This window comes from Rhinoraja longicauda, chromosome 6, assembly GCF_053455715.1.
Source record: "Rhinoraja longicauda isolate Sanriku21f chromosome 6, sRhiLon1.1, whole genome shotgun sequence".
Classification (NCBI taxonomy): domain Eukaryota; kingdom Metazoa; phylum Chordata; class Chondrichthyes; order Rajiformes; family Arhynchobatidae; genus Rhinoraja; species Rhinoraja longicauda.
In genome coordinates, this window is record NC_135958.1 from 63,217,373 (window position 1) to 63,289,461 (window position 72,089).

The following is a 72,089-nucleotide window of genomic DNA, read 5'->3' on the forward strand; positions in this document are numbered from 1 at the left end:
TTTATGCTGTCCTTGACTTCCCTTGTCAGCCACAGGTGTCTCTTACTCCCCTTAGAGTCTTTCCGCCTCTTTGGGATAAATTGACCCTGCAACCTCTGCATTATTCCCAGGAATACCTGCCATTGCTGTTCTACCGTCTTCCCTGCTAGGGCCTCCTTCCAGTCAATTTTGGCCAGCTCCTGCCTCATGCCTCTGTAATCCCCTTTGCTATACTGTAATACTGACACTTCCGATTTTCCCTTCTGCCTTTCCATTTGCAGAGTAAAACTTATCATGTTGTGATCACTGCCTCCTAATGGCTCTTTTACCTCTAGTCCCCTTATCAGATCAGGATCATTACACAACACTAAATCCAGAATTGCCTTCTCCCTGGTAGGCTCCAGTACAAGCTGTTCTAAGAATCCATCTCGAAGGCACTCTACAAACTCTCTTTCCTGGGGTCCATTTCCAACCTGACTTTCCCAGTCTACCTGCATGTTGAAATCTCCCATAACCACCATAGCATTACATTTGTGACACGCCAATTTTATCTCCTGATTTAACTTGCACCCTATGTCGAGGCTACTGTTTGGGGGCCTATAAATAACTCCCATTAGGGTCTTTTTACCCTTACAATTCCTCATTTCTATCCATACTGATTCAACATCTCCTGATTCTATGTCACCCCTTGCAAGGGAATGAATATCATTCCTTACCAGCAGTTGGATAAAATCATGAGGGAAATAGGAGAATGAATGCGCAGTCATTTTCCCATGGTAATGGTTTTGGTCGATTATTGCCATCTGTACTGAGGTACAGTGAAAATCTTTTGTTTGCATGAAATCCAATTAAATCAGCTCTTATTATACATGAATACAATAAAGTCACACATAGGTACAACAGATAGTGCAAAGAGAAAGATATCAGAGTGCAGAATATAATGTCACAGCATTATAGCTTCACAATTGCAGAGAAAAAGTCCAGCATCAGCAATGAAGGTAGGTTTGAAGATTGGGACCATTCAGTAACCTGATAACTGAGAGGAAAAAGCTGTTCCTGAGCCGAGTGGCACGTAATTTCAAGCTTTTGTATATTCTGCTCGATGGGAGAGGGGAGAAAAAGGAATGACCATGGTGAAAAACGTCTTCAATTATGTTGGCTGGTTTCCCGAGGCAACGTGAAGTGTACATGGAGTCTGGTATGTTTGATGGACTGGACTACATCCACAAGGTTCTGCAATTTATTATGTCGTGGGACGATCTGTTCCCAAACCTAGTTGTGATGTTGGTGGAGACATGCCGAACCTCCTTAGTTTATTGAGGAAATAGGAAGTATGCTTCTTTGGCCATAGCCTCAATGCAGTTAGTCCAGGATAGATTATTGGTGATATTTACATTTAGGAGCTAGAGAGCATTGTTTCAATTCAAAATAATTTAATTGGAAGCTAAGGGAATTGTTGTCACACGGAGGATGATGATTAAATGGAATGGGCTGCCAGAAGTAGTTGCGGCAGGTACAACAACATTTGGGCTTGGACGTAAGCAAATGGGATGAGCTTAGATGGGCATCTTGGTCAGCATGGATGAGTTGGGCCAAAGGGCCTGTTTCCATGCTGTATGACTCTATGACCATCCAGGACAAAGCATCTTCTTTCATGACATGAATAATTCCCGCCACTACTGGTGCACAGTGACTGTTGAGGATATTATCTATAGAATGCACTGCGGGCTGTTACCTGGGATGCTCCGACAGTTACCTCACAAACCCATGACCTCTCCTACCAAAAGGGGCAGGAATAGAAGTAAGATGGGAACGCCGTCTGCAGATTCCTCTGTAATATTCGTGGCAGTCTTATGTGAGAAAATAACACGGTTCCTTCGTTGTCTCTGGTCTAAACCTTGGAACACCCTACCCAATAATGTGATGGAAGCACCTTCATGAGAAGGACTGCAGCAGTTCAAGGAGATGGCTCTCCACCACAACCTTAAAGACTGCATGGATGGGGCAATAAAATCCAGCTTGAAAAATCAATATTTAAAACAGAGTGGCAGAGTTTTGGATAAGCACAAATTTATGTTGAGTGGAAAAAAGACTATTTTTTTAAAATTAAAAAGATAAAATGAAGGGTTTACCAGTGTGTAGGAACAGCAACGTTATGATTGTTATTGGACTAATAATTCAGAAAGGCTTGTGTTGCAGAGCCATGAAATCAAACCATGGAAACGAGGAATGTCTAACATTACTGAGGTTGGCCATGAAGCGGTCAAAATGTCACTAAAGAACCATAAGGCTCAAGGAAAGGAATGCGCCATCCTTTTCTCCTCTCGCCCTACAAGTGAATCTCAAATTATAGCAACCTGGTTGTTTTAAAAGTAGCTTCTTGAATTGTTCTAGCAAGTTACCACATGTGGAGGTGAACTTCCCTCACAAAGACCTCACCTCCAACTGCAAAGGGAAACTGAGGAGGTGAAGTAAACCTGCCAATGAATTGAAGGGAATAGAATCTGAGGGGAAGGACATCAGGGAGAGAGAGGGAGAGAGAGGGAGAGAGGGGGAGAGAGGGGGAGAGAGGGGGAGAGAGGGAGAGAGAGGGGGAGAGAGGGGGAGAGAGGGGGAGAGAGGGGGAGAGAGGGGGAGAGAGAGGGAGAGAGAGGGAGAGAGAGAGATGTTCTTAATGAAGATATATTCAAATTAGAAGAGAGGGTATGGTTGTGATGATTTTGAAGATCAATAGTTTTCAAGAGAAATGCCCTGAAGTTGTGGTCCAGAGACTAACAGCTGGGAGTTTGAATGTGGAAGGGTGGAGTGATAAGGGAGGTGTTTTACTGGAGTGGACACAGACTGATGTGGGTCTGCTGAGGGAAAGCGGGGAGGGAGAGAGAGGGAGTTGGCAATGGTTAGAGGACAAACAGGGAAGCGATCCCACTGAGTTGCTCGGCTTTTAGTGATTAAAGATTATGATGCTCTTATTTGTTATGGTCCCAGACCAGAGGGAGCAGTGAGGCCACGCGCCATAAAAGCAAAGTTGCTTTAGCGTTCTGCTGGAGTTAACTGCTCCTGGAACTGAGATGATGCGGAGGGCAGGCTACATGAACCTTGAAAGTGATTCAGCGGTCAACTGATGAAATGTCAAACGGGTGCCGACAGGCCATTATTTTCTCTTGTGTGGCAATCAAGAATGGGAGAATACAAGTTAAACTTAGAGAAAAAGCCATTCTGTGGCTGAGACCTTTCCCATAAAAGGAGGTGAAAACCTGGCAATGTTGGGAATCAGCTGGTGATTTCAGGATTGAGGTTTGCAGATCATCTTCAGATAAGGTCACAAGAAATGTGAAGTCTGTGGAATTCTCTGCCTCAGAAGGCAGTGGAGGCCAATTCTCTGAATGCATTCAAGAGAGAGCTGGATAGAGATCTTAAGGATAGCGGAGTCAGGGGGTATGGGGAGAAGGCAGGAATGGGGTACTGATTGAGAATGATCAGCCATGATCACATTGAATGGTGGTGCGTACAGGCTCGAAGGGCCGAATGGCCTCCTCCTGCACCTATTGTCTATTGTCTATTGTCCATGGCGGAACTGAATAGCAGAGCAGGCACGATGGGATAATTTGGCTTCTTCTCTTAATATTCCAAAATTCATTGGGAATATCAAGCCCACTATTGCTCTATTTGTCTCGGGTTAGTTTTTGTGAAAACAAGCTCTTGGGGTTCATCATTTCAAAGAAATGTGCATGACTTCATATTGTGCAGTAGCATACTCCAAAGAGTAGCCTATTCAACTTTAATGTCTTTGTTCAAACTTTATTTTGGACAGGACGTATAAATTTGATACTAAAAGAGGAATTTGCCCTCATTGCCCTCAGCAAATAAGAATTTCATTGTTCTATCTGGGACAAATGACAATAAAACACTCTTGGCTTGACTCTTGACGCGCTTGATTGACTGTCTCTCAACTAGAGAGACATATAACTTCAATGTGTCACCATCAACAAATATATTTCGGTCTCCAAACATCTGTCAATGTTAATTATGTAAATATCTGATATATTGTGCACTCTCACAATTCTATCATGCAATGTGCTTATTTCTGCAGCCTCTGCATCTCTCTTATGAGCTGTTGATGTTGCAAACTATCTGTATTTCGGTCACAAAGTGCAATCCCTCCCTATGTCTATCATGCAGCCTGCTTCCACTTGTTATGTAATATACTCTGCTCCCTCTCGTTCGGTCATGCCCTTCATAATGGAAATCTGCCATTCGTACTTGTTCGGCCTTAATGTTAACACCAGGTCCACCAATCCTAATGGCTTCCTCAATGCAGGGATGATTAGGGAAGGACAATTGGTGCTGACATTTCCTGTTATTACCACATCCCATGAACAAATAATTAAAAGCGATGATTGCCAGTACTTAGTTGTGTACGTGTTTCACTTTGCTTGAATATTGGAAGTAAATACAAAACATAACTGCTCTTATATGGCACAATCGGTGAATGTGATTGCTCACATATATACACTATTTTTTCTTTTAATACATCACTTTCCTTGTTCTCCATGCATTCTGCTATGTGGTATGTTCCCTCCATGTTCTCTGAGCTGTTACCTTCTCTTCAAATTCTCTCATGTGCTTTGCCCTCAATCTTGGGTGATTTGTTGCATCAAAGAAGCTTGACCAGGCGGTTGTTTTATTTTAATTTTAATCAAATTATAAAGTAAGTCTTACAGGAAGACAAATTGCATTGCAACCATTGAATCGATCGTACGGCTCAGAGAAGAGCTCGGGAAACATTTTAGCTAAGAGCTAAAACTCTGCATACTAAAAGAATGCATTGCTGTCACAAACCACAAACAGTTAAACGACACACCATTCACTGAGGAACGAAACTCTGAAGAATTTTGAATAGAAACACACCCATTGCACTAAAATTCAAACACATGGTTTGGCAACTGAATAGCCCACACAACATCTTGGAGACTGAGTCAATGGAGGGAGGTCCTTGATACTATAGATGGAAGTGTTGCATTGTCTACAAGAAGCAATAAGTGCATTTCTAAAGTGAAAAGGTGGACATTGACAGTCTAGGTTGTTTTGCACTTCTGCCAGTCATTAGAAGAATGCAGGGCATCAGTTAACTAAGATTCCCAGTTCAAATATAGTCTTTGCAAAGAGGTTTTTTTTAACTGATTCCGCCCTCTGGCCTTCTTTGGAGGTTTTCTTTCAAAAAATATTCCTTTCAAGATTCTCATTAAGTATCGTGCAGCATCCATTGATCCTTGTTCCCGCCAAGCCTTTCAACAGTGGTCAAGGTCAAATTGAATGATGGCAATAATGAAGGAGAGAAGAGTGGATTGTAGTCCAGCCACACACCCCACTGCTTCTCCAACACCTCCCACCCTCCCCAACCTAAGGTCACATGAACCAAACTTTGCTGGACTGCTCGAACACCAACTCCTTGCAGAGTTCCAATCGAGTAACTCACGAGAATCTTTGTAGAGTTATTACAGGTGCAGAATACGTCACGTAAAGCTCTGTGATGCCATTTTCTTAGCCCTATGTTTTCAGTTTTTGAATTAATAAAAAAACTATGACAATTCATTGTAAAAGTTTAAGTTAAATATGTGGTAAATAGTTAAATAGAACGTATTGCACGTACGTTAACATTAGAAACATTTCTCTCGTAAGCACAGTGAAGATACACAAGGATTGGAATCTGTAAGAAACTGTAACCTAAGTTTTCTGGGTTTTTTTTGCACACGTGGATGGGTAAAGGACAAGGGGGGGGGGGGGGGGGGTTGAGAGGGCAGGGGAGGGGGTTGGGATGGATGTTTTTAGGGAACAGAATCTCAGACCAGAAGTGAAAAAGCATAGCAGGAGCTTCACAACTATACACATGATAGATAACACTTTATAATCGCTACAAAAGATTCAGCGGCCAGTTGATCAAATGGTTGCCACAGATAACCTCTTGCCTGAATGCTAAGTTTGGACACGAGCTCCGTCAGGTGCAAATAGCTCATGCCAGCATTTTTTTTTAGGTTGTTAAACTCAATTCCTACCCAAAAGAAAAAATGAAGACTTCCAGCAATCCAACTGGTTTTCTCAGCTTCTGTTACGTTTCATGTTTGAGGCACACAATGCCATTACTTCAATTGGTGGAAGGACTGTGCGATTGGAAGATACTGACTGGCAATGCCAACTAATCCCAGTTGCCTGCAAATGAATGGTTGAGCTCCACAACTAGATCAGCACTTCAAGGTCATATTAATACAATGGAGATAGATGAGCAATCTTCCATCTTACATTCCTGTTTCAATTTAATTTGCTGAGTCTGTTTACAACTGGGTAGGTGGGGTTAATATCACCCGCAGACTTTGAACTTCATTGAGGGGATTAGATAAATATCACTCCTTTAATTATTCCAGATAACTCACACCTCTCCCACAGGAACATTACGCGGCTGCCTGAATGCTCAGCATGCCTCAAGTTTGAAATCATCTCTCGGAGTTGGTTGTTTTCTTATAAGCGCAGTAAATCTACATAAGGATTGTAAATCTGCACAACACACTAGTTTCTTTTTTTATATAGAAGGGACTGAGGGTTGGGTTGGGTTGGGAGTGAAAGACAATAGAATATTTGACAAAAGGTCAATCAACATCAACATAGGTCAAAGAGCCATAGAGCACAGAAACTGACCCTTTGGCCTAACAAGATGCTGATCATCAACCACCCATTTACACTAATCCTGCATTAATCCAAATGTTTATTCTCCCCACATTCCCATCAACTCCATCCAGATTCTACCACCCGGCTGTATACTCTGGGGTAATTTACTGAAGCCAATTACTCTACCACAATGTGCATGTTTGGGTTCTGGAAGGAAGCTGGAGCAACCAGAGAAAAGCCACGAATCACAAGAAGCATATGCGAACACCACATAGACAGCATTGTAAGTCAGCTTGAAGCTCTACTGGATAGAGTATCATAAACTCCAAAAACATTCACTGGCCAGTTGATCGATTGTCCTTTCAAATGGTTGCTACAGATTATTCCGATGGGAGACATTGAGTGGGATTGCAACCTGGCTTTGTTCAACCCCCAGCAGCTCTTCAGAGAAACTCTCCACAAGCCTGTGGAAAAGCTGGCACGGACACTGGAACTCACACCTGATGCCACCATTACCTACACCTTACCACCTCAGATGTGCTAAAGCTGAAATCAACACACAGAGGTATGTATCATTTCCATTCAGGCCTTACATATGACTCAAAAATAAAATGGACATTTTAATCCACCTTCTCAAGCACGCACTCACTCAAAGGACAGGTACAGAACATACTGTATACCACAGAAACACGCCACTTGGTCCAACTCATCCATGCCGAGATGCAGGGGATTATTGAGAGGTGGGGAAGGTGTGCTTTGGATATTGGTGCTCTCACTTACAACATTTTGTTTTACTTATAAAAGAATATCTCTCGGCACTGAGATTGTTGCACCAAACGAATTCATCACTTGTCCTATCTAATTCTAGCACTGATCTAAACGCCACTTGTTTTGTTGAATGAATATTAACTCCATAGCGTTGTAAAGTTCGTCTACTACTGGTTATTAAGTAAGATGTTCAGAACAAGTTCTCAGCTCACATGGTAACAGTGCTTGGGGAGGAGAGCGGGCCAAAGCTTCCAGGTACAAAACAAGTTTAAATTGAAATTTAAAAAATCAGAACCAATAAAATAGTGTGTTTGGATGTGGGAAGTCACAGCCAGATTTGTGAAAGGCGAATGTTAGTAAAGATGACTTGTGGAGAGTGATCACTCCTTCTGGTGAACACTACCAAGCCCTTAGGAGGAAAGCCATTGGAACAGCAGCAGCTGTCATACCTGCAGACAATGCCCCTGACACTTGCTTGTAATATATAATTGAAAAAGAGGATTCTTCCACAGAAACCGATCCTAATCAGTTGAGATCCTTGCAACAGCCTTGCCCTGTTTCTTTGGACCCATGTGCTAGTTCATCCCTTGATGTCACCCACTGTGTCTCATCCTTCATCCGACCTGACCCAAAGACACAAAGCAACTTAAGTCACAACTGGTGAGAATGAGCTTAGGGTGAAGACTTAGAAAACCAATGGCTGAATCAAAGCCCGTTTGCAGTTTGAGCCCTCGTCAATAGATCACTTTGACTCCCAAAGTAACAAGTAATCATTTCCGCAGTAAGAATAAGTTTGTTACTCTGTAAAACAATCCTGTCACACTCAAAGCCACCCACATCCTGGACATTTCAGTGTAAGCTAGACGCAGATCTCAATCGGTGTTGTGACCAGAATCCTGGTGTTGCTGCCCTCTCTTGATGCTCTCTCGTAGCTGCTGTTAGAAGAGAGGGAGCTGGATGTTGTCATGGATGTGAAGCGCGATGATGGAGTCTCCATAGAGATGGTGTTCTTTGCAACACTGCGCACAGGGGACAGGCTCTGTTGCTTCATCCTGGCCACTAGATCTTCTTCTGAGGAAGAGCTTGCTTCACCAATGCTGTTGCCGCAATCTGTGTCCAGCATCCACCGATAACTCAGGTATCTGAATATCTCCTTGACTGAGCACCTTCTCTCTGGTTCGATGGGCAGAAGTTTCCGGAACATACGGAGGGCGTCGTCGGTGAACCTCCTCCATTGTGACGGTATGTTGGACCCTCGACACTTCTGCCACCTTACGAACTCATCGTAGAAGGAGTCTGAGAGCAGGGCTTTCTCCCAGGGGAAGTTTCCCGTGAGCATGCAGAAGAGTAGCACCCCAAAAGCCCAGACATCAATGCTGTATTCCACGGAGAAGCCCTCGTGTTTGGAAGCATCGCAGAGCTCCGGGGCAGTATAAGGGATCGTGCCACTCACTCGCTTGACAGGTGTACCAGCTCGACGAGTCATTCCAAAATCTGACAGTTTAACCTTGCGGCACTCCTTGTCAAAGATAAGGATGTTCTCGGGCTTGATGTCACGGTGTACCAGCTTCCTGTTGTGAAGGTAGTCGAGGGCTAAGGCAACTTGGTGCACGCACCGCTTGGCAATCTGTTCAGGGAGACCAACCTTGGAGAGAATAATGGAACGCAGGTTACATTTGTTACTGGACTCTTCATTGTGAATTGGGCCACATCTCCCTCTCATTCAACTTTGAACACAGGAACAAAAAATGAACACTGATCTGATAGGTAGCCCAAGCCCAACAAAATAAAGGTCCCTGGAGAGATAAATACAGCGTGGAGACTGGTACAACGCTATTGAGGGCGTGCAGCGTAGGTTCACTAGGTTAATTCCCGGAATGGCGGGACTGTCGTATGTTGAAAGACTGGAGCGACTGGGCTTGTGTACACTGGAATTTAGAAGGATGAGAGGGGATCTTATTGAAACATATAAGGTTATTAAGGGATTGGACACATTAGAGGCAGGAAACATGTTCCCAATGTTGGGGGAGTCCAGAACCAGGGGCCACAGTTTAAGAATAAGGGGTAGGCCATTTAGAACAGAGATGAGGCAAAACTTTTTCAGTCATCTGTGGAATTCTCTGCCTCAGAAGGCAGTGGAGGCCAATTCTCGGGATGCTTTCAAGAATGAGCTAGATAGAGCTCTTAAAGATAGCGGAGTCAGGGGGTATGGGGAGAAGGCAGGAATGGGGTACTGATTGTGAATGATCAGTCATGATCACATTGAATGGCGGTGCTGCCTCGAAGGGCCGAATGGCCCACTCCTGCACCTGTTGTCTATTGTCTATCGAGGCTCTCATCTTCACACTAATCCCCATTAATCCTGTTTTAATTATCCCACATACTCATTCAATTCCCCACAGATTTGACCACTCATCTACACACTAGGGGCAATAACCTACCGACCTGCACTTTGGGCAAGGGAGGAAATGAGCACCTGGAGGAAGCACGTGTGGTCACAGGGTAAATGTGCAAACAGACTGGACCCGAAGTTGGGATTGAACCCACATCTTGGGTCCTGGGGGGCAACTGTGGGCAGTGGCTCTACTTGCCCCACCACTGGGCTTCCCTAAAGAAATTAAAACAGACTGACCCTTGAATTAAGGGATCCTGGACAAAGTGCTTGAAGATGAATCATAATGGATGAAGGATCTTTGTTCCAGAAATTGGGACACTAGACTTTTCCCCAAACCTGGCATTTGGATCAAAAGTCAAAATATTTTTTAGTTAGAAGATTCCGGAGCCAGGGATGATGTGAAATTCAATAATTATGGGATTGGTGACTTTATGGAGTCATACAGCGTGGAAACAGGCTCTTCGGCCCAAAGGCCCAACCGACCGACATGCCCCATCTACAATACATAGACCCAAACTGCTGTAGGAACTCAACGGATCAGGCAGCATCTCTGAAGAAAAAGGATGGGTAGCTTTTTGGGTCAGGACCCTTCTTCAAACCCATTTACACTAGTCTTATCTGCCTGCATGTGGCCCATACCCATCTAAACATTCTATCCATGTACCTGTCCGAATGTTTTTTAGACTTTGTGATAGTACCTGCCTCAAATACCTTCTCCGGCAGCTCATTCTATAAAGCTACTACCCTTTATGTAAAACAGTTGCCCCTCAGGTTCCTATTAAATCTTGCCCCCCTCACCTTAAACCTATGTCCTCTGGTTCTTGATTCCCCTACTCTGGGTAAAAGTACATTTACTTTATCTATTCCTTTCATGATCTTATATACCTCTAAGATTACCCATCATTTTCCTGCGCTCCAAGGGATAAAATCCTAACCTGTTCAACCTCTCCCTATAACTCAGGCTCACAAGCCCTGGCAACATCCTCGTAAATCTTCACTGCACCTTTTCCAGTTTAACGATATTTTTCCTATAACACGGACAAAGAAAAGAACACAATACTCTAAATGTGGCCTCACCAATTTCTTGTACAACCATAAAATGACCTCTAAACTCATAGCCAGGGTGATGGGACCAAGACTTTAATAAAAGGAATGGGTAACAACTCGACCATTTTTAACCATGACAAAAAAAATGTTTTTATACAAAGATTCTCCACTTTCTCTTAATTATGAATATCCATGTTCACATCTTACTTTTCTTTTGGCTTTTATTTCACAGTAACTTCATTAAAAAAAAAGCAATATGGAACATCTAAACATAAATTGAGCATAAATGAAAATATTGCCTTTGGCATCCGGGAAGCACTGTAGCCCCCGCCCACTCTGGCCACCCCTCCACAGATGCTGCCTGACCTGCTGGGTTTCTCCAGCAGTTTGCTGAGGAACAATTGTGCCTTGTGTATGGAAGGCAACAGGATAATGACAAATGATCACAGAACTAAAGAACACTATAGAGTAGAAGGTGAAGCACAACATGAAGTTGCTTGTGTACCTGGGGTGGAATGATGTCAAACAGATCCCCTGCCATTGCATATTCCTGGGCAAACACATAATACTCATCAGTTTCAAAGGCTATTCCAAACATGTCAATGATGAAAGGTGAAGCTGACAGATAAAGGGAGATGCTGTATTCTCTGAGGAAACTCTTCAGTTTGGTGGTCTTCTTCCTCAGGAACTTCAAAGCCATTTTGGTACCTGCAGCGAAAGAAAATATCACTCATTCATTCACCTGGTGTGCTCATGGGCCCAATTATAACTGTTCAATGGATCTGTAGATTTTTTTTTTCAACCATTGGTAGAAGTGGGAGATAAAACCTGATGTTTAATACTTCAGGATGTTATAAAAGTCAGTCTTTGAACAAAAATCATAAAGTTTGCAGCTTGCACCAAATGTAGAATAAGCTGTGAGGGCAGTGCAACACTTAATAATCCCTAGAAACATATTTAACCTGCATGAACCGCAGTCTACTGAGGTACAGCTGCAGGATTCCCAATACAATAGGTCTATTTTGCATTGCCCTAAGACAATGCAAATATATTTGTGTTGCCTGAATACAATATTCGATGACCTGTACCTAAGGATTTCAAAGGAAGTGGCTGCAGAAATAGTGGACCTATTGGTTAAAATGTTTCAGAACTCACTAAATTTAGGGAGGTTATCAGAAGATTGGACAGGAGACAATGTGACTTCCCTGTTAAAAAGGACGGAAAACACAAGGTCGAGAAACTGCAGACCGGTTAGCTTAACCTCTATTATTGGTTACATGTTTGAGTCAATAATCAAGGAGGAAATAACTCATCATTTTGGAAAAATGAACATAATCAAAGCTGGTCGGCGTGGTTTTATGAAGGTTGAATCATATTTGACAAATTTGTTTGGAATCTTGAAGATGTGATGGGTCGAGTTCATAGAGGAGAACCTGCAGATGTAGTGTATTTAGACTTCTAAAAGGGACTTGACAAAGTGGACATTGTCAAGGCCGGTGCATAAATTAAGAGCCCAACTAGTCCAACCTGCCTACTTTTGACCCATATCCTTCTAAACCTATCTTATCCATGTACCGATCCAAATGTCTTTTAAACATCGTGATAGTACCTGCCTCATTACCCCCTCTGACAGCTCGTTCCAGAGCAAGTGGGGTATATTTGCAATACCCCAATAAAATGGAGAAATTGTGCCCATCCAGTCATTAAAAAATGAAATTAATTGTGCATTCTGGACATAAAAGCACTGTGTAAAGGCAAATATTTATTTCCTAGGGCACAATGCCTGCCCATTCCAACTGAATGATGACTGCACCATTGTACATGGAATAGAATCAGGAACTGGTCTTATTTTGCATTTCTAGTAATCCTGCAGCACTCCACTGATGCTTAAAGCAAACAAAGTGCCTGAGAAATGCAGGGTGAGAACACCTGCTCAAACTCAGAAATGTCTCAAAAATGCTTTGTGCGTGGAATTTGTTTGACATGGAGCGAGGCGCTGGTGTTATGTGGGCTGGCAGGAGGTGTCAGACATCACCTCCCTGGTTACTCAAAGAGATTGACCCAAATGAGGGTTTAAATCCAAAAACAGTCACTATGTTGCATATGTATTACTTGCTGGAGAGCTATTTTGGGTCATAAGTCCATCAACTAAATCTATTTTGATTTTGATCCAATTTACTGTCCCTTACTACCAAAGGTTTATGATGGAAATAACCAAGGCTCTGGATATTCAGTTCTCAGCAATGGATCCTTGGTGCCAACATGGGCCATTTCCTCTCTCCATGTCTTCAATGTTCAATATCTTAAGATCTGTCTCAGGATTAATGAAGGTCGATGGATCAATTGGTCCACTTCCTGTTAACTAGTCTCAACATTAATATCTTTATAAACAACAGCATTCATTTGTACAGGGCCTTAAATGGGATAGGGCATTTCAATGCACTCTCACATTTAATGCCCTATATAAATATATGCTGCTGTTTGTAGGGATATTACTTTTGAGCATAGTTGAATAAAAGAATGGGGCATCAGCAAGGGTGACAAAAGATTAGTTTTAAGGACGAGGTACAAAAAGAAATTCCAGAGCTCAACATCTGCACAGCTGGAACCCTTGCCATTAAAGGTAAGGCAATGGGAATCGGATGTGCAAGAGACCAGAACTACAGGAACAGACATTTTGGAAAGTTGTCGATGGTTAGAAAGACAAAGAAGGCTGAGGAACTGGAGGGGAAGAGGGCTGCGAACGTGAGAATAAGAAGGATATTGAAAAAAGAGTGGTATCTGATACGATGTGATTCCTGAACAAATCACCATCAAGGAGATTTGAGCTGGACTCTGTACTCTGTTTAGTGGTGAGCAGTTTGAACACTGAGGAAATACTGGGAATGGACTGTTGGGCAATTAGTGAGCTGAAGTGCTGCATTACTGCTTCCCGCTGTTCAAGGAAGCTCAGAGTCTAAATGGGGCCTCTGGAGGGAACAAACATTCAAGGACACATGTCCTAACACCTTGGGACACCCAGGCATAGATACAGTCCCAGCCACTGAATGGTCCTCCTGCAGAATGTGGGAAGTCAGGGAAACTGCTGGTGCCCCTGATGACTAGGACAAAGCAGGTGGGCCATGGCATTTCCGCATGGTAGGCTGCTCTGGAAGATTAGATCGCATTGGATCCAAGGAGAACTGGCCGAATGGATAGAATTTTTTTCTTCATGGAAGGAAACAGAGGGTGATGGTGGCAGATTATTTTTCGGGCTGGAGACCGGCGACTAGTGGCGTACCTCAAGCTTTGGTGCTGGGGCCATTGCCGTTTGTCATCTACGTCAATGATTTTGGATGAGAACGTACAAGACATGATTAGTAAGTTAGCAGGTGATACTAAAGTGAGTGGTACTGTAGATAGTGAAGATGATTGTCATAAATTGCAGCAGGATCAGGTGGGCTGAGGAATGGTTGATGGAGTTTAATCAAAGGGTGCAAGGTGTTCCATTTTGTAATGTCTAACCAGTGCTGGAGCTTCACAATGGCAGTGTAATAGCACAGAGGGATATTGCAGTGCAGGTACACAGTTCCTCAAAAGTGGTAGATAGGATGGTCAAGAAGCATTTTGGCACATTGGCCTTCATCAGTCAGAGTATTGAGCATAGAAGTTGAGAGGTCATGTTATAGTTGTACAGGACATTGGTGAGGGCACATTTAGAGTATTGTGTTCAGTTTTGGACACCATGTTATAGGAAAGATGTTGTCAAGCTGGAAAGGGTATAGAGAAGATTTACAAGGATGTTGCCAGGACTTGAGGGCCTAAGTTATGGGGAGTGGTTGAGCCAGTTAGGACTCTATTCCTTGTAGCGCAGGAGGAGGATGGGTTTTCTTAAGATAATGAGAGGAATAGATATGGTAAATGTACAAACTTTGACCCAGGGTTGGCGAATCTAGAACCAGAGGACATAGGTTTAAGGTGAGGGGGAAAAAATGTAATAGGAACCCAAGGAGCAACCTTGTTTTCACACAAGGGTTAGTAGGTGTATGGAATGGGTGAGGAGGTAGTTGATACAGGTACTATCACAATGTTTAAGAAACATTTGGACAGGTGCATGGGTAGGAAAGGTTTGGAGAGATATGGGCCAAACGCAGCTAGGTTGATAATGGGGCACGTTTGTCAGTGTGGGTGAATGGCCTGTTTCCATGCTCTATTGGTAAATTTTAGTTTAATTTAGTTTAGTTACAGTGCAGAAACAGGCCCTTCGGCCCACCGATCAGCGATTTCTGCACATTAACATTATCCTGCACACACTAGGGACAATTTTTACATTTACCAAATCAATTAACCTACAAACCTCTACGTCTTTGGAGTGTGGGAGGAAATCGAAGATCTCGGAGAAAATTAACGCGGTCACGGGGAGAATGCACAAATTCCATACAGACAGCACCCGTGGTCGGGATCGAACCTGGGACTCTGGTGCTGCAAGCGCTGAAAGGCAGCAGCTCTACTGCTGCACCACTGTGCCGCACAATCGGGGTTAAATAATTAACAATGGAGTAGGGGTAAGGATCCTGGTCTGCTGAGCAGGTTACAGGGTTGCTAGGGTCAGAAGTCCATAATTCCAGCAATCAAAAATGAATCCCCAAGACTTTGTAAAACTGTTCTCAGGAGAAAAACCATAGTAATTACAAAAATATTTATTTCCTCATTCTCAAAGATAATTAAGAAAATTAGGGTTTCAAAGAATAGAAGATGGAATGGGAGCATGTTTAACGGGCTGGGGCAGTTGGAGCTGGGGGGTGACTTCCCAGATATTCAATCATACTCTCCAACATTCCTCCGTGTTAAACAGCTGGAAGACATTTTTCTGCCAGTGTGAAACACGAGTGATTAGTTCAGTTTAGTTTAGTTTAGAGATACAGCGCAGAAACAGGCCCTTCAGACCACTGTGTCCTCACCAACTAGTGATTCCCACACATTAACACTAATCTACACTAGGGCCAATTTTTACATTTATACCAAGCCAATTAACCTACAAACCTGTACGTCTTTAGAGTGTGGGAGGAAACCAAAGTTCTCGGAGAAAACCTATTAAACCAACTAAACTAAACAGGTTATTTCTGTTTATTTTAGTGATACAGCATAGAAACAGGCCTTTCAGTCCACCGTGTCCACGCCAATCATTGATCACCCATACTATGTTCTGTGTCCTACAAACACTAGGGGCAATTTACAGAAGCTAAATTAACCTACAAACCTGCACGTCTTAGAATGTTAAAGGAAATTGGAGCACCATGCATTCACAGGGAGAATGTTCAAACTCCACACAGACAGCACCCGTAGTCTAGATTGAACCTGGATCTCTGGCACTGTGAGGCAGCAGCTCTACTGATGTGTCACTGTGCCACCTATTATAACATTTCAATTCCATCTGCTACTGCTCTGCTGAACCTTTAATCTGATTTATATCCTATTAGTTTAGTTTGGAGATACTGCGTGGAAACGTGTTGTTTTACAGCACCCAGACGAGAATCTTTTGGCTGTAAGTCATCCATGAGCTCATGTGATTTCCAGATTGTGGATGTGTGAGGTGGAGTTGTGCTGTGAGCAAGTACCCTGCCTTTGGGAGTGTGGTGGGAGATCTTGAATAACATCCTTCGAGCTACCTTTGCTGCTCCCTGCTTGAACAACTGTGCCCCAATGTAATGAAAATGAAAAACGAGTTGCAGTTGTTGAAAATCAGAAACAATATAAAAAAATGCTGGAAACACTTAGCGAGTTGGACAGTTTTGGTAGGAAGAGAAACAGGTTGATGTTTCAGGTCAGATGGTCGGTCTCCAAACCTAAACATTAACACTTTCTCACTCCACAGATTCCGCCTGACCTGCTAGGTTTTTCCAGCATTTTCTGCTTTTGTTGCATGCCCCAGTACAATGCCTGATTGGTTCCATATCAGGGAACTACATATTTGGTGGCTTCCTTTACATCAGTGAGATTAAACGCAGATGACGCAACAGCTTTGCTGAGCATCTGCGCCCTGTCCGCCATGCCATCTGGATCTCCCGATTGCCAGCCATATCAATTCCCCTCCCTATCCTCACACTGACCTGACCGTCCTCGACCTCCTCCTGCCAGGTTATGGCCAAACACACGCTAGAGGAACAGTACTTCATATCCCGTCCGACGGCATGAACAATGAATGATCTAATTTCAGGTAACCAGCCATGCCCCTCCACCCCCACCTCCTCCTAGACCCTCCATAAATGCAGATACACCCACATTTACCCTTTTCTCCAATTACATGCTGCCCCCTTTCATCCAGTTTCTTCTCCGCCGTCTCCATCTTTCCATCATCCACGGCCTCCCTCCCTCTCTCCCTAACTCGTCCCTTGTTTGGTCTCATACTGCACCTTCCGTCCCCATCAGATGACATCATCTGGCCCCTGGTAACCTTCACCTATCACATCCCAGCATTTGTCCTCATTTCCATCCCTTACTACCCACCAATCTACCCCTCCTCTGGATCCACCCATCGCATGCCAGCGTTTGCCCAACCCTCTCACCTCTTTATACTGGCTATTTCCACTCCATGCTTTCAGGCAACAGGAGGGGTCACAACCCAAAACATTTGACTGCACATTTCTCCCCTCGGATGCTGCCTGACCCATTGAGCCATCCAGCAATTTGTCTCTTGCTCCACATTCCAGCATCGGCAGTCTTTTGGTTCTCCCAGTTTGGTATACCCTGGGCCATTCTTACATTCCACAGGTACCCAACACTACCATTCTGAGATTCTGATGTTGCTCCCTCCAAAGCTCATAACCTGAACTCACCCATGTTCTCCCCCCCCCCCCCCCCCTCTAATCTCCTGACCATATAAGGAGCACATTATATGGAAACCCTCAGGGAGGTGCAGGAGACCTTTGATTTATATCCCAACCCAATGGAGTCAAAGTGGGAAGAAATTGTTAAGTCCAGGGATGGCTGGTACTCCAGCAATACCAAAGGAATCGACAATTTCAATACTGGCATACAGCACAGCTATGAAAACTCACCAAGAGTGTGGGAGTCAAGTACTCCGTTAGATGTGTGAAATCTATAAATATATTAAATATGTTTAAAGAGTCACAGATTTATTTATCTTTTCTCGTTCCTTAAAGAAAAGTCAATGTAGTATATGTAATATCTGTTGTGAATAATGCTACTTTAAGACTGACATCTTTTCAAGTATTGTATCATGTGATGAACTGCTCTTTGGGTTTAAGAGAACGGTCTAGACAGATGGACGGTGAAGAACTCTTGATTAAACCACACTCTCTTTGTTTGAGCTGAATGAATCTTATGTCTCTACATTTGAAAATGAACTTCATTAGAGTTAACAAACCCACAGACAGAGATACTTCATAATTTTCCAGACCTGGGATTCCATTACCAACCCTTGCCCACAATCCCTCTCTCAAACACGGTCACAAGGTTTTGGAGTAGAATTAGGCCATTTGGCCCATCGAGTCTACTCCGTCATTCAATCATGGCTGATCCTCAATGCTGCCATCCTCACCTCCCATCACAGCACAGATCCTGATCAGGCCAATGGCTGCTGGCCTTTCTGATCACCTACCCACTCATAGCCCTAGTCCCACCAACTGAGGGATACTCTTTCATTTCAGAAGATTATAAGGCAAGGCCAGTCATCCCGAATAGCCAATGTGGTGCACTGACAAGCCCTTGTGCCTATCTGCCCAATCAACTGGGAAATGGACAGCAAAATGGCAGATGGAATTTAACGCAGGCATGTGTGAGTTTGAGAAGCTAAACCAGGTAAGGACATGTACAATGAATGGCAGGGCAGGAACCTAAGGAATTGATCAACATCAATGCAACAGCCAATGAAGCAAGCATGCCATACACCTTCTTCACCAGCCTGTCTACCACTTTCTAGGAACTATGTAGCTGTACTCTTCAGTCTTTCCCCAGAGAACGTTGTTGAACAGAGACTGAGGTATATACGTTTATGGTTCCTTGACAGTGGTGACAGGTAGACAGGCTGGTGAAGAAGACATACTGTGGCATTGAGTACATCATATTACAGTGTGCGAACGGTTCTTTGGGCTGCACTTAGATTATTGTTTCCAGTTCTGGTGGCCACTCAAGAGGAAGATGTGGTGAGTAAGCTAGAGAAAGTGCAGAAAAGATTCACATGGATGTTGGCAGGACTGGAGGGTTTGAATTACAAGAAAAGATTGGGCTCCAACCGTTTCCCTGAAGCAAAGAAGGCAGAGGGAAAACCTTATAGAGGCTTATGAAATCACGATGGACATAGATTGGGTAATTAGTCAGTCTTTTTCCCAAGATAAGGGAGTCTCAAACTACAAGCCTGAAGTTAAAGGTGAGTGAAGGAAGACTTTAGGGGGATCCGAGAGGCAGGTTTTACCACACAGGGTGGTGAGTATGTGGAATGAGTTGTCAGGGCAGTGGAAGAGACAGATACCATTATAATGTTTAAATAATTTTTGGACAGCTACACGGATAGGAAAGATTTAGAGGGATATGGGGCAAACATTGGCAAATGAATTAGTATCTTAGTTGGCATGGATGAGTTGGGCTGCATAACTATGAATCAGTGTTGATATCCCAATTTTGGGAGCTGTGATATGGATTGCAAACAGGCAGCATTCAAAGTTATGTTGTAAACTTAAAGAAATAAAACTGGATTTGCCTTGAGAGAAATGTTGAGTTTGACGTTTACATTCTCCATGCTGCCAATAATCTAATCGCTTTTTGAACCTTAGAATCAACTCTGATGTAAATGGAGCTTTTTTAAAAATTGGAAACTAATAATCGAACCTCTCTCTCTCCACACTGACTAAAGCTTTAGCCTAGAATGAGGCCAACCAAAAATGAAAAAAAAAATTGCCCATAAATAAAAGGTGAGATGGCTGCAAATACCTAGCAGGTCATATAGCATCTGTGATAGGAGAGAGAATGTTTCAGGTCCAATTCCCTTTGTCAGAACCCGGACTGACTCTGTTTTCACTGATGATGCCTGACCTGCTGAAGGTATCCAGCATTCTCTGGTTTTACATCAGATTTCCAAAAATCAGCAGCTTTCTGTTTTCAGGTCCTTCTCATTGCTATGTGATCTTACACACTCCTGCTGCTAGCTGTAGGTGTAGAAGAAGTCCATTTGGCCCGTCATGTCCATACTACTTCACCCTTTTTCCATCCCTCCAGCAAGCTGCAAATTTCTCTTTTTGAAATATTTATTCAATTCCCTCAGGAAGTTGGGAATCTATTTCTATCAGCAGTTCAAACAGTGCAGTCCACATCAGTGCTACTCACTGAATTGTTTTAAAACATACCAGCTTGTTTCCCTCATGATTTATTTTTTGCCTGGTTTTGTTAGCTTTGTTCTCCTTCATCAAATTATATGGAATCCTCCTGAAACCAATGAAACAAACTCCTCAGGGCGTGGTCACCACTGGGTATTCAAGGATAACTGATCAACTCCAGGCACAGAAACTAATACTGGCTGAGTCACTTCAGAAAATGGCCGACCTGTGTTGGCAGCATAGGGCCAATCTGGATAAACATAACATGATTCCTTCCCCAAAGGACTTCAGTGAATCAATTGGGTTATTATATAGTCTTGAAGTGCAATATCAGGTCTGAACTTATATTGATTAGTTGGGCCCTGTTAGATGAATGCCACTGAAAAGAATAAAGTATGGTCTGAGGGTGTACCACCTTTTTGGAATTAGGCAGATGGAGTATATAGATACAGGGAGGAAGGCCCAGGTGCTGTGCCTGTAGCTAATAAAGCATTTTTTGGGTCACTGTTATGCAAGAAATACAACGGCAAAACACCCTCTCAGAAACAGCAATTTGAAAATGATAAGGCCATCCTGTTGAGTTGAGGAGGTAAATGTTAAACAATATTGCGGAATAGAACTGGGCCATGAAATCTTTTACCTGACTGAGAAATCAGACTGAGTAACACCTCCTCAGAGGGAAGACACTCTCTCAGGAATGCAGGCATGGATTTTGTGCTAATTTCTCAAGCCTACACCCTTATTTGGTAGCTCTCTCTCCTCTGACCAAGAAGGTTGTAGGCTATTGCATTTTTACATATTACAGTGACCCAAAAATACCATTAGTTTCAAAGAGCTTTGGGGATATGTTGAGAAGTGAAATAAATGCAAGCTATTTATTTTCCATAATGGGTTCAGAATTTCTCCCTGATGACGTTCATCGTTGGGTTTAAATGTCACAGACAGGCAGCAATGCAGAAACAAATGCTCACATATAAAGAATGCACACACAAGGTGGTATAGTGCACAGGAACGCAAACTGGGCTGGTGCATGGAATTAATAGTCCTATTGTCAGGCTCATATTTAGCTTCCTATTAAATTCCTATTGCAGAGCTCAGAACTGCTGTATATCCCTCCACCCAAGGTGTGGCCCCACGGCATTTCTTATTCTGGAACTGTTGGTTGTGTTAACACGTCAATGGCCGCATCATGAACAGGTTTGTGCTGTTACCACAAGGGCTGAACCTGATGCAGTCACACCTGTAGGTGAACACACCTAGGGTATGGACAATAAATACACTGCTCTCAAAATAACTAACTCAACCACACAGAGGACACTGGAAAATCACCAAAGGTGATATTCCCAAGCTGAGCCATACAATTGCATGGCACTTTACTGTGTGTGTGGGCCCTTCACAAGGTGAATTACCATCAAGCTTAGGGCCTGCTTTTACGTAGATAAGTGGAGCAAAATAAACAATACTCAGTGCGCTTTGCAGTTAGTGACGAATGTTTTGTGCATGGCCATGGTTATAATGTGGGGAAAATACTTTCTAATTGGTACACAACGTGTCCTCACAAATAGTACTTAAATAAACTATTCTGGTAATGTTTTGAAAGGTAAATATTGGTCAGCAGGTAAGTTGACTGCTATTATTATTTGCAATAGAATCATGTCCATGTGAGAAAGGATGAAGGCTTTATTTAACATCCCACAGAGAAGTCTGACAATTCTGACAGTGTGGTGCTCTCACTAAGGTATGTTTCAGCTTCTGTATTGGGGAATACCAGCTAGGACTTGAAGACTTTGGTAATTAATGAAAATGGTCAAGCTTTTAGGATTGGCCAAGAACTTGAGTTCACCGAAATTCACGCCTGAACTTGTGAATAAATTCTGAGCCAGAGTGAGTGCATCCATACCCAGGCTCGAGGGGACATACCCAAGCCTGGGTCAGAGGGAGTAGGTCAAACATAGGTTGGAATGAGCATACTGGGCCCTCAGCAAAGTGCAAGGTGCTCCACCATGGGTCAGAGTGGCTGTACACAAACCTACACTTAGGTAGGCTTTCTCATTATGTGGACATACATTCAGGCATTTCAGCTAGAGTCCAAGGTTTTTGGTGTGCACCATCTAACTGTGTAATGCCAAAGAATAAATGTGTGTGAAACATTTCCTGGTGATGGTGTCACAGAGCATGGAAACAGGCCCTTCAGCCCAACTTGTCCATGCTGAGCAGAATGCCCACCTACACTGCACCCATTTGGCCATAATTGACCCCTATCCCGCTAAAGCTTTCCTATCCACGTGCCTGCCCAAATTCCCTTAACTGTTGTTAATGTAAAACATGTCCCCTGAGAGTTTGTTTCATATACCCACCACCATCTGTGTGAGAAAGTTACCGCTCAATTTCTTATTAAATCATTCCCCTCTCCTTAAATCTATGCCCCTTGATTGTTGATGTCCAAATCCTGGGACAAAGGCTGATGGCATTCACCATATCTATGTCATTCATGATTTTATAGATCTCTGGCAAATCTCCGACATTCCAAGGAGTAAAGTACCAGTCTGCCTAATCCCCTCCGATAACTCAGTCCCTCAAGTCCTGGCAATATGCTTGTAAATCTTTTCTGAACTCTTTCCAGCTTAATGGCATCTTTCCTACAGCTTGGTGATCATAATTGAACAAATTGAACAAAGCTAGCCTGTTTGCTAGCTTTAAACTGAGACATTGCATGTTGCATGCACCTGAATTGTACCTACCATCTACAAAATGAACAAGGTTACTTGCCCGGCTACTCCAATGATACCACCCAAACCCATGACTCTATCACCAGGAAGCACACAAAGGGCATCGAGGACGTACCTCCACGAGAGATAATGCAGCTGTTCAAGGAGATGGCCTACCACCCCCTTCTCAAGAGCGATTAGGGAGGGGCAACAACTGCTGGCCTTGACTCCACAATCCAAGACCGAAGTAGTATTTAACTGAGCATGACATGGTTACATAGTTGGGTGTTATAGAGGAAATTCAGTATTGCAACTAAACAACAGCAGCAACATATTTAAAAAGCACCTTAATGCAAACATATCTGCATAGTTCCAGGAATTAGGTCCGAAGCAGCTGATAACATGGTGATCACTTGGGGGCAATGATTCAAGAGCATCAAGCCACCATCCCTCTGACACTCGTTTCAGAGGGTAATCAAGCAGAATGAGGAAGGCAGAGAGGAGGCCCTGAAGGGATTAAATACTAGTATGAAATAGTAATTTGGGCAGGAGGAGTGGAATATGATATGGGACAGGAGAGGGTAGTGGTGGGGATGGGGTGGGGAGGGGGGGGGGGGGGGGGAGGGGATGTTGAAGCTGGAATAACTAAGGGTAGAAATGTTGGGTGGATTCTGGTGGGGGAAACTGGTAATTAACTTGATTTAGCCTTGATGCTTGGTATCAAAAGGTGGTTTCAGTACAGTCCAAAGGTACTGACTGCAGTGAAGAAGGACCATCTGCAATTGGTACATACCTCTGACTTTATGGATAACCAAGTCCACCTTGCCATAGGTGCCTTTTCCCAGCTCCCTAATCACCTCGTAGTACTTATTCACCTCCAGCCTTTCCAGGTTCTGAGCTGTCAGCAACTGAAGCTCCTCCAGAACATCGTTGCTTCCACGTGTCATCAGTGAAGAATTCATGGTTGCAGGAGGACCAAACGTGTATCAAAGTTAGCTCCGGCACTGCCCTCAGATCCTTCTCCCTGTGGGAAGATAAAACTTGGTGAAAACCTGTCATTTTCCCCAGGCTGAATTCTTACACCCTATTAAAGCTGGAAATGAAGACTCAATCACATCTAAGCAATAAACTAATCTGTGCAGGTTTCAATTCGCAGTGTTTCTCTTGCAGCCTCTTGAACTCCAAGGAATATATGTTATATATGTTATATGTTATATGAATAAAGTCTAAGCTTGCCCAACCTCTGCCTATAACTCAGACTCCAAGGTCCTGGCAAATTCCAATCCAAAAAACAACCTTCCACCACTACCCTCTGCTACTTACTGGGATGCAAATTCTGGATCCAGTTAGCTAGTTCAACTTGGATTCAATGCGATCTAACCAGAATAGCCGAGTATGCAAAACCTTCTTCAAAAACACAATCAAATTGACATGAGACACGATCTCCCAAGTACAAAATCATGTTGATTATCCCTAATCAACTCCTGGCTTTCCAAACTCATGTATATCTTATCCCTCAGAATCCTCTCTTCCATAGTGTCCTTGAATATATCTAATCATGCCTAGGAGGTTTATCTACCTTCATACGTCTTAGGATATCCAGCACCTCCTCGACTGTAATACGGACAGTCATCAACTACAGTACAGTGGCGCAGCTGGTAGAATCGCTGCCTCATAGTTCCAGAGATCCAGGTTCGAATTTGGCCACAGGTGCAGTCCGTGCAGAGCTTACACTTTCTCCTTGTGACGGCATGGATTTCCTCTGGGTGCTCCGGTTTCCTCCCACATCCCAAAGATGTGCAGGTTTGTCAGTTAATTGGAAACTGTAAATTGCCCCCTGACGTGCAGGGAGTGGTTGCGAAAGAGGGATAACATAGAACTAGTGTGAACGATTGATCGATGGTTGGCATGAACTTGGTGGGCCGAAGGGCCTGTATCCACGCTCTATCAATCAGTCACATCTCGATTAACTGTCCCCAGCTCCTTAATCTTTCATTATGGCAAAAACAGGCGACCATGTTATTATGGGCATGGTCCTCCATATTATTGAGGACCATGCCCATATCTTGTGGCTTCACACATAGATGACCGTTTTGGTTTCTGAGGGGCCCTGCTCTCTCTTTGGATTCTCCTTAATCTTATCTGACAGTGCCATCCCATGTCCCCTTTTTGCCCTCATAATTTCCTTTTCCATATGTTTCCCAATCTCTTCTACTCCCCCAGGGATAGCACAATCCCTGCTGCCTGCACCTGATCTTTGTCTCCTCTGTTTTCCTCACCACAGCCTCAATTTCTCTCATCATGTAGGATTCCTTACTCTCACCTGTCTTGTCCCTCACTCTGACAGGGACATGCATACCTTGAAATCTCACAATAACCATTTTAAAAGCATCTGGACATCACTTTGCCGCAAACAATGTAACAATGTACTCCTATCAATTTTTGCAAGTTCCCGCCCAATGCCATCAAAGTTGACCTTGCCTCAATTTAGGAATTTAGCTTGTGGACCAGCACTATTTTAAAGCTAATAGAACTATGGTTGCTGGTCCCAAAAAGCTCCCCAAGTCACTTAAATCACTTGCCCTGCCCAATTCCCTAAAAGTAGGTCAAGCTGTGCTCTCTCCCTTGTCAAGGCCTCTGCATGTGTCTGGGGAAACATTCCTGAATACATTTCACAAATTCCATCTCATCGAAGCCCTGAGCACTCAGACTGTCCTAGTCTACATCAGGAAAGGGAAAATCCCCTACTATGACAATCCTATCACAGCATATTTATGTTCCTCTAATTTCTGTTGACTACTTGGGGGCCTATAGTACAATCCCAACAAGGTGATCATCCCCTTTTTAATTTCTCTGCTCCATCCATATAGCCTCCATTGCAATGTCATCTCGGACTACTGCCATAATATTCTCCTTAATCAATAAAGCAACACTTTTAGCCCCATCTCTATCTCAACTGTTGTACCTGTACCCTAGACCATTAAGCTGCCAGTCCCGTCCCTTGCTTGGCCAGATTTCAGTCCAGGCCATGAGTTCATCTACCATGCTGGTGAGATCTCTAGCATTGAAATAACGCAATTGAATCCAACCATCTTTTTTCCCTCTCTACCATGCTCCTGCCTATCCGATCCACTGAATTTACTGTCATTTCCTTCTGTAACACTAGCAAAGCTGCTTGCCAGGATATCAGTTCCCCTCCAGTTCATGTGCAACCCGCCCCTCTTGTACAGGTCATTTCTGCCCCAGAAGTTATGCCAATGGTCCAAAAATCTGATTCCTGGCCCAATGCATCAACTCATCAGCCAGGCACTCACATGAGCTATATTCCTATTCCTACCCTTGGTGGATCATTAGATAGCAAACATGTGCAATCTGGTCACCACTCTATAACTATACGGGGTGTCAATACACAGATCAAACTAGTTATCACTGGAACTAAAATTGAAACGCTGAGTAGGTTGGGCAGCATCTGTGGAGAGAAAGAACGATTGTTGCAGTGTCATTTGGATTAAACGTTGCCAGGCAGTTTAACAAATAGAATAAAAGATTGCCTTCTGTCCAATATGCAACAGTAGTTTGGTAAAGCCACTCTTCTGATCAACTCCATCATGTTCACATCTTTTAATTAGCTTAGAGATACAGGGATGTGTGAGGTAGGAATTGCCCATGAAGTTTGCACTTCCAGGCACAACACATTGCCAAGAGGAGCTTTTCTACCCTGCTGTATTCCAAGCAGAAACATCTCATTGAATAATGGGATCTAGAAGTAGAAACAAGGAACTGCAGAAGCTGGATAGACACAGAATTCTGGAGTAACTCAGTTGGTCAGTCAGCATCCCTGGAGAGCATGAATAGCTGGCTTTTCAGGTCAGGACTCTTCCTCAGCCTGAAGTAGGTTACCGATCTGAGGAATGGGATCTGTGAAAGATATAATAACATTCATCCTGCACTCTGTATTCTAAGAGATTTGCAAGTAATGAACAACATTTGGATTGGAGCTATTAATGTAGCAAATGATTAACACTGTTCAAGTTCCCTCAAATGCCCCACAAATCAGTGCACAAGTAGTCCATTGTGGGAGCAAATGACAACGTTGGCCATGAGATCTATGTGGAGTAAAAAAAAGCTCTTCGTGGCAAGGTGCAGTGCCTGAAAATAAACTTAGTGGGCAAACCAAACGCTACCTCTTAAACCCCTGTATCGCTAGGCAAATTAAAAGGTGTGAAGATGGAGTTGATCAGAGGAGACACTCTTTTGGGGTCATTTTATAGGTTGAAGATTGTGAGGGTCATGCAGTGCCTCCTCCAGCCCCATGGTGGCGTATTAGCATCTTGGAGACTGGCTCAAAATCACAAGATGCAAGGTCCAGAAAGATTCTCAGGTCAATAAGGGACTACAGAGAAGGAAATATTGAATCAGAGAAGGTTCCATAAACAGCTTGTTGGCAAAGCCGCCACCAAGCCTGAAACTGGGCCACATGGGTTTCAACATCTGAGGTTCCGACTCTAGCCACAACTCCTCAGCCAGGCATTCACTGGAGTTATCATCCTATTCCGACCCTCAGTAGATCATTAGATGATCATACCGGGGCAATCTGATCACCACTCTTTGATTATGCAGTACACAGATCAAACTAGTTATCACTGGAACAAGATCTGAAATGCTGAGTAGGTTGGGCAGCATCTGTGGAGAGAAACAATGAATGTTTCAGTGTCATTTGGACCAAGGCAGCTTTCAAATAGAATAAAATATTGCCTCCTGTCCAATATACAAACAGTAGATTGGTAAAACATCTCTTCTGGTCAACTGCATCATGTTCACATCTTTTAATTAGCTGAGGGATACAGGGTAGGATTTGCCCACTAACTTTGCACTTTCAGACACATTGCCAAGAGGAGCTTTTTTTTTACTCCACTCCCCTGCTGTATCTGAGCAGAAACGTCTCATTAATGAAAACTTGGTGGGCAAATCCTACCCTGTATCTCTAGACCAATTAAAAGGTGCGAGGACGGAGTTGATCAGAAGAGATGCTCTTTGGGGGTTATTCTTTGGTTGACCATTGAGAGGGTTCCTGCAGTTCCTCCTTCAGCTCTGTGGTGGGGTATCGGCACCTTGGAGTCAGGCTCAAAATCACAAGATGTCGGGTCCCGAAAGCATTTCAGGTTAATAAGGGGCCACCGAACAGTAACCACGAATTCGGAGAAGATAGACACAAAAAAACTGGATTAACTCAGCGGGACAGGCAGCATTTCTGGAGAGAAGGAATTTCCTTCCTACTCTGCTCGAATCAGAGAAGGGTTTCAGTCGGAACCTGGACCACACGTGCTTGAACGTCTGAGATTCAGAGTCTTGGATCTCAGGGAGATCTATGCGACACTGAAATCGGATTTTACATGTCAGAGAAACCGGGAGAGCAATCAGCCTGCTTCTGAAGGCGGTCTGAAGAATTGTCCCGACCTGAAAATTCATCTATTCATTTTCTCCAGAAATGATGCCCGACTCGCTGAGTTACTCCAGCAATTTGTGTTTGTCTTTGGTATAAACCAGCATCTGCAGTTCTTTTTTTTAAAATTACAGCTGCTTCTGTGGGCAATGAGATGCTGGCCAATGTAGGCTTGCATTGGGGGTAATGCCCCCGTTGTACTGATGCGGTTCCAGGGAGCCCATGGGCCAGGGAGATCCTCTTTTCCTTTCATCTGATGGCACCACACGGCAGTCCTTCGCTTCCAATGCAAAGGCAGAGAGAGAGAGCACGTTCCTTGAACTCTTCCTGCGATCTTGTTTACAAGACACATTCTTGCACCCTCTACAGGCGGCCGGCCGGCCGGCCGGCCAGCCACACAGTAAGCGCTCCTCCCCGCTCCCCCTCTGCAACCTCGTCTGCCCGCTTCCATTGAACCAGGAGACTGGCACCGAGCCGTGGGCACCGAGATGGCCATTTGGGATGGTTGTACGTTGAAATACTCGAACAGCTCACAATCGATCAAACACACCGAAATACAAAACGTGAGTAGGGATTGACCGAACTGTGAACACTGCCAGATGGAGAGACGCTGGAATAAAGACTCCCCCCGCCCTCTCCTCGCCTTTGCTCCCTTTCCCAGTGTGTCCTCCCCTCCCATATCCCTCACCCGCATCAATCCACTACCTCTTACTTTAGATATTTTCTTCCACGTATCTCTTTTTTTCTTCCCGTTTCCGAACTTCGTTTCTCTCTCTCTCTCTCTCTCCCTCCTGCTCGGTCGGTGCGAATCCTTTCTCTTCTCCATCCGCCCCTCCTCCCCGCTCCATTCATCGCTAATACTGCGTGACCTGCCTGCCTGATGCTCACTCCACATCGCATCACATCAGCCCTAGTGCCTTTCAGAACCGATGCTTGTAAATAAAGCGTCACCTTCAGCCCGCCCGAAAAAAGATACGACCAATATTAATCCCGTTTAGTGTCCCTGTCTCCGCAGTCCTTGTTATGAAGATTTTAGCCATAAAGGATTTGGTGCCCAAGGGTAGTTTAGTCAGGGAAATATTCAAAGCCATAGAGGAGGGTGGTCTGGAGATATTGAAATACTTTGTAAACTGGCGCAATCTAAATTGCGTCGTTTAATCAAAACAACATGAAACAAACGGTGAAATATTAGGATGCGAAAGATACATTCGTTTTCATGACGCCTTAATTTTAAAAGGTGATTCACACACATTAATATTTGAGACCCATAGAATGACAAATGCAGAATGCCAATGGAATGCCAATTGAACCTCTGAAAAAATATCTGATTCGTTCAATCCCCGTGCAATTGTAAATATACACCCCTTCACTCTTAAAAGTTATTGTTGGATTTTCGTCCGCAGTCTTTCTGGCGGCGTATTCCAGGAATATAACAAATCTGCGTTAAAAAAAAAAACCCCATCTCTTTTGCCAAATATTCAAACCAAAGAGATGTTTAAGGTACAAATATCTTTGGCGATCATTGATTAAAAGGAAGGGTGTTTCATATTAATATTACAACAAATATTTACGACGCGCAGAGAAGAGTGCCCGGGACACAAACAATGACTAGATCAATAAACATGAACAAGACACAACGCCAGAGATCCAGGCTTGGGCGGGGGGCAGAGCCACAAAGACAATGGTATCAGGCACGTTTAGTAAACAAAAGAGGTGGGCTTCAGTGCAAGCAACATTGCATGCACACCTTGACAAGCAGATCTGGCCAGACAGCTATTGCTGCCTTGGCTAAAACATTGGAGTAAAGACTCCTGCTGTTGTCAACCGCGACCGTCACTACCAAGTAAACACACGCTAAGTGAATCATTCATTTGTAAATCTTTGAGCACCGGCCTTTTATCTAAAGCAACATCTACATCACGTCCGATTCTGACAGATCTTTATAAGACGTGTTTGTTTAAGGTAGAGATTATTACTGTTGACAACAAAATAAACCCTTTTTTCCTCTGAGAACCTTATTGACAATCCCTCTTTTGAAACGGTTCGGATCACTCGTTTCTCTCTGTTCGTCAAATGCAAAACGAAACCGTCGTTTTCGCAACATCTCCCAGGCGTGGCACAGTTGAAGTGATTCTTTTGTTTATTAAAAGCCAATTAAAATCCTGTTTTGAGATAACAGTTTCGAGAAGAGACTTCCACGGTGCCGCAGCGCAGCGACATAAATAACCAAGGAACAGGGGCACTGTCTTCAGCCGGTCCCAGCGAAGCAGTCCGCTGCTGCAGATGTGCCAGCGGTTACCTTGCAGGTTACCTCGCAGCCTCTCATTCCGCATTCCATGCAATGTTTTGACAGAGTTATTTACTGTCCTCCGTGCCTCCTGCCCTTCCAGATAGGCAAGCTCCACGTACTTGTGTGCGTGTGCCGGCGAATATAAATATATATATATATATATATAGCAATATTGCAATACATATATGCAATTAAAATTTTACAATATAGGGCGGAAAAAACGTGCAACTAATAGATACAGTCTTTGCATTTTAATATCGCGTACGTCGGTTGGTGCACTGTTAATCCTTGCACCATCATTGCTATTATTTTTAGATTAACAAATAGATATATGCTCTCTCATTCGTGACATGTTCGTTTCCTGACGATTATAATTCTACACGATTTAATTGTATGACAGTGCAGTCGCGAAGCTCCTCACCTTCCTGCGGGGATGTTTGTTCACAGTGCAGCCCAGATGCAGGGTAAGAACAGGACAAGGCTGCGCCTGCTGCAGCCTCTGATGGTTGCATTGGCTTTCCTCTTTGTTTGGGAGTGCCCTTGTTCTTGCCTTTGATCCTCCTCCTCCCTCTTTGTGGCGGTGCTGTCTTCTTATTTTTTTTGTTGTGTGTGTTTGTCTTTCCTTCGCTTCTGTCAGATGCGATCACTGACCATTGGAGATATTCAAGCTGCCCTGTGCGTTGTAACTTGGCTTTTCCCTCCTCACCTCTGATGGATATTTAAAGGGGCAGGGCAGGAGGCTGCTGGCTGGGGGCCGCCCATGGCCACCAGCACCCAATCAGGGGGCAGGCGGCCGCGCCCGTCACCAATCACAATCGCGACGCTGCAGCGCCCGCCAATGGGGAGTCAGCGGCGACCCAAAGCCACGGCCAATGGCGGGTGGAGCTGAACTGCATCAATGGGCAGCGGGACCATGGAGCGACAGGAATGCAACACAATCACTCAGCGAGTGTGCCCACGTCTGCCAGGCTTCACCCACCACCACCACCACTCAACCACCCCACCATCACCACCCCATCACCACCACCACCACCTCCACCACCATCACCACCACCACCACCATCACCACACCACCATCACCACCCCATCACCACCACCATCACCACCACCACCATCACCACCACCACCACCATCACCACCACCACCACCACCACCACCATCACCACCACCATCACCACCACCATCACCACCACCATCACCACCATCACCACCACCATCACCACCACCACCATCACCACCACCACCACCACCACCATCACCACCACCATCACCACCACCATCACCACCACCATCACCACCATCACCACCACCACCATCAATGGGCAGCAAGGACCATGGAGCGACAGGAATGCAACACAATCTCCAGCGAGTGTGCCCACGTCTGTCAGGCTTCCCCCGCCTCCCACCACCACCACCATCACCACACCACATCACCACCACCATCACCCACCACCACCCATCACCACCACCACCCCCCCACCACCATCACCATCACCACCACCCCATCACCACCACCACAGCACCACCACCACACCATCACCATCACCACCACCACCACCACCACCACCACACCACCACCACAGCACCACCATCACCACCACCACATCACCACCACCACCACCACCATCATCACCACCACCACATCACCCCATCACCACCATCACCACACCACCACCACCACCACCACCACACCACCACCACCACCATCATCACCATCACCACCACCACCACCCCAGCCGGCCTGAAAGATGAGTGCAAAAGCAAAACACTGCGGATGTTGGAAATCTGAAACAAGAACAGAACGCCGCAGGAGATCCTTATTTCCGAAGAATGGTCTCGACCCGAAACGTCACCCATTCCTTCTCTCCAGAGACCCTGCCCGTCTCGCTGAGTTACTCCAGCATTTTGTATCTACCTTCAGATGCTTTTTCCCCCCCTGTGGTTATCAAACTGTACAACTCCTCCCCCTTCTGTCGTGGGGTGGACTGACTCCCCTCCACAATGTTTGCAAATCCCCAATCCTGGACATTCCACTCATCATTTTAATGTCATGTTTCATGTATTTTGTTGCGTTTTATGACTGTTGGCAGACCAGTTTCCCTCCTGGGATAAATAAAGTTCTATCGTATCGTAAAATGTTGCAAACACCCAGCAGGTCAGGCAGCAGCCCGGAGGACAGAAACACACACATCGTTACTTTTTAAATATATTTCATTCACGTGTTCTATATCTCTTTCCATCATCGCCTATATCTTTCATTTATTATCGAAATTATATATATATTTATATTTATAATCTTTCATTATTATCAAAACATGTAAGATTATTAAGGGGTTGGACACGTTAGAGGCAGGAAACATGTTCCCATTGTTGGGGGAGTCCAGAACCAGGGGCCACCAATTAAGAATAAGGGGTAGGTCATTTAGAACAGAGATGAGGAAAAACTTTTTCAGTCGGAGAGTTGTAAATCTGTGGAATTCTCTGCCTCAGAAGGCAGTGGAGGCCAATTCTCTGAACGCATTCAAGAGAGAGCTAGATAGAGCTCTTAAGGATAGCGGAGTCAGGGGGTATGGGGAGAAGGCAGGAACGGGGTACTGATTGAGAATGATCAGCCATGATCACATTGAATGGTGGTGCTGGCTCGAAGGGCCGAATGGCCTACTCCTGCACCTATTGTCTATTTCCCTCTCCCCTGACTCTCAGTCTGAAGAAGGGTGTTAACCTGAAACGTCGCCAATTCCTTCTCTCCAGAGATGCTGCCTGTCCCGCTGAGCTACTCCAGCATTTTGTGTCCACCTCCGGTTTAAACCGGCATCTGCAGTTCCTTCCTGCTCTTTACATTACAAGTCGACCATCTGTCACCAGCAGATCACCGGCTTTCAGCCCAGCATCACCATCAGAATTACAGAGAAGGAAACGTTTTGTTGTTGCTTCACATCATAGCTTGCCGACAAGGACAACTCCCAGATTATTTACATGCTCTAAAACACCAATTCAGAATTTTCTGGGACAACCACGCAATGCATACAGATGGCACAGACTGCAAGATCTGCCATAGAATATGAATGAACCCTCTGGTTAAATTACAGCCTGGTATCTGTTATTTTATTTATCATGCAAACAACATAACACCATTTTAATTCTTTGTACACCTAGTCGAGTCAATATCACTGTTTGTATTGTATTATACCTGGTCAGCATCTTCTTTTAACTCGTGAGGCACTTGCACAGATAGGCAGTCATGTTTTAAACTATTAATTCGTCATCAAATTGGCAAATGAAAATTCCAACAATTATACAATTAAACTGCATATGTGTGCAACAATGCTGACCAATTTGCCACGGCTAAAGTCGTTTGTTCTTAAACTCTGTAAATAGATTCGTTGCCACAAAATGGAAAGCAAAATTCTTGCTATTACCAGCTGCAATATTATCCTACAATCAAGGGACTGATTTATTTGTTTGGTCCAATAGTTAACCCACAGATTGATAAATTGGAGTGTACATGAATTTGATGAAAGCTTGCTGATTATATATAAAATGCTACATGAAATATTTCAGTGTTATGCAATCGAGTATATAATAATAATAATAATGTATTACATTTATATAGCGCTTTTCAAACACTCAAAGACGCTCAGATTGAATTGGATAGATGGTTTTAAGACCCCTGCAACAGTCTGTTCGAACTCCTTCCATCGGGCAGACGATACAAGGCCTTCTACGCCCGCACCTCCAGACTCAGGAACAGCTTCATCCCCAGGGCCATAGCTGCTATGAACCGGTCCTGCTGAGCCGGATGGCCACAACGCATAGATCAACTTGCACTTTACCCTGTCTAAAACTGTCACAATTGTTTCGTTTCGTTGGGTTGCTGTTGTCTAAATTACTTAAATTATTGCATCGTATGGGAGGCGCATTCCCAATCTCGTTGTACCCCTGGGTACAATGACAATAAAGATATATTGTATTGTATTGTATTGTATTGTGATGCTATTGGTGAGGTGTGCTGGGGAAAATGTTACAGGAAGTGTTAGGTGTATACCAATTAGACAATTAATATTTCAATATCTTACACCAAACTCACTCCCTGTCACATTTGTTTCCTTTAAGATGCAAATATAGGAATATAATAATCATGTAGGAGTAGGCTACTCAGCCTATCAAGCCCACTCTATCATCCGTTGGGATCATGGCCGTTTCACGGCACACTGCTATTTTCTGCGCCATCCCAATAAAGAGTCATAATATCGTACAGTGTGGAAACAGGCCCTTCGTTCCAACTTGCTCATACAGACCAAGATGTCCCAATTACACTAGTCCAATCTGCCTGGATTTGGCCCATATCCCACTAAACCTGTCTTTTATCCATATACCTGTCCAATTGTTTCATAAACATTGCGGTACTCGATCAGAGTATATACTCTATGTATCTCTATAAGAGCTTCCCCCACCCTATTGCGCTCCAAGGAACAGAGTCCCAGCCTGCTCAACCTCTCCCTGTAGCTCAGACCCTCAAATCATGGCATCATCCTCACAAATCTCTGTGCCCTTTCCAGCTTGACAACATATTTCCTGTAACATGATGCCCAGAACTGAATACAATACTCTAAATGTGGCCTCACCAACTCCTCATATATTGTGACTATTTATACTCAATACTCTGACTGATGAGGGCCAATGTGCTCAAAGCTTTTTGGACCAAATTCCATTCTTCAATGATCTATGTAGGTGCACACCTAGATCCCTCTGCTCTATAACACTCCACAGAGCCCTACCATTCACTGTGTAGGTCCTGCCCATGTTAGACTTTCCAAAATGCAACACCTCACATTTCTCTGTATTAAATTCCATCAACCTGCTGAGATCCTGCTGCAATTTGTGACATTGATCTTCACTGTCTGCTATATCACCCACTTTTGTATCATCTGCAAACTAGCTAAACTTGCCCTGTACATTCTCATCCAAATCATGGAAATAGATGATAAACAGTTATGGACCCAGCACTGAACCCCGATACAAACCACTAGTCACAGGCCTCCAGTCCAAGAAGCAACTTTCCACCATCACCCTCTGCTTCCTGCCATGATACCAATTTTCTATCCATTCAGCTATCTCTCATTGAATCCCATGCAAATTAACCTTCCAGAGCGGCCTACCATGCGGAACCTTGTCGAATGCTTTGCTGAAGTCCATATATAAAACATCTACAGCTCTGCCCTCATCAACCTTTTTGGTCACATCTTCAAAAAACTCAATCAGTGTTTGCTGTGTTCCCCCTCTCTTACCCCACTCCCTTGCAAGTTATTCTCCCTTGTGTTCAAATCCAAATTTGTTTTGAAGGTGCCGATGGATTCGATTTCCCGCCACGGAATATTGTAGATTTCAATGCGTTCACCTAAAGTAAAGAAGGATTGACCTAGTGCTCGCTGGCAGGCACTGAAGGCTGAATATGTTCCTCTGTGCTGTGGCAATTCTATGATTTCATGAGAAGATTATTGGACTTTGTGTGGAATTCAGTGATGGAGCGTAGTAACGATATGGTACAATCTGTCATTCAGTAAGCCCTGGACTTACAGTTCATTCCAGATATAGGATTTTCATCATTTAAACATCTGAAATCTGGGGTGTAAGAAGGAACTGCAGATGCTGATTTAAAACCGAAGATGGACACAAAATGCTGGAGTAACTCAGCGGGACAAGCAGCATCTCTGGAGAGAAGGAATGGGTGATGTTTCGGGTTGAGACCCTTCTTCCTATCTGAAGTCTCGTGTTCCCTTTGCAAATACAAGAAATGGGCAGCATGATTTGGTGGTTTATAAACATAAGGTGTGCAATGCATTACTTTTTTATCTGCTTTTTTTTGCCTGTCTGACAGGCTGCTTAAAGGCACTGAATTCCAGATCCACACTTATTTCTAAGTAAGAAACATAACCTTGCATCTTCCTCTCAAACATTTTGCATCTGTGTCCCCTGGGCCTTGAAACATTCACTAATGGAACAGCTTCCCTCTGTTTACCTTGCCTAAACCTGTCTTGTTCACCTCAAACCACATTTCTTTCATCCTTAGTCTAAGAAGAACAATCCCAGTTTCCTCAGCCGAAGTCCTGCATCCCTCGAAACTTGCCGGTACATTCTTTCAGCGCCCTGACAAGGACCTTCACATTCTTCCGAAAGTGTGACAACCAAACTTGGATGCAATACCACAATGATAGCCTAATCAGCTTTTTGTACAAAGTCAATGGAACTTCCCTGCATTTGCATTTCTATGTGCCTCTATTTATGAATCACGGGATCCCAAATACTTGTGCGACGACTCTCTAAACATGTCCTGCCACTTGCAAAAACTTTGCACACACAAGTGTCTCTTCTACTGCACACCTTTTGGCATGAAGTGATACCATTTTAAAGTGTACTTGGCTATGTCCACAAGCAGTCTCATCTAATCCATCTCATGGCTCACTCATGGCTCTCGACTCATTCAAGTTTTGTGCCTTCAGAATTTGGGAATGTTATCTTGCACACCCATGCCTAAACTATTAATATGTATCAAACATGGTAAAGGAACAAGCATTGACCTTTGGGAAGCACCACTCCACTGTCCTCCAACCTGAGAAACAACAGTTTACCAACACTCTATTTTCTGTCTTTAAGTCATTTTCCCATCCCTACTTCAATCCCATGGACCTCAATTTTGCCAACTGGTCTTCCACATGGGACTCTCCCAGATGTCATGGTTCCTATATCTTGATCCTGACTGACTACATTTCCAATATGACTGGAAAGTGCTATGAGGTTTTGAAAGTGTAAGAAAATAACTGCAGATGCTGGTACAAATCGAAGGTATTTATTTCACAAAATGCTGGAGTAACTCAGCAGGTCAGGCAGCATCTCAGGAGAGAAGGAATGGGTGATGTTTCGGGTCGAGACCCTTCTTCAGACTGATGTCAGGGGGGCGGGACAAAGGAAGGATATAGGTGGAGACAGGAAGAGAGAGGGGGAACTGGGAAGGGGAGGGGAAGTGAGGGACAGAGGAACTATCTAAAGTTGGAGAAGTCGATGTTCATACCGCTGGGCTGCAAGCTGCCCAAGCGAAATATGAGGTGCTGTTCCTCCAATTTCCGGTGGGCCTCACTATGGCACTGGAGGATGCCCATGACAGAAAGGTCAGACTGGGAGTGGGAGGGGGAGTTGAAGTGCTCAGCCACTGGGAGATCAGGTTGGTTAAGGCGGACTGAGCGAAGGTGTTGAGCGAAACGATCGCCGAGCCTGTGTTTGGTTTCGCCGATGTAAAGAAGTTGACATCTAGAGCAGCGGATACAATAGATGAGGTTGGAGGAGGTGCAGGTGAACCTCTGTCTCAGGTTTTGAAAGATGCTGTATTAAGGAAGTATTAAGATGTTGTACTAAGAAATTCAGGAAGTGGCGGTGCTGCGCAGCAGCTGCGGCTCACCTGCAGTCCGTTTGTCTCTTTGTGGTTTTTTTGTTTTAATTGTAGTGTTTGGATGTGATGTAGTATTTTTTGTGGTTATGAACTATGTGTGGAGGGGTGGGAACCATTAAAAAATGTCTCTTCCGTACGGAGATGCGACCTTTTTTGGGGGTCGTATCCCTGTTCACGCTGCGGCCTACCATTAGCCAAACACCTGGAGCTGGCGGCCTCCAGCTGGGACCACCTGGGGCTCTGGTTCACAGAGCCCGCCGACTGTACTCACCACCTGCGGAGCTGGCTGTCTTTGGAGGCTTCGGTGGCGCTGCGAGTGCGGTTGCGACTCGCCTTCGGAGGCCTCGAAGACTTCGGCCGCGGGCCGTGGGCCCTGTGGACATCGGAAGCTCGCAGGTCCCTGGGTGGGGGCCGACTTCAGGTGCTCCGGCAGCGGCAGCATCTTCGCCCGCCCCGAATTGCGGGGCTTGGGTCGGCCCGCTGCGAACCTTTCACCGTCCGGCTCGGCCTGGAATAGGCCGCGGGATTTTCCACTGCACGGCAGGGGCTTCAATGTCGAGAGCCCCGACCTGACAGTTTCGACTGCCTGACCGCGGGAGAAGACGGCAGGGAAGAGAAAGACATTCTGGCCTTCCATCACAGTGAGGAGGTGACTGGAGGAGACTCAATGTGATGGATGTTTTTTTGTTTTATGTTGGTTTTGGGATTGTGGGTTTTATTGCTTTCTTTTTATTGCTTCTCATTGTTGATCGTGGGTAACGTAACCATGACAATAGGGGTTATTCTATTCTATTCTATTCTATTCTATTCTATTCTATTCTATTCTATTCTATTAATGTACATTATCTTTTCTATGAGCACCTGTAATGCAACATTGGTCTTCATCCTCTTTCTCTGTAGCTCATCCAAACATTTGTGATATTTGGATGTCACAGATGTTAAAGGTAAACAGTGATTAATTAATTTGTTGAGATAAATCAAACATCTTTGTTGGCTCTCCTTCTCAAACCTCTCCATGTCACTATCAACACAATTCCTGGTTATTGTTTCCAAAAAGGCTCTCCACAGCAATATCTTCCAGTTTTATGTATCAGTCATCTTCTTCATCACTAATTGGCTCCATCCAGTCAGAGGGTGATGAACCTGTGGAATTCTTTGCCCAGAGTAGAGGAATTGAGAACTAGAGGACATAGGTTTGTGCAGGTTTCCTAGTTCTCAATTCCTCTACTCTGGGCAAGAGACTCTGTTTGCCTACCCGATCTATTCCTCTCATGATCTTATACACTTTTATAAGATCACCCCTCAGCCTCCTGCGCTCCAGGGAATAAAGTCCAAGCCTGCCCAATATCTCTTTATAGCTCTAGCCCGCAAGTCCTAGCAACAGCCTTATAAATCTTCTCTGTACTCATTCCAGCTGAAAAACATCCTTCCTATAGCAGGCTGACCAAAATAAAACACGATACTCCAAATGCCTCACCAACATCTTGTCCAACTGTTAACATAACATCACAACTTCTATCTCAATCCCCTGAATAATAAAGGCCAATGTACTAAAAGCCTTCTTGACCACCCTATCTATCTGTGATGCCACATTCAAGGAACAATGCGCCTGCACTCCTAGATCCCTCTGCTCTACAACACTCCACAGGGCCCTGCCATTCACTGCGTAGGTCCTGCCCTGCTTTAATTTCCCAAAATGCACCATCTCTCATTTATCTGCATTAAACACCATCAACCATTCCTCAGCCTACTTGCCCAACTGACCAAGATCCTGCTGTAAATTTTGATAACCTCTTCGCTATCTCTGATACCACCCACTTTTTTGTTATCTGCAAACTTACTAATCATGTCTTCTACATTCTCTTGCAAATTGTTTACATAACCGCAAACAGCAATGGGCCCAGTGCTGATTCCTGAGGCATACCACTAGTCATAGGATGCCACTCTGGCAAAAAACCTTCCATTATCATCATCTGGTTCTTTCCAAGAAGCCAATTCTCTATCCAGTCAGCTAGCTCTCGCTGGATCCCATGTGATCTAACCTTCCAGAGTAGTGTACCATGCAAAACCTTATCAAATGCCTTGCTGCAGTCCATATCGACAACACCTGCAATATTGACTGCAATGGAAGTGGACCTTCCAGGACTACATTGTGCTTTTACCGATTTTAACCAAACCAAGACTGGAGGAAGCGGCAAAGCTCAAGATGCTCCTCATGCACTTGGGAGAGCTTGTACAGGAATAGTTTGATGCTCTGCAACTACACAATGAAGCAGGTTTGCCCAATGTGCTGTCGGCCTTAGACAAGGTGTGGGGGATTCACGACAATGTCTTTATAGCCAACCGTTCCCTCCACCAGTTGAGCATGAGGATCCCCATATAGAAACTGCTTCCCTGCGGCAGTCCAAGAGGGTGCATGGGTAATTGGACATGTAATTGGATGCATCTATTGCTCCTCTGGCTGTGACTTCAGCTCAGTCCCGAGCCTTGTCCAGGATGCCAATGTTTTCTGCAGACAGACGCTGTCCATGGTGCTGGCCTTCAGCTCTTCCTGACCTTTCTGCCATTACCTTAAGGGGGAGAAGTTGTCACAATATACATAGCGCGCTATAGCAGGCTACAAAGTGAAGATGGGCGGTATCGCTGGCAACAATGGGTCCCTCCCCAAGGAACTCAATGCATTCTAAGCTCACTTTGAACAGTAGGTCGGTGGTGGAATCCCATTCGCTCCGCCAGTCTTGGGGGGCACCAGTATCGACGGGATGGTGGTGGAAAGAGTCAAAAACTTCAAATTCCTGGGGGTGCATATTCTGCAGCTGTGGTGGTGGTGGCAGTAGTGGTGGGGCAGGCACAGCCTGGGAGTGGCCAGGGTGGTGGTGGCAATGGGAGCATCTGGGATTTAAAGAAAGAAAGTGAGTGAGTGAGTGAGTGAGTGAGTGAGTGAGTGAGTGAGTGAGTGAGTGAGTGAGTGAGTGAGTGAGTGAGTGAGTGAGTGAGTGAGTGAGTGAGTGAGTGAGTGAGTGAGTGAGTGAGTGAGTGAGTGAGTGAGTGAGTGAGTGAGTGAGTGAGTGAGTGAGTGAGTGAGTGAGTAAGTAAGTAAGTAAGTATGTATATTGTGACAGTGCCCTCTCTCTCTTGGATGTCTGATCCCTTTAAATGGCTGACTGACCAGCAAAGGCCAATTCCCAACATTATTGGTAAAAGCTGAGTCCAATTAGCTGATATTGATTGGCCACTTGAACCTTGTCAGCCTACTCCCTTTTAAACCCAGCCATTCTAGCCGGTGATCTGAAGAAGGATCTTGACATGAAAGTATAAGAAAATAACTGCAGATGCTGGTACAAATTGATTTATTCACAAAATGCTGGAGTAACTCAGCAGGTCAGGCAACATTGCCCATTCCTTCTCTCCTGAGATGTTGCTTGTCCTGCTGAGACACTCCAGTGCTTTGTGTCTACCAGTGGATAGGAGGGATGTCCACATTGTAAGTAGAATAAACCATGTGTGTTCACTCTACAGATGGCACCACTGTGGTGGGCTGAATGATGAACAATGATGATTCAGACTACAGGAAGGAGATTAAGAACCTAGTGACATGGTTGTCAAGGCAATAGCCTCTCCATCAATGTCAGCAGGAGGAAGGAGTTGGTTATTGAATTCATGAAGCATGTACACAAAGTGGAGTAATTGCCCCATAGGGCATCAATGGTGCAGATAAAGAAATGATTGAGATCCAAATTCCTTGGTGTTAATAATATCAATGATCTGTTGTGGTCCAACTCCATTGTTGTGACAGCCAAGAAGGTGCACCAATGCCTCTACTTCCTGAGAGGACTGGGGAAATTTGGCATGTCTCCCGAGACTGTTACAAATTTCTACAGATGCACCTTAGAAAATGTACTGTTGGCTTGTGTCACAGCTTGGCTTGAGAATAGCTGTGCCCAAGACTGCAAGAAATTGCAGTGGTGGATTTAGTCCAGTCCATCATACAGACCAGACCCCACCTTGAGAAAGCAACTGACATAATCAAAGACATGTCCCACCCTGGTCATTCCTTCTGTCCCTGATCCTGTCTGGAAGAAAGTACAGAAGCTTGAAAGCCTGCACCCCAGACTCAGGAACAGATTCTTCCCTTCATCATCAGGCTTCCTTCCATAAGCTTGTGTATTGTTCCATTCATCTCTGCCCCACCGAGGCCATAAGACTGTCTAAGGAGATGTTGTACTACAATCTGCTACATTGCTGAGAACTATAATTCTGCACTGTATCTTTCCTTTTACCCAATCTATTGAGCTTGAGTTTGAACTGGTTGCATCTATGTTTAGTATATCTGATCTGGATCCAATAGAAAATTGGATTTTCACTGCACCTATATAATGATAATAATGAACCTAAACCATTACCCTGCTCCATTTTAAACACTCCCATCTCTGTCAGTAAGAGTTCCACATTTGTCCTTCACTTGCATTCTCTTTTTTACATATGTGTATAAGCTCCCACAGTTTTACATTTCTTGTCAGTTTTTTCATTCTGTCTTGATTTTATTTATCTGTCTTGCTCCTCCTCTAGTTTCTAAAATGCTCCCAATTCACAGGCTTGCTGATCTTTCTGCCAACTCTATAAGCCTTTTTTATAACTTCTCCTGTCAGCCTTGGGTAGATCAATTTTCTGCCTGGATTTGTGGCCTCTGGTATTTTTGTTTGTATATCCTGTATTATTTCTTTAAATGCTATCTGTAACTGCCCATAATAACTTTTCATGCAGTTTCCCAATCAACCACAGCCAACTCATCCCATATACCTCCATATCATGCAGTTTCTGTAAACTGTGGATGGCTCGATTGTAATCATGTGTTGTCTTTCCATTGACTGGTTAGCATGCAACAAAAAGCTTTTCACTGTACCTTGCTACGTGAACTTAAACTAAATTTTAAAAGATCCTTTGTTTGCTTTGAAATCCTAGGTTTGGATTGAACTATATACATTTCAAACTCATTGTAAAGTTCTGCCACAATATGATCACTCTTCCTTGAAGATTTTTTTCCAACAACCTTATTAATTAAACCTTTCTAACTACACAATAAAAGATGTAAATTAGCCTATTCCCCAGTTACCTCAACATATTGATCTAAAAACCTAGCATACATACATTGTATGTGGAATATCATACATTCCACAATTTGCTTCAATCTTATTACCATTATTGAGCTATGTGATCTCTATGTAGGTTAAAGTCCCCAATGATTATTATACTTCCATTGTTATGTATGTTTAGATTCCTGATTGATGCTGGGACTACAGCTATTTACAATATACATTAATGACGGATAAAGGGATTAAAAGTAACATTAGCAAATTTGCAGATGACACAAAGCTGTGTGGTAGTGTGAACTGTGAGGAAGATGCTATGAGGTTGCAGGGTGACTTGGACAGGTTGTGTGAGTGGGCGGATGCATGGCAGATGCAGTTTAATGTGGATAAGTGAGGTTATCCACTTTGATGATAAGAATAGGAAGGCAGATTATTATCTGAATGGTGTCAAGTTAGGAAAAGGGACATACAATGAGATCTGGGTGCCTTGTGCATCAGTCACTGAAAGGAAGCATGCAGGTACAGCAGGCAGTGAAGAAAGCCAATGGAATGTTGGCCTTCATAACAAGAGGAGTTGAGTATAGGAGCAAAGAGATCCTTCTGCAGTTGTACCGGGCCCTAGTGAGACTGCACCTGGAGTACTGTGTGCAGTTTTGGTCTCCAAATTTGAAGAAGAATATTCTTGGTATTGAGGGCGTGCAGTGTAGGTTCACTAAATTAAATCCCGGAATGGCGGGACTGTGGCATGTTGAAAGACTGGAGTGACTAGGCTTGTATACACTGGAATTTAGAAGGATGAGAGGGATCTTATCGAAACATATAAGATTATTAAGGGGTTGGACATGTTAGAGGCATGAAACATGTTCCCAATGTTTTTGGGAGTCCAGAACCAGGGGCCACAGTTTAAGAATAAGGGGTAGGCCCTTTAGAACGGAGATGAGGAAAATCTTTTTCAGTCAGAGAGTTGTAAATCTGTGGAATTCTCTGCCTCAGAAGGCAGTGGAGGCCAATTCTCTGAATGCTTTCAAGAGAGAGCTAGATAGAGCTCTTAAGGATAGCGGGAGTCAGGGGGTATGGGGAGAAGGCAGGAACGGGGTACTGATTGAGAATGATCAGCCATGATCACATTGAATGGTGGTGCTGGCTCGAAGGGATGAATGGCCTACTCCTGCACCTATTGTCTATACATGTTAATATGTAACATTGGTAGTAGTGCTGAGAAATGCCAATCGATGTTTAATTATATCCTGCCACTGGTGGTAACATCTCAGTTTAACATCTCTAAATGTTGCTGCCTGCACTGCAGCAACTAACCAACTATTCTATTCCCTGGTCTCCAAATAGCTGTTAACATTGCCAGTTCCTTATTCTACAATATATTTTGGCAATGAAGTTAAAACACAAATCAAAATAACTATACCACTACCCACAGGGATAGCCTGGAGTCTGCAGGAATTATCTGGCAAACCCAGGAGGAGGCTCTTCTTTGAGTATTTCATTAAGTGGGTGAAAAATACTGAGGATTAGAAAATTTCTCTTTGACAGACAATTAAGAATCATTCAATAAAATTGCAAGGTGTATGTTCTCTGAGTTGCTGTCATAAAGCAGAGTACTGTTGTGATGGATGTGCTGGACTACCTGCAGTTGGAGCGGATTAGTTGGTCCTGAGAAATAATCTGGTGGGATATCCAGCATTACGTCCAACCAGACTATGCAAAGATCATTAGCACAATCTGAAGCAATTATCATTGTCCACCAAATGCTGTCTAAAAATGTCAAAATGCACCACAATAGACATGTACCAGAACACGTATAATGCAGTTGTTATACGCAAGTAATTCATGCTGATTTGATTCTGTATTCCTTGTTAATGGCAACATCCAATCATGCTGTTTTTCACAAAGATAGGCACAATGCTGGAGTAACTCAGCGGGACAGCCAGCTTCTCTGGAGAGAAGGAATGGGTGGCGTTTCGGGTCGAGACCCTTCTTCAGATTGAGCGTCTGGGGAACGGGAAACAAGAGGTATAGATGGTGATATAGACAGATGTAGAACAAAGAAGTGAAAGATATGCAAAAATAGTAATGATGATCATGGAAGTAGTCCATTGTTTGCTGTCAGCTAGGTGAAAATGAGTTATACAGACAATGAAACTCACCAGGACATCAGTGAAACTAGTACAACGACTAAGGTGGGGAGAGAGGGAATGCAAGGGTTACATGAAGTTGGAGAAATCAATATTCATATCGTAGGGTTGTAAGCCTCCCAAGTGACATGTGGTGCTGTTCCTCAAATTTGAGTTTGGCCTCACTCTGCAAATCTGCTGTGAGGGAGATGGTGAGATCATGAAAGGGGGTTGGAATCACTCAACAAATTCTCCTTTGCATTTTGCAGATGATACTAAACTAGGTAGTATCAGACAGTGAGGATGGTTATCAACAATTTCAGCAGGATTTTGATCAGCTGGGCAAGTGGACTGAGGAATAGCTAATGGAGTTTAATGCAGGCAAGTGTGAGATGTTGCATTTTTGGAAGTCATATCAGAGCAGGACCTTCATAGTGAATGATAGGGTCCTGGGGAATGCTGTAGAGCAGAGGGATCCAGCGGTATAGGTACATAGTTCCCTGAAAAATGTAGACACAGGAAGATAGAGTGGTCAAGAAAGCTTTCGGCGCACTGGCCTTCATCAGTCAGGGTATTGACAATAGACTATTGTTCTGCTTTCAATACTATTACTCAATCCAAGCTCATCTCCAAACTCATGGAACTTGTAGTCAGTATTCCCCTCTGCAACTGTGTTCTCAGCCCCATTCTGTACTCCTTAAAGACTCATGACTGCGCAGCCAAATACCAATCCAACTCAATTTACAAATTTGCAGACGACACCATCGTAGTGGGCCGGATATCAAATAGTGATGAGACAGAGTACAGGAAGTAGATTGAGAACCTCATAACTTGGTGCCAATACAACAACCTTACCTCAATGTTAGCAGGACCAAGAAGATCATGATTGACTTGAGGAAACAAAGTGGGACACACACCCCAGTATACATTGATGTATACCATGTATATGTACCAAATATATATTCCAGCAATGATGTATACCAAATAAACGTACCAGCAATTTGTCCTGGAGCAGTCACCTCTGAGCAATGGCCAAGAAAGCACACCTACGCCTCTACTTCCTTGGAAGGCTTTGGAAGTTCGGCATGACCCCAACAACCATCACTAACCTCTACAGATGTGCCAAGGAAAGCATTTCATTAGGATTCATCACAGCATGGTTCAGGAACAGCCCCATCCAATAAATTGCAGAGAGCTGTGGACATAGCACAGACCATCATGCAAACCAACCTCCCTTCTACTAAATCCATCTACACTTCATGCTGCATTAGCAAGGCTGCCAGCATAATCAAGGAATTACACACAATGGTGCTGCTCCTCCCCTCTATCCCACCCTCCTAGCACCGCAACTTGAAACTCCTGTGTTTTGCTGTCTTTCCCTGCTGATGAAGACTCTTTGACATGATAAATTAACTCCATGTCCCTCTCCACAGATGCTGCCTGACCTGCAAAGTGTTCTCGGGACTTTCTGTCCTACGGAAACCTTTTCTTGGAAACTAATGTATCTATGTCCATTGTTGAACTGAACCTTGGATTTGAGCCACTTCTTCATTTACCTTCCCTGAGTAACTGTACCATTCAGACACTTTTGTATAAAACAGACAATCACCTCAAAAGCCATTCTAGGAAAACTCTGAAAATATCAGGATGTAGACAATCGACAATAGACAATAGGTGCAGGAGGAGGCCATTCGGTCCTTCGAGACAGCACCGCCATTCAATGTGATCATGACTGATCATTCTCAATCAGTACCCCGTTCCTGCCTTCTCCCCATACCCCCTGACTCCCCTATCCTTAAGAGCTCTATCTAGCTCTCGCTTGAATGCATTCAGAATTGGCCTCCACTGCCTTCTGAGGCAGAGAATTCCACTGTAGATGGTGCTCGATTGCCAGATTTACTGTACTATTGATGTTATTCCAATTAATCCTCCCACACTTATTTCACTTTTTATTAGATGCTGCACAATGTTATAAAACATTTTCAGTACCTTGTGAGTCAAATGGCGTACCATCTGAACTTCCGAGCAATCGGATAGTGGATTATTACTGCTTCATGTTCGTGGACTCCAACTATTTCCACTTACCAGACATTTCACCTGCTTCTTCTTTTTTGATTCTCCAATAGAAACTAGTCATCAGTCTCGTACATAGAAAGTAACATGGAAACAAATTTATGAAGAGTCACTGAGCAAAATAAAAGTTAGAATTGAATTGTGCTGATGCACAGTCTCTACGTTGTTCAATAGAGGGCTGCAGACAATCAAGCCTATTGTAGTGTTAGCTTTGGGTTCTTTGTTGGGTGAGTATCCAGACAGAATTAGCCATACGTTGGAGATAATTAAACCAGTCAGTAACAAGGAGACATTGATTTGCTCAGCCCTGCATAAGACATCTCAAAGCCTCCGAATTTTAATCTGCCCATGGAGTGAGATTGCAGGGGAATGATGCCTGTGAGGGGTTATGATTGAATTCTATAGAATCTGACAGATAGATCACAAGACATCCTTCCGAACTGTACAAAGTGCTGTAGAGCACATACTTGCTTGAAGTATAGTTTCTGTTCTAATGGTGAGAATGTAAAAGATCAATTTGCCTGCAGCAAGTATGTATAACAGGGATGTTGAGACCTTGGTTTGATACTTCAAATGAAAATTAACACCTTCAGAAGTCCAGCATATCCTCAGCACCAGATTAAAGGATACGCCTGTCATTAGGACAAAGTCATACAGCACAGAAACAGACTCTTCAATGCACATTCTCTATGCCAGCCATCATGTAATGGTCTATGCTACTCCCATTTACCAGCACTTCCTTTGACTCTTTCTATACATTCGTGAATCAAGTGTTCATCTGGATACTTTTTAAATATTGTGAGACTACCTGCTTTCACCACCCTCTCAGGCAGTATGTTCCAAATTCCAATCACCCCCTGGGTTAAAGAGTTCTTCCTCAGAACCCCTCGGGTCCTTTCATTCCTTCCTCTCCAATTCCAATTTATCACCTCGGCTCCTGACAATTCTGTCTTTGGCCTTTGTACATCTCTATCTGGGCACCTCTTGATCTTATCTGCCTCATTTGGAAAAAATACTTTGCATGTCCAGTCCCTCTTTATAACTGGAAGCTCCATCCCAGGTGTCATGCCGGTGAATCTCCTCTCTATCCTCTCCAGTACAATCCCATCCTTCCTGTCGTAGAATGGAATGGAATAGTTTATTGTCACATATGACAAGGCACAGTGAAATTCTTTGCTTGCATACCCAATGTAGACAAATAGCAGCCACCTAAGGTGCAGATAAAGTTCCAAAGTATGTTGGTTCCTCCTTTTGTTCTCTTCCCCTCTCCCCCCACAGAGGTTCCCCCATGCCAGGTTCCCATCGTCCTTTGTTCTCCCTCCCTCCCCATTGTCCATTATTCTTCCCATTCCTCATTGTTCTCCCCCCCCCTCTCCCCATGCCAGGTCCTCCATTGTTCTTCTCCCCCCTCACGATGGTTCCCCCACGCCAGGTCTTCCATTGTTCTTCATTGTCAATGAGACCTGTGCACAGTACACCAGCTGTTTTATTAAGCAATAACCCTGCCCCCCCAGCTAATGGAAACAAGTATCCCATATGGGTTCTTCGCCATCCCATTTATCTGTGCTGTGTAGAAAGGAACTGCAGATGCTGGTTTAAACTGAAGATAGACACAAAAAGCTGGAGTAACTCAGTGGGACAGGCAGCGTATCTGGAGAGAAACGTCACCCATTCCTTCTCTCCAGAGATGCTGCCTGTCCCGCTGAGTTACTTCAACTCTTTGTGTCTATCTATCTGTGCTGTCAGCTTGAGGGTTCTCTGGACTTGTACACAAAGCACCAACCATCAATGTTCCTGAGGACCCCACTAGTCCTTGAAAGGTGTTGGAGAGGGTGCTTGAACTCATTGCAGGATGAGAATGCTACTAAGGGTCATGCCTAAGACTACTAGTGATAAAGTGTGCTCAAAGGCCACCTTTGCGCTAGAGCTCCACAAGCAACCAGAAGAATCATAAAACCTGATACGTTTGTCCTCAGTCACACGTGCTAAACCATGGCTGCATGATTTTACTTACTTATTAAAACCATAGGGAGGCCATTCTGCCTACCAGGTCCATGCCAGCTCCCAGCCGAGCAATCTCATCAGTCCCATCTCCTCTATTCTCATTTCTTTCTATGGCTACAATATATTCCCTCTCACATGCGCCCATTAATACAACTTTGATTCTTTTGCAATTTACCTGCGCCTGGGGGTAATTTACAATAGCCGTTTAACCTTCCTTCACGTCTTTGGGACGCGAGAGAAGACCAGAGTACTTAGAGGTCATAGGGAAAACATGCAAACTCCACACAGACAGCAAAGGAGGAAGGGATGAAACCTGAGTCCACAAGATTCCTAAATGTGAATAATTTAAACAAGTTTCAGAATATCTACCTTGAAGCGTATACGTACTGCCTCTCCCAGTGCTATGGTGCCAGTGAGGAGAGAGAGGCTTGCACCTATCGTCATTTAAATCAGATTCAATGAAGATATTGACAGAGTTCAAGTTGTATCACAACTTTCAAACGGCAAAGCCAGCAAGCTGGCCACAAAGTTTTCAAAGAAATGCCCGTTGCTAAACAGGCAGATAATGATTTAAAAAGGGGAAACAAATTACATTTCCGTTGCACCTTTCATATTGTCAAAATGTCCTGACTATTTCACAAGCAATGAACAACTTCACACATGTTCAAATTGTTAAAGTTCATGGAATTGTTCAACATGACAATTCCGGAAATCTTGGTGTCGCTCGCAACGATCACGTCCAAGTCATTTCTACACATCACAAACAACAGAAATCACTGCAGAGATTCCTGCAGAACTCCACCGGTCACAGACCTCCAGCCAGAATAACACTCTCCCACCTCACATAGACACAAACTTCTGGAATAACTCAGTGGGCCAGGCAGCATCTCTGGAGAAAATGGATGTGACGTTTTGGGACGGGACCCTTCTTCAAACTAATTGTAGTCGGGAGAATGGGGAAAACAATGGAAGGGAGAAAAAAGAACAATTCATGGCTGGCAACAGGCTACCTCAGGCATGGAGGTTCCTCGATAGGCGGATTGTTGAGTAGTGACAGGTGTAAGCCCAAGAGGGATACATAGTTGTGAACTGTGAAGCTGCTTAACAGACTTATAGTGGAGGAGGGAGAGGGAGGGGATGGGAGAAAAGGGCAGGGGGAGGGAGGGGTTGGATAGAGAGGGCTGCTGCAGGTCAAACAACTTTCAGAAGAAGAGAGGGGGAGGAGAACAGTAGGGCTGTGGGGGAGGGGGGAAGGTGAGGAGGAGAGGAGGTGAGCGGGAAGGAAGGCATTTGTAGCATATACCTAAAATTGGAGAATTAAATGTTAATACTGTTGGGTTACCCAAGCAAAATGTGAGGTCTGGTTCCTCCAAATTGTGTGTGGCTCCACTTGGGCAATGGAGGCCCAAGACACAAAGGTCAGTATGGGATTGGGAAGGGGAATTAAAGTGGTTAGCAAACAGGAGATCCAGTTGGCCTTGGCAGGCCGAGCACGTGTACGGCAAAGTAGTCGCTGAGTCTACACTTTGTCTCGCTGATGCAGAGGAGGCCACAGGATCAGTCTCAGAATCAAAGAGTTATACAGCCTGGAAACAGGGCCTATGGCCTAGCTTGCCCCGTCTATACTAATCCCACCTGCCCACGTTTGGCCCATATCCCTCTAAACCTTTCCTATCCATGTACCTGTCCAAATATCTTTTATATTTTGTTACATTTTCTGCCTCAACTACCTCCTCTGGCATCTCATTCCCTATACCCACCACACACTGAAAAAGTTGTCCTCAGATTCCTATTAAACCTTTCTCCTCATTTCCACCCAGATTGGAATTTCATGCCAGCTCTGTCATTCAATAAGATATGATTTCCTGTGTCCTTTGATTCAGCCTCCTACCCCATTAGAATGTATGTTGAACAAAGTGTGGGAAAAGGTCTCACAGTAGCAAGGCCACTCAATGGTGGGGAGCTTGCATCAGTAAGAGTTGTTGAAAATCAAAATGAAGGAAAAGTTTATCTGAGCAAAACATAAAGTACTACAGGAACTCAATGGGTCAAGTACCATTTGGGGTGGAAATGCACAGGTAATTTTTTGGGTTGGGACCCTTCTTACCAATCTACATGTCCTAGATGTGATTATACAAGTCTGCTTTGCTGGGGTGAGAGCTGTACAGACCCTGCAGAGATCAATCCAAGCTTCACATTGAAAACATCCTCCAACATGTGTGTCACTATCTCTAAGTAGATTCAGTACAGATCAAAACTGAGGCGTGTGGGTTATTCGCACAGCAAGATTGGATTACATGACAGCCTGTAATATCATGGTCTGGCACACTGCTCACCCTACCATTAAATCAAACTGTGGTTCAGTGAATATAGAGGAGCATGCCAGATATATCTAGAGATAGGTTCTCTTCTGGTGAAGACGGGATCCTAACTTGAGATGTACTAGATCAAGTCAAGTCAAATTTATTTGTCACATACACATACACGATGTGCAGTGAAATGAAAGTGGCAATGCCTGCGGGTTGTGCACAAAAAAGAATTACAGTTACAGCATATAAATAAAGTTAATAAGTTACTATTAGTGTCGACAAAAATTTAGTCTCTGGGGTTATAAAAGTTGACAGTCCTGATGGCCTGGGGGAAGAAGCTCCGTCTCATCCTCTCCGTTTTCGCAGCGTGACAGCGGAGGCGTTTGCCTGATCGTAGCATCTGGAACAGTCCGTTACTGGGGTGGCAGGGGTCCCTCATGATCTTGCTTGCTCTGGATCTGCACCTCCTGATGTATAGGTCCTGCAGGGGGATGAGTGTAGTTCCCATGGTGCGTTCTGCCGAACGCACTACTCTCTGCAGGGCCATCCTGTCCTGGGCAGAGCTGTTCCCAAACCAGACTGTAATGTTGCCGGACAGGATGCTCTCTACAGCCCCAGAGTAGAAGCAATGAAGGATCCTCAGAGACACTCTGAATTTCCTCAATTGTCTAAGGTGGTAAAGGCGCTGCTTAGCCTTACCCACCAGTGCGGCAATGTGCGTTGCCCACGTCAGATTCTCTGTGATGCGGATATATTAGAAATAAAGATTACAAAGAAACAGCATGCAATTGCCAAGCATAAGCAATCCCACAACTGGTATGTAGGAAGGAACTGCAGATGCTGGTTTACACTGAAAATAGACACAAAATGCTGGAGTAACTTAGCGGGACAGGCAGCATCTCCGGATAGAAGGAATGGGTGACGTTTCGGGTCGAGACCCTTCTTCAGACCCGACCCGAAACATCACCCATTCTAGCAAGATGATGCCTGTCTAGTGATGCCTATCTAGAGATGATGCCTGTCCCGCTGTTTTACCACAACTGGTATTTCAGATCAAAGTCCAACAGAGTGACTGCTGCTGACCAAGGCAGCATTTGAGCAAGAGTGAATGTGAAAACTCTACTGAAATCAGTCAGTGGGGGGCAGGTGGAAAAATCTTCACTATGGAATCTTGCATTACATAAGGGAAGGATTGAAATGGAGAACCTGTTCAGGGCAGTGTGAGCACCCCTTAATGAGGTCAGATGCCCACCAAGCATTATATATTGTGTCGGAAGGAACTGCAGGTGCTGGTTTACACTGAAGATAGACACAAAATGCTGGAGTAACTCAGTGGGTCAGGCAGTATCTCTTTCTGTCCTGGGCCTGACTCCACTGTCAGAGTTACATATCAGAGCATTGCATATTGTTCTGCTCCATTTTACAACTTTCTATTGTGAGAAGGGAAAGATTTAATAGGGACACGAAAGACAACTTTTTCATGCAGAGAGCGGTAGGTATATGCAACGAGCTGCCAGAAGAATTAGTTGAGGCAGGTATAATAACAACATTTTAAAGACATTTGGACAGGAACATGTATAGGAAAGGTTTAGAGGGATACGGGATAGCTTGCTTGGGGCATTTCTGTCAGCATGGATGAGTTGGGCCTGTTTCCATGCTGTATAACTGTGTGACTCAATGACTATAACTTCTCATGTACTGTAACTGTCCATGCTGATAAGAAATGAGAGCAAGACAACATTGCCTACATAAATAACCATTAAACGGTGCACCCAAAAGCCCTCTTCAACGTGAATGTAGTGCCACCAGTGACATCAGAATAACATTGCCATCAGTGAACCCCCACTGGCAACATGTAGCCTGGCTGATACTTGTGATAACAAGGCACTACAGCCTTCCTGTCACGTGCTGTCTGTGCCTAACTCCTCATTATGATCGAGCAGCCTCTGTACAGACACAGGGTTTACTTGTTCAAACACTTGATTGTTTGAGATAAGCAGGGCTGGAAGTTGAATGGGGACAGCATGCATCCTAATCCACCACATGCGAGCCTCTGAGAATCAAAGCAGTACTTTCCAACATGGGTTCAACTTTTGCTCTCTATGTTTAACACTGAAGGTGGAAACAAATTTACATGTTGAACAAGAGACAGAAATATTTCAGGCCTGAGGCTCCTTTTCTGTGCAATTGTTCAGACACGGCAATTTTATTGTTAGCCCGGGATTTTACATAGTGGGAGCATCTCAACATAATTAGTCCACTTTTTTTTTAAGTTAACTACATTGTCGAGTAGTGAGGTGACTCTAATCTAATTCTCACAGGGAGGCACTGAGTGTCTTTCAACACTTTACCCTCTCTTCACTACACAGCTGCTTCTACACAAGCACAGGCTTTGCTTGCTCTCTCTGAGATTTTCAAGAACTCTGGCCAATAATTAATTTGGTTTGGTCTGGTATTTTATTATTGTCATGCGCAGCAAGATACACTTTGTGAAACACTTTGTTTTGCATGCTATGCAGGTAAATTATACCATGCTTGAGTTCAGCAGGTGGTACAAAGAGCTGATAAAGTGTGTCAGCTACAGGGAAATTTATTTTTCCCACATTTATTTTTTTAAAGCCTAAACCCATGATGAGGTAGATTGGGAGAGTAGAAATACATCCTCAGCATATGAGAGGTCCATTCAAGAATCTGATAAGCAGTAGAGCAGTCACCAAACCAAGCTGTGATGCATCCCGATAGAAAGCTTTCCTTGATGCATCGGAAGAAATTTGTGGGAATCATTGGAGAAATGTTGAATTTCGGAAGAAGGGTCTCGACCCAAAACGTCACCCTTTCCTTCTCTCCAGAGATGCTGCCTGTCCCGCTGAGTTACTCCAGCATTCTGTGTCTATCTTCGGGGACTGGATAAAGCTTGGCAAGTGATAGGTGAATGCAGTGGGCGTTTGACAAATATAGTATTATGTTAAAAATCAAGCCACAATGCAGGTCTGTAGGTCAACGGAATACAATAAGTATGAATTGTCAGCAACACTCCCGGCTCGATAACCCTCAGAACTGTGCACCTCAGGGCTGTGTGCTCAGCCCCCTGCTCTACTCATTCTATATCCATGACTGTGAAGCTGGACACTGTTCCAAATCTTCAATTCGCCGATGACACAACTGTTGTTGGATGAATTGTGGGTGATGATGAGTCAGAGTGTAGGGAGGAGATCGGTTGACTGGCCAAATGGTGCCAGAACAAAAACCCTGCTCTCAACATCAGCAAAACCAAGCAACTGACTGTTGACTTTAGAAGAAGAAGGCCAAAGTTTTATGTCTATCTTCTGTTGAATTTCCTCCGTCTTCTGAGTATGTATAGATGACATTCCCCTGACTTTCTCTACAAAGTAAACATAGAATGCATTGAGCATGTTGGGGAGGATGCGCTCTTGCCAGTGATGCTGCCCAACTTTGCTTTCTGGTCTATTACAACATGCCACGATTAACAGGCGTGTGTGTGGGTAGACTGAGATTCCAGCTTGGTCATGGCAACTCTGATGGCTTTGTGAAAGTTGTACCTAGGTTTCTTGAACAGGTCAGGATCATCTGGCTCGAACATCACACACTTTACCAGCTGTGGATCCCATGGTTCATCCATGGTTTCCCACGCACTGCGCTGCACATTTACTGATGAAGTCTGTGACGGCAGTGGCATACTCATTTAGGTTGGCCGCAAAGTGCATGAATATGGACCAGTCCACTGACTCATCTACACAAGCAGTCATGTAGGTTTTTTTAATCTATTTCTACAGATCAGAAATGTACTGGATCCTTCAGTTTCAGCTCATAAGCAGGGAGTAGGAGCCAGGTGCTCAGAGTCAGAACGTCTAGTTCAAGGCAGACCGTCAAGCACCCATTTACACTGATCCTAATTTACTCTACCATTCATCTAAATACTAGAGGCAAATTACGGTGCCTGATTAATATTCCATCTAACATGTGTCTGAGACGCAAAACATCCAAGGAAAACCCACGAGGTCACAGGGGGAAACTTCACACCGATAGCTGTGGAGGTCAGGATTGAACCTGGATCATTGGCACCATGAGGCAACGGTTCTACCAGCTGCAACATATTTGATGGTGGATTTCCTACCTTTATTAAAGTGACTACACTACAAAGCTACTTCAATAACTTTGAAATGCTTCGGAAAGCGTGGATATGCTAAAAGGTGCTCCAAAATGCAAATTCTTTCTTTTTATGTGTAATTGATTAATCTGTCTGTTACGTTCGTCCGAATATGAAAAGAAAGTAAGACTGGAATTTATGTGGTGCTTACTATTGGCTTGACTAATCAATAGACAATAGGTGCTGGAGGAGGCCATTCGGCCCTTCGAGCCAGCACCTCCATTCAATGTGATCATGGCTGATCATTCTCATCAGTACCCCGTTCCTGCCTTCTCCCCATACCCCCTGACTCCGCTATCCTTAAGAGCTCTATCCAGCTCTCTCATGAATGCATTCAGAGAATTGGCCTCCACTGCCTTCTGAGGCAGAGAATTCCACAGATTCACAACTCTCTAACTGAAAAAGTTTTTCCTCATCTCAGTTCTAAATGGCCTACCCCTTATTCTTAAACTGTGGCCCCTTGTTCTGGACTCCCCCAACATTGGGAACATGTTTCCTGCCTCTAACGTGTCCAACCCCTTAATAATCTTTTACGTTTCGATAAGATCTCCTCTCATCCTTCTAAATTCCAGTGTATACAAGCCTAGTCGCTCCAGTCTTTCAACATATGATAGTACCGCCATTCCGGGAATTAACCTAGTAAACCTACGCTGCACGCCCTCAAGTTTCCGTGAGGTACACACACGAGACTTTGCTACAATAGATAGGGTTTGTGCATAGAATCTTTTCCCAGGGGAGGGGAATTAAGAACCAAAGGACATAATGTTAAGGTGAAAGGGGCAAGAATTAATAGGAACCGAAGGGGCAAGCTTCCCACTCAGAGTGTGGATGGACGATGGAACGACTGCAGAGGAGGTAGTTTTAGTTTTAGAGATGTAGTGCGGAAACAGGCCCTTCAGCCCAACAAATCCGTGCCGACCAGCGATCTCCGAACACTAACACTATCCTACACACTAGGGACAATTTACAATTTTACCGAAACCTACAAACCTGTATGTCTTTGGAGTATGGGAGGAAACCGGAGATCCCAGAGAAAACCCATGCAGGTCATGGGGAGAACGTACAAACTCCGTACGGACAGCATCCGTAGTTGGATCGAACCCGGGTCTCTGGCGCTGTATGGCAGTAGCTCTACTGCTACGCCACCGAGGCAGGTAGTTGAGACAGCATTTAACAGAGGACCCTTGGACACATTATCCTGAGGCCATGAGCCCCGTTTTTAGTCTTCTCAGCCTGGGGAACATGCTCCTTGCATACAGCTCATCATAATTCTGTACATTTCAATAAGATCATGTTTCATTCTTCCAAACTCTCGTGAATATAGGCTTGAGCAATCCAATCTTTCCTCACATGACAATACTGCCAACCCAGGATAATAATCTTGAATGTTGATGTGGATAAAGTGAACGCTCACAATCTTTTTTTTCCGAGGGTAGAAGATTCTAAAGCTAGAGGGGATAGGCTTAATTGAGAGGGGAGAGATTTAAGAAGAAACTCAAGGGCAAATTTATCACTCAGAGGGTAGTCCATAACTGCCAGAGGTGCCAGAGGAAACAAGAGAAGCTGATACAATTGCAACTTTCAAAAGACATTTGGACCAATATATGGATAGGATAGGTTTAGAGGGTTATGTGTCAAATGCAGGCAAATGGGACTAGTCCAATAGGCCAACTTGGTTGGCATGGCAAGGTGGGCCGAAGGGCCTGTTTCCATGCTGTACGGCTTTATGACTCTATAACTATGTTAAGAGGGATGATCTAAAGCTTGATTTAGAGAAGATCATGAAGGAGCAGAGACGAGATGATTGAAGAGAAGGAATATCAGAATACTGCAAGAATTATGAGATAGGGAGAAAGGGAAAGGTATAAGAAACAGCACATGGGATTTGATGGACAAGGGAAGATTATGCAGGCTGTCATTTTCATAATATAAAGCACTACTTTCAAATGCCTAGGATTTGAAAAAAAAAAAGTAATGATAAATAGTTATTTTTATTCATGATAATGCAGGAAGAAGAATAAGGCATCTCGATGTGGAAATGCTTTAAATTTCATTAGAGTGAGACACCCTACCATTAGAGCCAGGGCCAGTGCTGGATGGGATTTAGTATTTAATTTCTCTCATCTTGTCAGCCGTGGATGTGATGTACAAGCCCCCATAGCAGAACTGAGCATTGAGGAAGAAATAATGGAGAACTTGCCAAAAGCTAGGGCCACGATCATGGGAGATCTTAATCTACATATAGAGTGGAAAAATCTGATGGGCAAATGGAGCCAGACTGAGAAATTCATACAGTCCGGAAAGACTTTATTAGAACAATATATTCTGGAGCTAACCAGAAAAAAAGGCAATACTGGACCTGCAATTGTGCATCGATTAAGCATGATTTAATTACCTATTTTTGAAGGAGCCTCGAGATAACAGCAACCAAAATATAATTCAATTTTGCATTCAGTTTGAGGAGGGAAAAAGCGGTCCAAGATTATTATTTAACATTAATAAGGGCAATTGTGAGATTATGTAAACAGAAGGAGCTGACGTGAACTACCAAATGAGAACAGGGGATCAGTTGAGAGTCAGTAACATACATTTAAGGGGATCATTGGGAATATGTAGAGAATTGATACATTAACAAAAAAACAGCAATCTCAGAGGAAGGACCCAAGATTTGTGATTAAATGAGACAGTTAAAGAAAAATCAATAATTACACAATGATGGATGATTCAATAGAATCAATAGAATCAGATGATTCAATAGAATACAAAAAGCAGAATTGGATGAATGAAATAATTATTAAAAAAGGGCAAATGAAAGCACGAGTTAAAACTGTCTGGAAACGTTAACTTACAGAGAGAAACATTTTTTTTAACAAAGTGAGTATCGATCTGAGAGATAGTGAGCCTGGAGTATTTTACCGAAAAACAATGAGAAGGCAAATTAATTTAACAAGTAGTTTATATCTGTCTTCACTCTACAGAATAAAGGTAAAATGCCAGGAGGAGCTGTAATTTGGGAATTGAGAGGGATTCACTGGCCATGCTTCATAGCTGTGGCCTGACAGACAGGTCCATGGAGCCTGATGGATTTTACCTTGACGTTTTACAAGTGGCTCGTGGATTAGTTGATGCAAAAAAACTTGCTGGAGGAACTTACCTAAGTAGGGGGGAGAAAGTTAGAAATTGATAGGTGGGTAAAGTTTCCATAGTTAAAGACATTAGAACAGAGCATTCAGAAAAATGTGAAAAGGAAATCATGTTTGATCTATTTATTGGATCTCTATGAAGACTTAACATGTGCTGCAGACCAAGGCAAACTGGTTGATGGAATAAGATTTCAGAAGGTGTTGGATTAGCTGCCATGTCAATAGTGAATGGGAACATAAAAGCTCATGGAGTCAATAGCAGCTTTTTGGTGCCAGTGGTAGATAAGCCTTTTTAACAAACTGTGAGCTGCAGAGACACAAGAAACTACAGATGCTGGAATTTTGAGCAAAAGACAAAGTGCTGGAGGAATTGAGCCGGTCAGGCAGTACCTGCAGAGGGAATGCACAGACAATGTTTTGGGTTGGGCACCTTATTCAAACTACAGGGATCTGTACCTGGGCTGCTATGGTTTGTCTATAGAAACATAGAAAATAGGTGCAGGAGGAGGCCATTTGGCCCTTCGAGCCAGCACCACCATTCATTGTGATCATGGCTGACCATCCACAATCAGCTATCTCCCCATATCCCTTGATTCTGATCGGCCCTAGAGCTCTATCTAACTCTCTTTTAAATTCATCCAATGAATTGGCCTCCACTGCCTTCTGTGGCAGAGAATTCCACAAATTCACAACTCACTGGGTGAAAGTTTTTTCTCACATCAGTTTTAAATGGTCTCCCCTTTATTCTTAGACTGTGGCCCCTGGTTCTGGACTCCCCCAACATTGGGAACATTTTTCCTGCATCTAGCTTGTCCAGACCTTTTAAAATGTTATATGTTTCTACAAGATCTCCTCCCATCCTTCTAAATTTCAGTGAATACAAGCCCAGTCTTTCCAATCTTTCCTCATATGACAGTCCTGCCATCTGGGGATTAACCTTGTGAGCCTACGCTGCACTGCCTCAATAGCAAGGATGTCCTTCCTCAAATTAGGAGACCAAAACTGCACACAATACTCCAGATGTGGTCTCACCAGGGCCCTATACAACTGCAGAAGGACCTCTTTACTCCTATATTCAAATCCTCTTGTTATAAAGGCCCACATGCCATTAGCTTTCTTCACAGCCTGCTGTACCTGCACGCCAACTTTCAGTGACTGGTGTACAAGGACACCCAGGTCGCGTTGCACTTCCCTTTTACCTAATCTGACACCATTGAGATAATAATCTGCCTCCTTGTTTTTGCCGCCAAAGTGGATAACCTCACATTTATCTACATTATACTGCATCTGCCACGCATCTGCCCACTCACTCAACCTGTCCAAGTCACCCTGCAACCTCCTAACATCCTCTTCGCAATTCACACTGCCACCCGGCTTTGTGTCATCTGCAAATTTGCTAGTGTTACTTTTAATTCCATCACCCAAATCATTAATATAAATTGTAAATAGCGGCGGTCCCAGCACCGAGCCTTGCGGTATCCCACTAGTCACTACCTGCAATTCTGAAAAGGTCCCGTTTATTCCTACTCTTTGCTTCCTGTCTGCCAACCAATTCTCTATCCATGTCAATACCATGTGCTCTAATTTTGCTCACCAATCTCCTGTGTGGGACCTTATCAAAGGCTTCTGGAATGTCAGAGTTTGAAGGGAGACTTGATAGAAGTACAGTATATAAAACTATGTGAGGCATAGATAGGGTAGACAGTCAAAACCTTTTTCGCAGGGTGGAAATGTACAATACTCATGGGCATAGATAGCTATAAAGTGAGATGGGGAAAGTTTAATGGAGATGTGCAGGATTAGTTTTTTACACAGAGAGTAATGGGGGCCTGGATCGCATTGCCAGGGGTGATGGTGGAGGCAAATACGATAGTGGCATTTAAGTGGCACATGAAAGTGCAGAGAATAGAGGAATATGGGTCTTGTGCATGCAGATGAGATCTGTTTAGTGGCATCATGTTTGGCACAAAGACTGTGGGCTGAAGAGCCTATTCTTATACTGTACTGTTCTATGATCGATGTTCTGCGTTCTATGAAAGACATTGGCTACTCTTCAATTCTCCAGGACCTAGCCTATGGCTAGAGAAGACTCAAAGATCTTTGCAAAGGCTGCTGTAATCTCTTCTCTTGCCTCTCTTGATAACCTGGGATAGAAGCCATCAGGCCCTGGGTATTTGTCCATCTTAATGTTCTTCGAGAGGCAATGTAGGACCTCTTTTTTTCATCTCAAACTACCCGTGCATATTAGTACTCTCCACATTAGTCTCACTGTCCTCCATGTCCTTCTCCTTAGCAAGAACAGAGGCAAAGTATTAACTTGGTACCTCGCCTACATCCTCCGACAAGCACACATCTTTTTCTTTGGAGTGGTCCTACCTTGTTCCTGCAAATGTGCATGGCCGTACCTTTGATTTACAGAAAGTGAGAGGAGTCAAAAGAGAAGTTGTTGAGGGTGGGGACAGGAAAATGTTAGTTGAGACCTACCTGATGGGGAATGGACCCAAAGCATTGATTGTCTATTCCCTCAACAAATGCTGTCTGATCCATTGAGTTTCTCCAGCACTTGTCTTCTGCTGAGGATTTTCACATCTTGCAGTTTTCTTGTCTTTGTGGCTCACTGTTTGTTTCATCTTGCCTACCAGAAAAAAAGGCTCACGTTCTGCTGTCACCAAAAGGCTGCTTTTGACTCCATGAGCTTTTATGTGCTTTGACGTGTCGACTTATCCAACGCCTTCTGGAATCTTAGTTCATCCACCAGTTTGCCTTTATCTGCAGCACATGTTATGTCTTCAAAAAAGCTCCAGTAACTGCATCAAATGTGATTTCTCTTTCACAAAAACATTGCCCAGTTACCTTGTATTTTTCTGAATGCTCTGTTCTAAAGTTTTTAACTACGGAAACTTTATCCACCTATCACTTGCCAGCATTGTCTTTCACCTTGCCACCTCAACCTCTTTTCTAGCTTTCCTCCTTTCCTTCTGAAGAAGGGTTCTGGCCTGAAGCTTAGCCTGTCCATGTCCTCCACAGATGCTGCCTGACCCACTAAATCACTCCTGTATTTTGTGTTTTGCTTAATAAAATTGTAATCTGCCTTACTCCAATTTAGCACCTTCCCCCAAGGACCCGACTGATTCCTGTTCCAAACAACTTTAACACTTGTGGAGATGTGATCACTATTCCCAAAATGCTCTTCCACCGTAACACCAGTCACCTGGCCAGGCTTGCTTCCCAACATCAGGTCCATGATGATCTGTCCCCAAGTTGGACTATCCACATGCTGTTTATGGAAATCCTTGTGGGTACAACTAACAAATCCGTCCAATCTAAATCTTTTTCACCGAGCAAGTCATATTTAATATTGGGGAAGTTAAAGTCATACAGCATGGATACAGACCTTTCGGCCCAACTTACCCATGCCAACCAACATTCCCCATCTACATTAGTCCCACCTGCCTGCATTTGGCCCATATCTCTCTAAACCTATCCTATCCATGTGCCTGTCTATATGTTTCTTAAACTTTGTGCCTCAACTACCTCCGCTGGCAGCTCATTTCATTCACCCACCCCAATTTGTTCCTATTAAATCTTTCCCCCCCTCACCTCAAACCCACGTCCTATGGTTCTTGATTCCCATAGTAAAGAATTCCTCTCCCTCTTTTACATTCCTCTCTACCATGTCTGAAACATCGAAAACCTGGAATTTTGAGCTCCAGTCTTGTCCCTCTTGTAACTATCTCTGTAAAGGCAACAACAACCTAGTTGTTAACACTGCACCAGGCTCGAATGAGCCACAGTTGGGAATCTAGTGAAGTGACACCAATGGATGGAAAGATGCAGGAGATGAAAACCCAGCCTTGAGTATAGGTGAGGGGTTGGCAAAGATTATCACCATTGAGACTTGGTAAATCAGCAGATCTGAGAATCTAGATCCTAAGCCAGGCCACCAAAGCTCCTGGGCCAGGGCGGTCATTATAGCTCTGCATTGAAAAGATGGGTTTTGAGACAAAATAATTGTCTGAATGATCCTGGTGTTTGGGAGTCTAATGAGGATGGGGGTTGGAAACAGAAGTATCAAGGAACAGAGGACACCTTGACAACAGATCTGGAGGATGTAAAATATGTTTTGGTGATGATAAGAAAAAATAACCACTACCCTACACCTGCACTAACCCCTGAGTACACCTGCACTAACCACTGAGGACATCTGCACTAACCACTGAGTACACCTGCACTAACCACTGAGTACACCTGCACTAACCACTAAGTACACCTGCACTAACCACTGAGTACACCTGCACTAACCACTAAGCACATCTGCATTAACCACTGCCTTACACCTGCACTAACCACTGAGTACATCTGCACTAACCACTAAGCACATCTGCACTAACCACTAAGTACACCTGCACTAACCACTGAATACACCTGTACTAACCACTGAGTACACCTGCACTAACCACTGAGTACACCTGCACTAACCACTGAGTACACCTGCACTAACCACTACCCTACACCTGCACTAACCACTGAGCCACACTTGCATTAATAATGTAACAACATTTGAGCTTTATAAGCCCTTTCCAGCGAACTATACATCCTTTTCTGCTGTGCAATTTCCCTTAATTTCCTTATCCCTTTGATTTTTAATTTGTTTACTGACACATAGACACACACCAAGATCAGGCTATAATTGCTGTGATACGTATCCTCTAGTTTGGAGATAAAGCAGTTGCATCAATCTGGGACCAGAACATCTCATTAGCTCACTAGGATTGTTTTCACAGTGGCTCCCATGCAGTGAAAATGACTGGGTTGGTGCTACTTACATTTTGATAGAGGATACACAAACCATTCTGGTTTACAAGGTTTCAAATTCATCACAAGAAAGCACTTAAGTTTATAAAGTGCCTTTTACCACATCACGGTGACGATGGACTTGTTAACTAACGTAAGAGGGATGTCAGGTCATTTCCATGTAGCAAAACCCTACAAAGAGCAAAGAAATAAATGACCATATCATCTATTTTAGTGCTTTAGTGATGTTAATTACTGGATCAACTTTGGCTACAATACTAGCAATAAGTCTGTCGGTAGCCCAATTTACTGGCATTTGGCCCAAACCCCTCTAAACCTTTCTGATCCCTAAACTTGTCCAAATATATTTTATTCATTGTATTCGCACTGACCTCTATCACATCATCTGGCAGCTCATTCCAAATACCCAAGACCTCTCAACACAACCTTGCTCCACAAATCCGCTTTTAAATCTTTCCCTTCTCACCTTAAACCTATGCCCTCTTATTTTAGACTCTGCTACCCTGGGAAAAGGTCTGTGCCATCAATTCAATCTATGCTCCACATTTTATAAACCTTTGAAAAGTCACCCCTCAGTGCCCTTCACTCCAGGGAAAAGAGTCTCAGCCTCTCCTAATAACTCAACCCCTCCAGTTCCAGCAACATCCTCGTGAATCTTTTCTACATCATTATCACAAGTAGATGGCCCCACACTGGACCTCAGCATATAACCCAACGACTCAAGGGGCGGCGCAGTGGCGCAGTGGTAGAGATGCTGCCCTACAGCACCAGAGACCTGGGTTCGATCCTGACTATGGGTTCTTGCCTGTACGGAGTTTGTACGTTCTCCCTGTGACTTGCATGAATTTTCTTTGGGATCTCCGGTTTCATCCCACACTCCAAAGATGTACAGATTTGTAGGTCACTTGTCCCCTGTGTGTGTAGGGTAGGGTTAGTGCGCGGGGATCTTTGGTCTGCGCACTCAATAGGCCGAAGGGCCTGTTTCTGTGCTGTATCGCTAAACTAAATTAATTAAACTAAACAACTAATTACTTAATTTAAACAATACAATACAATATATCTTTATTGTCATTGTACCCAGGGGTACAACGAGATTGGGAATGCGTCTCCCATACGATGCAATAATTTAGGTAATTTAGACAGCAGCAACCCAACGAAACGAAACAGTTGTAACAGTTTTGGACAGGGTAAAGTGCAAGTTGATCTATGCGTTGTGGCCATCCGGCTCAGCAGGACCGGTTCATAGCAGCTATGGCCCTGGGGATGAAGCTGTTCCTGAGTCTGGAGGTGCGGGCATAGAAGGCCTTGTAATTGTCTGCCCGATGGAAGGAGTTCGAACAGACTGTTGCAGGGGTGTGAAGAGTCTTTGTGGATGCTGGTGGCTTTTCTGAGGCATCGTGTGTTGTAGATGCCCTCCAAGTCTGGTAGCTGTGTTCCGATGGCCCTCTGAGCTCTATGGACTACCCGCTGTAGAGCTTTCCTTTCTGCCTCCGTGCAGCTGAGGTACCACACAGGGATGCCATGCGTTAGGATGCTCTCTATGGTGCAGCGGTAGAAGGTCATCAGCAGCTGTTGGGGTAGACCAGACTTTTTCAGTGTTCTTAAGTAGAACAGTCTTTGTTGTGCCTTCTTGACCAGCGCAGCAGTGTTATTGGACCATGTTAGGTCCTCCGAAATGTGAGTGCCCAGAAACTTGAAGCTGGACACTCTCTCCACACTGTCCCCGTTGATAGAGATCGGGGCATATTCCCCGTTATGTGACCTACGGAAGTTGATAATCAGCTCCTTGGTCTTGGTGGTATTTAGGGACAGGTTGTTATCCGAGCACCAGTCCGCCAGGTTCTGCACTTCCGCTCTATAGTTTGTTTCATCCCCGTTGGTGATCAGCCCGATCACCGTTGTGTCATCTGCAAACTTGACAATGGTGTTGGTGTCGAATGCAGGAACACAGTCGTGTGTGAAGAGGGAGTAGAGCATGGGGCTCAGAACACAGCCCTGTGGTGTGCCGGTACTCAGGGTGATAGTGGAGGACAGGTGCGGGCCCATTCTCACTGCCTGCGGTCGTTCCAGCAGGAAGTCCAGGATCCAGTCACATAATGACGAGCTGAGGCCTAGCTGGTGGAGTTTGGTGATGAGCTTGGTAGGGATGACCGTGTTGAAGGCGGAGCTATAGTCTATGAATAGCATCCTCACGTACGTGCCCTGTCTCTCTAGGTGAGTCAGGACAGTGTGAAGAGCCAGAGAGATGGCGTCCTCTGTGGATCTATTTGCCCTGTATGCAAATTGATGTGGGTCCAGTGAGTCAGGGATGCTGGATTTGATGTGTGAGAGGACCAGCCTCTCAAAGCACTTCATGACTATCGGCGTTAGGGCAACCGGGCGGTAGTCGTTCAGGTTGGAGATCTTTGCTTTTTTCGGCACCGGAACTATGATAGCCGACTTCAGGCACTTGGGGACCGTAGCCAGAGATAATGACAGGTTAAAGATCCTGGTGAATACCTCAGCCAGCTGTTCAGCACAGTCCTTCAGTACCCTTCCTTGAACTCCATCCGGTCCTGCAGCCTTGCGTGGGTTGATCCTTTGCAGAGCGCGTTGTACCTCCTGTGTGCTCAGTTGCAAGACCTGTCCCACCGCCTCGGCTGGGGTTCTTTCACTCAAGGTGGTTTTGCCAGTTTCAAAGCGGGCAAAGAAGGTGTTAAGCTCGTTGGTCAGTGCCATATCGCTGTGGGGGCAGGCAGGGCTGCTCTTGTAGCCAGTGATGTCCCTGACACCCTGCCACATGCCACATGCCACAAGCTTATTGCAAAGGGATACACATGACACCCTAGTCTGATTTTCCTCGTGCCACCTCTCATGCATGATCTGCTGCTGTACCCAATGTTTCTTTTTTTTTTTTTTTCTTAATTTTTATTTTTATTTTATAATTGATTACAATGCATATAACAACAACAGTAAACCCCATCCCTCCCCTTCCCTACATAATCATGAAAACAAACAAACAAAAACAAACAAATAAATAAATAAAAATACATTTAAAAAAAACATAACTACAATGTAACAAAAAAAGACAAAAGCACAAAAACATGAGGCAAGGTAATTTTCACAAGTCAAATATTTCAGTATTTTCACTGCTGGATTCAAAGAAGGTACAAAAGCATGTGGCATTGAGGGGATAGTTTTACTTGTCCTTAATATGCTGCAGCACTGGGTTCCATATGTTGAAGAACTTTTGAGGGTTGCCAGACAATTCATATCTCAACCTCTCTACGTGTAATATGCCCATTAATTCTCTTAACCAAGTCTCAAACTGAGGAGCAGAGTCTGATTTCCATAGTTTCAAAATACATCTGTTGGCAATTACCATACCATAAACCAAGATTGTGCGAGCATTATGGTCTAGCTTCTCAAGCGTTGTGGAATACCCGAATAGAGCAGTTTCAGGGTCCGGAGTTAAAGTGACGTTTAAAACAGGGGAGTACCATTGAAATAAAAGACACCAAAAGTTGTGAAGTTTTGGACAAGTCCAAAAGTGGTGAGCGAGTGTACCCTCAGCGGTCTTGCATCTATTACACAAAGGTGAGAGATCAGGAAAGATTTTATGCAGCTTAACCTTAGAGTAGTGTAATCTGTGTATAACCTTGAATTGAATCAGTTGTAGCCTAGAATTAATAGAACAGGATTTTATACTTTTCAGTACTTCCTTCCAGACATCGTCATCAATTTCAATGTTAAGGTCTTCTTCCCAGGTTTGTTTTATTTTTAAAGTAGATTTATCTAGTTTGTTTAAAAAGATACCTACAAACGATGAGATTAGGTTCTTTGCTTCCGGGGGACCCAGCAAAATTTTGGACAACAAGTCGTCTTCGGGCAGGGACTCAAAAAGCGAATTGTTTTGTCGAACATAATTTCTCAGCTGTAAGTACCTGAAGAATTGAGTTTTGGGCAATGAGAACTTGGATTGTAGCTGATCAAATGATGCAAAGTGTCTATTTATGTAAAGATCTTTTATTGTAACTATCCCTTTACAGCTCCATTCTTTGAATGCTGTGTCTGTAAATGATGGGGGGAAAGCGTGGTTATGCCAGATTGGGGCGTGCATTGACGTATTCGGAAGCTCACAAGCTTTCCTAATTTGGTGCCATATTCTCTGAGCATTGGACAGAGTGAAGTGATCCTCTCTAAGAGAGGTGAGAGACCTGGGTAATGAAAAAAGGAGAGCAGGGAGAGAAGTTTTTGGGGTTAAGCTTTTTTCAATCGCCAGCCAAGGTGGCAGGTCATATCCAACTCCCCGTTCATATGCATACTGCCAGTATACCATGACTCTAACATTGGCCGCCCAATAGTAATATAAAAAGCACGGTAACCCCAGTCCCCCATGTTCCCTCGTTTTTTGAAGATAAGCTTTTGAGATCCTGTGTGCTTTATATCCCCAAATAAATGGCATAATGATAGAATCGATTAACTTAAAGTAGGATTTGGGGATAAAAACAGGAACATTCTGAAATAAATACAGAAATCTCGGCAGGGAGACCATCTTTACTGCGTTCACGCGGCCAATCAAGGAAATAGGCAACGTTCTCCATTTCTCTATGTTCTCCTTTAGCTTGTTCAACCTTTCGGTAAAGTTAATTTAAAAAAGGGTCTTGGGGTTTTTAGATATTTTAATGCCCAGATATTTTATACTATCCGGATTTGTTTTAAACTGCATGTTGGCTAAGAATACAGGGTCTAATTCTGCTGTTATCGATATAAGTTCACTCTTCTGCCAGTTTATAGTGTAACCTGAGACCTCGCCAAAGGGATTAATAAGCTGGAATAGGTAAGGAACAGAATGTTCAGGGTCAGATACAAAGATGGCAATATCATCCGCATAAAGCGAAATCTTATGTTCCACCCCACCCAGTATTATCGGTTTTATAAGCGCATGCCCTCTTATGCCGATTGCCAGCGGCTCAATGGCTAACGCAAAGAGGAGCGGCGAGAGGGGGCAGCCCTGTCGCGTACCCCTCTGAAGGGCAAAAGGGGGTGACCTATCCTGGTTTGTGAGTATGGAAGCGGTGGGATGAGCATATATAAGACGTACCCAGGAAATAAAAGAGGCTCCAAGACCAAACTCTTCCAGCACTCTGAGTAAATATCCCCACTCAACCTGATCGAAAGCTTTTTCTGCGTCTAAACACAGAATGGCTTGTTTGGAAGAACTATCGAATTTGTGATACATAATGTTCATTACTCTTCTAACATTAAAGAAAGAGAACCTATTGGGGATGAACCCGGTCTGATCCGTATGGATAATGGATTCTATACACTTATTTAGTCTAGTCGCCATTATTTTAGTAAAAATCTTGAAATCCAAATTAAGCATAGAAATTGGTCGGTATGAGGAGGGATTGGTTTCATCCCTGTCTTGTTTCAATAAGAGAGAAATATTAGCATTGTACAATGACGGTGGGAGCTTTTTCAACTCGATTGAGTGGGAGAGCATCCTGTGCAGAATCGGAGTTACCTGGTCAGCAAACTTCTTATAAAATTCGACTCCAAAACCGTCTGGCCCAGGGCTCTTGCCGTTTTGCAACGACCTAATTGCATCCTTGATTTCTACAGAGGAGGGTTCTGAGTTTAAGGCCTCACAAGAGGCACTATCTAATTTTGGTATGTCCAACTTTTTTAACCATGCATTGATATCACCGTTAGCTTTGGATTTATACAGCTCCTGATAATACTCCTCAAAGCGTTCATTTATTAATTTTGGATCGGTTAAAGCAACACCCTTGCCTGATTTTATTATATGTATGGCCCTACTTGCTTGTTGCCCTCTAAGCTGACGGGCTAACAATGTATGCGGTTTGTCCCCTAATTCAAAATATCGCTGTTTCAGTCGCAGTAGCTGGTCACTGACTTGATTTGTTAGAATCGTATTATACTCATATTTAAGACTGAGCATATTTTGCAGCGTTTGGGGGTTGTTTGTGCTCCGATACAACGTCTCCATTGGAGAAAGCTCCGAATCAATTTCTTGTAGACGTCTCTCTCTGGATTTCTTTAAAGACGCTTCATACGAAATAATATGACCCCTCATAACTGCCTTGAAAGCTTCCCACAAGGTGGAGTCCGAGACATCAGAAGTGTCATTGGTCTCCAAATATTCTGTAATTTTTTCAGACATGTATTTACAGAAAGTTCCATCATTAAGCAAGGAAAGGCGTAGTCGCCATTTAGCACATCGTTTAGACAGCTTAAAGTCAAAGATAATTGAGGTTGGAGCGTGATCTGAGATCAAAATGTTATGATATTTGGTATTTATTACATTAGGTATGAGTTTCGAGTCTAATAAAAAATAATCGATACGAGTGTATGAATTGTGCATTTTAGAAAAAAAAGAGTATTCTCTGTCTGTGGGATGCTGTATCCTCCAAATGTCAACTAAATTGGTGGAGGAGATGAGATTTTTCAAAATCGTGGATGCATTCGAAGGGCTACACATTTTATTTGATGACCTATCCAGGTGCCAGTCAAGGATTGTGTTATGGTCCCCTGCAACAATCACATTCGTATTAGAAAGGTCAGGTAGCTTATCAAAGATTTTGCAAAAGAAAGCTGCATCATCAATATTCGGACCATAAATGTTAAGCAGTGTTACATGAACAGAGTAAAGGTACCCAGTTACTATGAGAAATCGACCATTCGGGTCACTTACTGTAGAAATATGTCTGAAATCTATGTTTTTCTTAACCATAATTGCCACCCCGCGGGCTTTGCTAGAAAATGTGGATTGAAATATCTGATCTGCCCATCTGCAGCGCAACTGTCTCTGCCCCAATGTTCTAATGTGAGTTTCTTGGAGGAACACAAGGTCGGCAGATAAAGACCTAAGATGTGAAAACACCTTAGCTCGTTTAATTGGGTGGCCCATGCCGCGGACATTCCAGCTCACCATGGTAACCCTCCCACGCACATCATCATCCCCAGGTACCATCAGAAGGTGTAAATTGTATTACATAAGCAGCGACATAATAATTTGCCTCAAACAAAAAAACAGGAAGACCACCAACACAAAAACACACACAAAACTCGGACTTTCCCTCCCCCATCCCCACTCTCCCAAACAAAGTGAGAGAAAATATCCTAACATACTGTAAACGGGGGTTACTTCAACTATCTAGCCTGTTAAGCCCAAAGGCTAGCTAAAGGCTAAATTGTGAAACCGCTAGCTAGTTAACTACAAATTCAGTCGGCATCCCCTCCGATGAACAAACAAAATTACGGATCTGTTCAACAAAAAAAACGTTTCCCTTTGAAAAATTAGCAGGAACCCATCCTGTAAAATCATCCTATTCCTGAAACGAATTAAGCACATTAAACAAAGTTAAAGTTAAATCTATTGAGTCCAACGTCTACGTTTCGTGTGAATGACCATGTCCATGGCTCAGAGTTAACTCGTTCACATGTTAGCCGACGCCCGCCGTCCACTCCGGGCCAGCGGCTTAAACATGGATAGACATGGGAGAGTCAGTGCACTTGGACAAAAGCTTGTATCCTCAGGATTTAAGCTTACTCGACAAGAGGGTGACCATGCCCCCACGTTGAGATTGGCTGAAACAGCTGGTCTGGAGACCAGCTAGTCAGTGTTAGTCTGTTAGCCGACATTAGCCCACCGTTGTCACCGGGCTGGGCGGCAGGTTATCCGCGAATAGTTTGGCCTCCTCCGGGGTGCTAAATATCGACGTGTCGATACCCTGGGAAACCCGGAGGCGAGCAGGGTAGATATATCCGGTTCGCAAGCCTGCCTCTTTGAGCTTCTTCCTCGTGACCTCGAAAAGACGACGTTGTTTCATTATCTCTGCCGGGAGATCAGGAAAAATGTGAATTTGCTTCCCATTGTAGTTCAGCGGGTATTGTTGTTGTGACAGTCGCATTATCCGCTCTTTCTGATGGCCGCTGTGGATCTTAACTATCATGACTCTGGGGCGCGCGAGATCGTTAGCCGGTTGTCCTCCCAGCCTATACGCCCTATCAACTTCTATGGGCATCGAGAAATGTTCTGCCCCCAACAAGTCCCGAATAAAGTTACCAATGAAATCCATGGGGCGGCCGCCTTCAATCTTTTCTGGTAGTCCGACCACTTTTATGTTCTGGCGTCTGGAGCGCGCCTCCAGATCAATAACTTTATCCTGGAGGGCCTTGTTAGCATATTCTAGCCTTAGCCACTGCTGCTCCAACTGAATTAGTCGAGTGTCATGGTCACTGCTCGCATCTTCTACCATAGATATCCGTGCTCCATGTTCAGTCAGAGTGGCTTGGGTAACTTGGAGGGAC

The 72,089-nt window shown here is 44.0% G+C and overlaps 1 protein-coding gene across 3 annotated transcripts; it reads right to left on the minus strand.

Moving 5' to 3' along the window:
- Positions 1-4,716: 4,716 nt before the first annotated feature.
- On the minus strand, positions 4,717-31,317 carry bsk146 (brain specific kinase 146). Of its 3 annotated transcripts, none has more exons than XM_078401159.1 (4): positions 31,023-31,317; positions 23,662-23,892; positions 11,355-11,557; positions 4,717-9,052 (listed from the first exon to the last, which is right to left on the minus strand). In XM_078401159.1, the coding sequence occupies exons 2-4, from the start codon at positions 23,828-23,830 to the stop codon at positions 8,267-8,269; spliced, it is 1,158 nt and encodes a 385-aa protein (XP_078257285.1). In that variant the 5' UTR covers positions 23,831-23,892; positions 31,023-31,317; the 3' UTR covers positions 4,717-8,266. The 3 variants fall into 3 exon arrangements, with proteins under 3 accessions (XP_078257285.1, XP_078257287.1, XP_078257286.1); XM_078401161.1 differs by lacking the exon at positions 31,023-31,317 and adding an exon at positions 30,326-30,426; XM_078401160.1 differs by lacking the exon at positions 31,023-31,317 and adding an exon at positions 29,024-29,128.
- Positions 31,318-72,089: the final 40,772 nt, after the last annotated feature.

Bases quoted from the DNA above. Each gene is read 5' to 3' on its own strand.
- bsk146 (XM_078401159.1), bottom strand. From the start codon at position 23,830: ATGAATTCTTCACTGATGACACGTGGAAGCAACGATGTTCTGGAGGAG. The intron at 11,558-23,661 runs GTATGTACCAAT...CTTTCGCTGCAG, and splicing joins GGTTATCCATAAAGTCAGAG to GTACCAAAATGGCTTTGAAG. The intron at 9,053-11,354 runs GTACACAAGCAA...ATTCTCTCCAAG, and splicing joins TTGACATCATTCCACCCCAG to GTTGGTCTCCCTGAACAGAT.